We start from the raw sequence: 59510 nt of genomic DNA on the forward strand, positions 1-59510 counted from the left end.
GCCCGGCCAGAAAAAACGGTGACGTACTCGGTCATAGGTTCGAGAGACGCCGAGGTGTCCTGCCGTTGGGGCGTCGTGGAGCTCTTCTAGAACGGTTGAGCGGAGGTGTTTAGGGACTACATGTAGGAACTCGGAGCCGTCCGGATGAAGGTTACGACGGTATAGAGTACCGTCGTGGAGTACGAAGAGGCATAGAGTAGTATCGGCCGGAGAGTGCTCCAAACGGTCGATGAATTCTCTGGTGTAGGCATCACGACGTTGCTCGTCGGCGAAATGAAGGAGCTGGGATACTGAGAAAACGGAAGCAGCACTGTCAGTATTGGAGGAGTCAGAGTCGTCAACAGGGTAACGCGACAAGCTGTCAGCGTCTTGGTGCAGGCGGCCAGACTTGTACACCACGGAATATGAAAATTCTTGTAGCCTCAAAGCCCATCGACCAAGCCGGCCTGTAGGATCTTTGAGCGATGAGAGCCATAGAGAGCATGATGGTCAGTGACGACAGAGACAGGGCGACCGTAAAGGTAAGGGCGGAACTTCACAACTGCCCAGACAACAGCAAGGCATTCTCTTTCCGTAATGGAATAGTTGCGCTCCGATGGTGATAGGAGGCGGCTTGCGTAAGCAAAAACGCGATCCATGGCCACGCTGACGCAGGGCTAAGACGGCACCTACACCCATGACCGCTGGCATCTGTACGCAATTCTGTAGGGGCATCAGGTCGAAGTGGGCGAGAATGGGCGGTGAGGTGAGAAGAGTGACGAGACGAGAGAAGGCGGTGGGCTTCTGAAGTACCCCACGAAAATTGTACGCCTTTCTTCAAAAGATTAGTGAGGGGTCTAGCAATTGCCGCGAAAATCCTGAACAAAACGACGAAAGTACGAGCATAGCCCAACAAAAACTGCGAACGTCTGCGGCCTGTCTTCGGAACCGGAAAGTCTCGGACGGCGCGAGGTTTGTCGGGATCAGGCTGCACTCCGGAAGCGTCGACGAGATGGCCCAGAACAGTAATTTGGCGGCGGCCAATACGACATTTGGACGAGTTGAGTTGCAGCTGCGCCTTTCGAAATACATCAAGTATAGCTGTTAGACGCTCAAGGTGAGAGTCGAACGTTGGCGAGAAGACGATGACGTCGTCGAGGTAACAGAGACACGTGAACCATTTAAAACCTTGGAAGCAAGGAGGCCATCTTACGCTCAAAGGTGGCCGGGGCATTGCATAACCCAAACGGCATTACTTTAAATTGGTATAGGCCATCAGGTGTTACGAACGCGGTTTTTTCTCTGTCCGTGTCGTCGACAGCAATCTGCCAGTATCCAGAGCGAAGATCAATAGAAGAGAAATAGCTGGAACCGTGAAGGCAGTCAAGGGCGTCGTCGATTCGTGGGAGCGGGTAGACGTCCTTCTTAGTAATTTTGTTCAAATGGCGGTAGTCTACACAGAAGCGCCACGTGCCGTCCTTCTTCTTAACCAACACCACAGGTGACGACCCAGGGACTCGAAGAAGGCTCAATGATGTCTTTATCTAGCATTTTGGTCACTTCATTTTGAATTACTCGGCGTTCCGACGCAGAAACGCGATATGGTCGTCGGTGATAGGCGTAGCATCGCCAGTAGGAATCCGATGATTGACCGCGAGCGTCTGGCCTAAAGGGCGATCGTCCGAAGTCGAAAATATCTCTGTAGGCCGATAAACACTTTGGAAAGGTCTTCAGCCTGAGTAGAGGACAGGTCCGCCGCAACCATTTTCTTTATGTTGGGATCGGCTCCCGAGGTTGGCGCGAGGGGCACGCCAAGCTCGGTAGAACCATCGGCTGATGAAGCTGCCACTTGATGGTCGCCGAGGCAGTCAACGTTGGCAAGGCAAATACCTTGCGGGAGAATTTTGTTTTGCCAATCCAAAGTTGAAGATAGACATGCGAGTGCAGTTATTAGTAATGGTAAGAATACTGTGAGGCACGGTGACGTCATACTGTAGTGGAATGTCGGGCAGAGGAGTGACGAGGTACTCGCCATCAGGAACAGGTGGGGAGGACAACAGTTCAATATAGGCTATTGACTTTGGTGGTAGGCGAATAAAGCCTTTGGGGCGTAAGCGGCACTGGGGTGCATCAGGAGGTTCTGCGAGAATCGGCAACTCAAGGCGAAGGGTGCTGGCAGAGCAGTCAATAAGAGCAGAATGTGCAGAAAGAAATAGAGTCCGAGAATTAGGTCGTGGGGGCAATGAGCAAGCACGGTGAAGAGTACAGGAGTGTGGCGGCCGGCGATGCTGACACGTGCCGTACACATGCCGACGATAGGGACAGTACCGCCATCCGCGACGCGGACGACGCGTGCCGACGCTGGGGTGAGGAGCTTTCTGAGTCGTCGTCGGAAGGCAGCATTCATAATGGAAAATATGGGCCCCTGTATCGATCAGTGCAGTGACAGGATAGCCGTCGACGTCAACGTCAAGAGGTTTTGGTTCGTAGGCAACGTGAGCAAGAGGATTTGAGGGCAGGGTCGACAACGCAGCTTCACCTCCAGAAGCTGCAGTGTCTAGTCTTCCGGCGGCATCCGGGAGGTGATAGGCGGCGACGAAAATCGACGGGGTTGGGGCGAACGAGACTGGTGGCGTCGAGGTGAGGGCGAGCGGCTGTAGCGACGGTTCGGAGCAGGGGCATCAGCGACAGTGGTTCATGGCGGGAGGCATAGGGGAACAGAAGGTCCGAAGGTGCGGGGATAAGTGGTGGCGTATGTCCGAGGAGGAGGTGGCCATCGGTTGCGGCAGTGACGAGCGACGTGGCCGATGCGACAGCAGTGGAAGCAGATCGGCCTGTCATCAGGAGTACGCCATTCGGACGGGTTGCGGCGAGATGTGGCAGAAAGGGACTGCCGAGGGCGAGGAGGGCCACTAGAGAACTGGGGAACGCTAGGTTGAGACGTTGAACACAAACGGAGTTCAGACCCATGTTTTTCAAATTCCTGTCTGACGACGGCCTGATCATCGCAATCGTGGTAGCTGGCGGATCAGGAGGCGTCGTGGAGAAAGCTGAGGAACAGGCAGCCTCGAGCTCGCGACGAACAATTCGGGTTAAGTCGTCACAGGTGGTGGCCTGACGCGGTCGACCCTCACATGTCGACGTAGCAGCAGTGTTGGGTAGCCGCGTGATGTGGGGTGTGATACGGCGGCTCTTAGCGTGTTCAAGGCGACAGCATTCTTTATGATGGCGTCGACAGTCGAGACGTTGCCGAAAACAAGCAAATTGAAAGCGTCGTCGGCAATGCCTTTAGCACATGGGCCACTTTATCTGCTTCGGACATATTATCGTCAACTTTGCGGCATAGAGCCAAGACGTCGAGGATGTATGAAACATACGGCTCTGTAGAGGTCTGCACACTAGACGCAAGAGCCTTCCTCGCGGCACCTTGCGCCCAAGAGGGTCGCCGAACAGTTTCCCGAAGCTGTTCTTTGAAAGTGTCCCAACTGGTGAACTCGTCGTCATGCGTTTGGTGCCACACGCGTGGGGTGCCGCCGAGATAAAAGATGACATTGGCCAGCATAATCGTTGGGTCCCACCTGTTATTAGCACTGGCGTGTTCATAGAGCTTGATACACTCGTCAACCTCCTGTCCCTCCAGGCCAGAGAACACACCAGGGTCGCGATGTTGGGCAACCGTGACGATAGGCGTAGTCGGGCGAGCCGAAGCCGTTGCAGAGGCGGTCTCGTCACCGGGGGGCATGGTGACAAGCTCGATGTACCGACCACTTCGGAGTTCCGCGGTGAGTACGGGGATCGCTAACCTCCTACAGAATGTTACTGTGGGAAGGACACAGACGAAAGAGGCTATTTACAGGCTATTTACAAGAAGCCAGACAGCCAGGCCCACAATCGCTCGCACCAAGAGCACAGACACACTTCGTCGTCTTTCGCGCGGCGGCTCGTCTCTTCAACATCTTTCGATGTTATCGTAATAATATGAGCTTGCTTCATGAACAAGAATACAATAAAGCTGTTATCTTTGGAGGTCATAGATTCCAAACAATTAGAAATTTTTTTCGGGAGACCACAATAAACTTTTAGGATATACGCAATAACTAGTGTACCTAAGTACAAGTACACTGAATACACTTGAGTGGTTGAGTGACTGGCTGCGGAATGCAGCCGCGTACATAGCTGCTGCGTCGAGGTAACTGCTAGGTTCCACGTGTGTGTCTCCTATAGCCCATGTACCTGGCAAGGGGCATGATTATGCGTGGTCTCATTACAGCGTTGGCTAGTGCTTTTTGGCGACCAACTGATTCCGTCTGTACATGTATTTAGCATTCGTGTGCATCTTATTATGTGCATGTATGTCAGAGCAAGCTCAGCTGAGTATAATTTTTGTGAATATGAGTAAGAGCAAGCTCGGCTGAGTAAAATTTTGGTGAACAAGGGTCATAGCAAGCTCGCCTGAGTACAATTTTGGTGAATATGAGTAAGAGCAAGCTCCACTGAGTAGAATTTTTTTATGTAGATGAGTCAGAGCAAGCTCGGCTGAGTACAATTTTGTTGAATATGAGCACGGTGTAAAAATAAGGAGAGGTGCTGACACTCTTCCCCCAACGCGCGCGTAAGCGCCGCTCGCTCGCGTCCAGATTATATTCAGCTTGGTTGCAGCTGGTGTGGCGCCGTCGTAGAGGGCGCTGCGGTATGCGGTCCCAGCCTCGGCGGGAAGGCGCGTGCTTCGCTGTCTTTGTGCGCTTTGTGCTTGCATATGCGGCCGTGCTGTTTTGAAGGCACACTTTTTGTTCACGCGCCTTTCATCATCTTGTGCTTGTGTATTGTCGCCACGGGCCCACGACCAGGTGGAAGCGGCCTTCTGAGAGTTTGAAACGGGTAGAAAGTGCTTCGTCACGAACTGCAATTCCGGTTACCGAACTTGTGCGGAGCGTGTGTCTCTGTTCAAAGTGCCGTGCGACAGCGGTCGTTTAGAGCAGTGGCGCCGTGTAAATCTGAGGGCAGACCCAACTTTAATGCCTACCGACCATGTTTGCGCCAAGAATTTTTCACAGGATATGATATCGACGGCATATTACGCGGAGCTCGATGAAATAATGCTACTTGACGCGCCAAAGAGCCCTGTTATGTCTGCAAATACAGTTCCCACCTTATTTCCGAACTGTCCAAAGAACCTCACACGGTCAAATAAACCTCGAAAGCCGCTGCGGAAGAGAGAACCTCCTGTGTGCCACAAAAAATGCTGTGTGCCACAACAGTCTGTGCAAATTTTGCTGCATGTATAAGATATATACTGGGTGTCTTAACTATCATGATACCAAGATTTAAAAATATGAAAATGTCACATAGCTGGACACAACTAAGGCAATGTTGTCTGTCGTCTCTTGGAGATACTCAGATTATTTTTTGCATTCCGCCTTATTACATAATTATTTTCATAACTGATTAATCAACTTTTCTAATGCTATAATTAGATAAAAAAGGGTGAACGAGAGAATTGCACAGCAACATGAAAGATTCCCGATACAGCTTTTGTTGCTCAATACGTGATACATAAAAGTGTTTTCCGAGCTTGAAAGAAACCCGCGAATGGACTCAAAATTGCCTCGAGGCACTTTGCGTGTATTCGTGGGCTTCTTTCACGCTCGGAAAAATACTTCTACGTAGCGTGTATTGAGTAATAGAAAGCTGTATCGGGAGTCTTTCATGTTGCTCTCCAATTTTCTCATCGAAACTTTTATATAATTATAATATTTGAGAAGTTGATTATTTATTAAGACTAATCATGTAATTAGGCCAAATGTAAAAAATAATCTCAGTATCTCCAAGGGACGGAAAACAACATTACCTTGGTTCTGTTCAGCTATGTGACATTTACATGTTTTTAAATCTTTGTGCACCCTGTATAATATTTCTGTGCAGATGTGTGCCTGATTTTCAAATTTGTGCCATCCTGGATACTGAATGTTTTTTACAATGCGCGTGCGGTGTATATTACACGCTTGCATGTTTTTATTCAACATTTTTGCATTGTGGGAGTGTATGAGACCGTAAGGTTCTGGGAAGGCTATCCTCTAATAAAATTATCGAGCTGCTTCATGCACAGTTTTTTTAATTATTCTGTCTTTGCAAAATAAAAAATAAAAAGTCTATGAGATCATTGTGTGATATGTATAAGTGTATTTGTGGACAGGCTGTAGCATGCATTGTCAAATACGCTTACATTGCCACATTCTCATATGCAATTTAAGAAAAAAGAAAGTCACCTCTTAGATCCTGCAAGAGTCACTCGCTCCCCAAACGACGAAAGCCAAATGAATAATATACACAGTCTATGTTAAGTGGAATTGAAATAAAAAAGATTTTCACAAGTAAACTGTATTAGTGATATTGTGATCCAAGATAAAACGCCTGCCTTAGTCCCGCCTGATAAATTATCTTTTAAAAGATTTCTTTACATAGCTATGTGCTTTCTCATCATAGGTTCTAGCCTTGAACACCCACTTTGCTCTAGTGCGTTGCATATCGGAAGCTTGCGCCGTTTCATTTCTTAAATTATATCGCGCCCACACTGAATTCGCGTGACGATGCTTGAACCGTTTTCTGAGTTTGAATTTTCCGATGCAGTCACTATTTTCTTCTGATCGAGGGTAGCACACGGGCTTACGCTTTCATTTTTTATGCTTGTATGCATGACTGGATCGACCGCAACAAAATGTGCGCGCGAGCGGAATGTGAGTGGGCGTTGAGTGCTGCCCGATCGATCCGTGTTCAGGTCATTCGCGCCCTGCACAATATACGTTCATGTTAGCAAAGCATTCAGCCTGGTACACTTATCACCTTAATCTGAAATAACGAATTTCCTTCGCGCTTTGAGTTTTACTGGCGCCACTATGAACGAACATTTAGCGGAGGCAGAGGAATGCCAAGCCACCGGCGCCGCTAAGCTGGGACCGCTGGCCGCGGCGCCATCTATCTGCTCGCAGCAGAGCTACTCGGTGCGCCCGCGCGCGGCCGAAAATAATCTGGACGCTCGCTTGCGCGCAGTGTCAACACCTAAATATTCTTCCACCGTGAATATGAGTAAAAGCAAGCTCCGCTGAGTAGAACTTTCGTGAATATAAATCAGAGCAAGCTAGGCTGAGTAGAATTTTGGTGAAGATAGGTCAGAGAAAGCTTGGCTGAGTACGAATTTGGTGCATATGAATGGTAGAAAGCTCGGCAGAGTAATGATGGGATATGGTTATGCGAGCTTATGCAGTAATACATGTATTTTAACCTTATTAGCAACATTGCCTCCGTCTTGTGGGCACAGCCTATGCCTCCTGATACGTCTGCACACTTTATGAACTGTTGACGTGCAAGAACCATCCTTCCTTGAAATGGTGCCATCATTCACAGGAAGGGATGCAAACGGCTGACTTCGCTGCACAATTTTGATCTTCTTTTGTTTCATATGTTATCTACGGCTTATAAAAGCAAGGTATTCGCCTGCTTTTCACATTTTATTATGTGGTTTTCAGGCGGTAAAGAGAGAGAGAAGCAAGGAAAGGCGAGGCTGTTTATGACGAAGTTGTTTCTTAGAATACTGCGATATGTTACGACCAGCTATAAACAAATAAAATTCAGACCACTGAAGTAAGTGCAATATGAAATTACCTTTCAATGTGAGGGTTAATACACGTACAGTAAGTCCACAACACATTGAAGGCTTGCTGGTGTCTGCGCAAGAGAAAAATGGTACATCGGAAAAATGAAGTCAGCGGCACTAGGAGAGGGACTGTATGGGAACGCTGGCATGATGAGCGGCATCGGAGCCAGCTGAGGCTCACAGCTTCACAATTATGAATGAAGAAAGTATAAAAATGCGCAAAGATGCACCTACAACAGTTGCCACGTGGTAGTTACGAGAAAAAAAAATTATTCTACCAAAGGCACGAGCTCAAAGTTCAACAGTTGGCTTAACTCAGTAAAACAGGTAACAATCTAACCATGTCGTTTAGGTGCGCATATAAGTCACTCTCCCAAATTTTAGCTCATGGGTCAAATTCATTCGCCATTTGTAATTGTAATACTGCACATTTTAGAGCAATTGTTTGGTACTCACGAACATTGGATAAACAGCATTCCCTACATTCGTGACGCATGTAGTCCCATCTTGCAGTAGACTTTCATTATGCTATCAACAATAAAGAAATGGCTAGATGCAGTATGCGCATCATGCGCACAACGGAAATCCATTCCAGAATATTTGCTAAAACGGTTACTAACAAGCACTAATAACTTATACGCGGGATAGTATTCAGTAAATAACTACTTTACATTCCAAAGTATTCGAAGAATTGTACAGAATCTCATCTGCACTAGAAAGACTGCAATAGGAAGAGATGCGTTGAAAACTGCGAAGTCACAGTGGGCTTAACCACGCTTAGGTTTCGCTGTGATAACGAACAGGAAGCCTGACTTCTACCGTTTCCACTAGTTGCAAACTTTTTGCGCCAAATACATTACAAAAAGAACTTTGTGATGATACTGCACAAGCACAGTTAGATTCATTATCGTGGCGTAATATTTCTATATGGGTTTGGAAAATTTCGATACTACTTCATGCACTTCATTTCACTGTTGGTAAATTCCTTTGGATTTTTTTATTCACTATTGCAGCTTCTAGTTCTTAGTGTTGAAGACGCGTGCGAAAGCAACAAATGGTACTTGGTAATGCCACGAGTATTTCCATGATATGCACATATGTCGAGTGATATATTCAACCTTTGTTTAATGCCACAGTGCAACAACCAGAACTCGGGGTTTAACATTAATAAACAAAACTACTTGACGTCGCCTAAAACGGAGAACGTCAAAACTGGGCACATTCATTTGCTAAATCTATAACAGCCTACTGACGAACACATTGGCCCTTTCTCGAGATTACAGTAACTGCCTTATCCGCAAAATTGCAACCTTTGGAATAATACTCATGGTGGATACCCGAATGACGTATGTCATCTGGAATGTTCACTTTCAGTTATGCGTAGAGTACAGCGCAAGACCATAAGTTATCGGAAATCGAAAACGCTTCGTAGGAGATACCAAGCGTCAGAATGAAATCGTGAGGTAAAAGCAGGGACAACCGATTTATGCTGGGAATATTATTTCCTTATAAAGGATCAATACTAACTTAAAGACAATTTAACATGTGATACTAAGCGATGTGACTCTTCGTTCTGTGGAAATATGCATAGGGTGCATGCTTGACTGCCTGAGTGGCAAGATACTATGCGAAGATATACGTAATCTCAGTTTCTTTTTGTCTGCCGTAAGCATGTTTATATATATATATATATATATATATATATATATGATGTCTCGTCAATGCCATATAGCGCCGCCTACAAAAATATCTTTTTAATTGAGTAAAGTCAATTCGGGAGTGGGCCACCCAAATTTTGGGGGTAGGCCAAGTCAATTTTGGGAGTGGGCCAGGTCGGTATTGAACGTGGGTCAACTGAATCTTCGAACTGGGAAAAATAATTTTTTGGGTGTGGGCCAGGTCGGTTCTCATTGACATTGAAACGTGACATCATCAGTTGGTCACGTGGGTTTGGTAACCATCTGATGTTAACGCCGGACGCCGGATTTTCCGCTTCATAAAGCATATAATGCGTTCGCCTTAAAAATTGCAGCCGCCACGCCATTGTCTGCAATGGCGCGAAAACCTTTTGCGCGAAAACCTGCACGCTCTATGCATTGTCTGTTAGCAGCACAAAAAAAGGAAACGCTGACGGAGCTTCCAGAATTACGATGTGCTTTTATTGCACATTCCGCCGCACCACTTGCTTCAAAATATCAAACGGCATCTTTCGCAGAATCATGATAAATGTCATCAAACCCTCTACATTCCGTAAGGCCTAGTTGTCAGCACTGGCTACGTGCAGCATCGACATTCCTTATGAACATGCTTGAGACACTCGTATTGCGGTGAACGTACTCTCGTGCAATTTTTTCAAGCCATGCTCAGTATATTTTCATCGCCACAAAAATAAAACCAATGCAGCTATATAGACAGATAGAATTCGCATAGACATTTCTCTATAAACAACTTCAGCTTGAGACATTTGGAACATTGTCTGACAAGTTCAATCATTTAAAAGCTGGGTAAATATTTTTATGGTTTGTCTAAGCTTTATAGTTTATCTAAATACTAGATGCGGCATTCTCGTAGCAACAAGTGATTTTTATGGCATGGAAGAAGTTAGCCATTTCCTGCCCGTGCACAAACAGCCCCGATAAATGGCATTTTAACCCAAATAGCATTAAGGGGCCCGTGTCGCAGAAAATCCGGCGTTGGCAACCGGCGTGCGATGCGGGTGGCCAAGAAAATTACCAACCACCCCGACCACGCAGGCCCTCCAAGTGGTGCAAGATTTTCGTGAACAAAAATTGAATTTCTCACAGTGATATCCGTCAGGAAAATGTACTTTACCATTCAGCGTCGGATTCGCCGTCGGATTGTTTACCAATCGGCGTCGGACTGTAATTTGAATGTAGGAGAAACCCTAATTCTGCTACGAGGAAACTCAAACACCAAACCCCTTTTCCAGCATTTCTACCAGACCTACAGCCGCGCGTTGCGATGCGAACGGGTCCTGATAATGCTATCGCGTTCTACTCTTATACCCCTGTCAAGCGGGCAAGTTAAGTGCACTTACGGAGAGTGTCACTCGGTTTAAGTGCACTTTGCCAAATCGAAACGTCGCAAGTTGAGTGTCACTCGCAGAAGAGTGTACTCTTCTGCGAAACGCACTTTGATGGCTGAGTGCGTAGCCTCGCCGCCAGCGGCTTCAATGATACAAAATGTAATGCATAAAAAAGGACACAGAAATTCATTTTAGTGGTTGAACAGCTCTTGCGCACAAATAATAGCCTTAAAACGCGCTCATATTCTGTTCTAGTAGGATCAAATGCCACCTCGTCGCACGCCACTGTCATTCTGCATTGGCTAGGCATTTTTCTGGACCGGCATTGATTTGCCACTCTTATAATAAAAAATCTTTTCGTATTTTGTTGAAAAAACATAGATTAAGTTTGTTTTTATTTATAATACAATGTAAAACAATCACTTTTTAGAGGTACTTTTCTTTTTAATCTACATGTTCACAAAACGCGCTCATAGTCTTTCGCCATTCTTTTTTTTTTACTGCGAGTCCGCTCTATTTTTCCATTAAGAACCACGTAGCCTAATGTGTCACTCAAGGTCCCGAAGTGCCCTCCCCGTAAGTGAACTTAACTTGCCCGCTTGACAGGGGTATTAAAGGTGAAGCTTAAGCGTCCTCCAATTTTTTTCCGGCGATTATTTTGTTGTGTGGGCCTCTGAACTAACCTCCATCATCAAAGAATGAAAATATTCGTTATGTTCAAAATGAACCATCACATGTGCTTTGGCTGGCCTTTTATTAGTATGACTTCCAGTACAATAAAAGAAATGAGTGCATGCGTTGGGCGGGACATTATTCTGATCGTCATGGCAGGCAGGGCGCAACTTCTCCTGAAAGGACTTCTCCTTCCAATCGTCATTGCCTGGTGACTGACTTTGTGGTGCGGATGATGAACTCGGCTTGTTCGTGACTGTAGCATCATAAAGCAATGCCTTACTTTGTTGATATTCGTCATCACTGCTTGCAACTTCGCGCTCGGGTACGAACTTGGCGCTCTTGGCGCTCGGGCGAACTTGGCGACGACCCAGTCTGGGTCGTCGTCGTCACTGATGCATTCAATATCGGAAGAATCCAACATGTTCAAAATTTCTGCCATGTAATCTTCATTTTTTGGATTGAAGATCCCCGCAGAACAAATTTTTAACCAATATTAGCAAGCGCCAACAATGCTCTTCGCAAAATAACGTCAAAGCGCCAGCGGCTTGCCTTCGATGGCTGCGTTTGAGAGCTACCATGCAGCTTGCGTTCCTAGTCACATCTGCCCAACCCACACATATGTGTGGGTGGCACTTCACGAAGCCCTCGCTTATTGTTTTCAGCGCAATCATGCCTATTCATTTACAGATAAATTCTCTGATGAATCAGGAGGCGCATCTTAAAATTGCATTGCCTTCCAAACGCAAAGTATCAATATTATCTTCATAAGCGTATCTATACCGGGGGGGCAGAGGGGGCACTTGCCCCCCCACTGTCAAAAGTGGGGGGGCAAAGCATGCCATTTGCCCCCCCCCCCTCCCCCACACACACTTTCGAAAGCGGGCACTTTCGGCTACACACTGGAAAGTCGAACAAAACTACAACTGAAGCTAAATTTTATTTCTTAATAGAGTCACCACGTTACTAATGCTTTTCTTTACTACGTATCCCCGATTTGGGCAGCGAGCATTGTGCCTCCTCGTGACGCGCTGTAGCGGGCGACGCGCGAGATTCCCCATACACGCTTGCATTGCGCAGAAGTCCTGGCGCTGGCCAGTTCCAGCAGTTACAAATTAGCGCCTAACCATTCTTAAAAAAAAGAACAATCGGCTTGATATATTTAACCTTCGGGCGAGGGGAAAGGTCCGGATGAAGTATTTTAATCAGCCGCGTCCAACGATGGGTGTGCCTTACTGCATGAAATGGTTGGATTATCAAATGCGGGAACTATTGAATCTCCGTCCAGAGATAGTCTACGTAGCGTTGCAGTATAAATATATATCTTATCACCATCAAAAATCTAATCAAACCACTTACAGGTGTAACTGCCCAATTTCGTTGTGTAATCACGACTTATCGTATATTTATTTATTTATTTATTTATTTATTTATTCATTTATTCATGATACATCAAAGGTCCCAGAACAAGACATTGCATGAGGGGTCGGCACGTAGAAAAATGGCGGGACAAATTAGGCGTCGTGACTTGAAAGATGGTCTTCAATAGCAGCTTTGAAACGGGAAATGTCGGTGATGAGGGCGACGTCAGAAGGAAGGTGTTCCATTCTCGGGCTGTGTGTAGAAAAAAAGTTGCAGTGGCTTAGCTCGGCTATGCCAGGATATACGTAGCGTTAGCAAAGGTTCAGCTGATTATTCTTAGCTTTCCTGGTTGTCTAGATTGTCAAGGATTAGCTTGATTGTCATGCTTACTGCTGCTCCAATGACACACACGCGGTATACGTATTATGTGGCACATGTATATAGCCTTCTTCTGTTCATTCCTCCTACGCTCAACCGCTAATTGTCAGGCAACTACTTCGGGATCCGATGAGTCAAGCTTCTCCGTTCTTCTGCGCTGTTGAGCAGCATTTGCGCTCTCCTTCTCCATGGCTATACCACACTGGCAAACGCCAGTCAGAAGCGCAGCGGCTCCAGCGCAGTGTCACACGGCGACTGCACAGCGAGCGCGCGCCGGCGCCAGTGCGTCTACCACGGCTACGACGTCACTCCTCTCGAATGCGCAGACCGGCGGCGGTGAGTCGCGCGCTGCGGCGGCGGAGTGCGCGAGAGGTGCCGGCTGCGGTGGCTCCGGTGCGCAAGCCGTGTGACATCACTGATCCTTGCGCATGCGCAGCACGGCTCTTGATGTGCCGCGCGAAACGGGCTTGGCTAGGCCAGTGTAGCTAACGCTACAAAAACAACGATGATACGTGTTGGAATGGGCGCGTGGTAGATAAAAAGCATTGGGATGCGTATAGCGGGCGAAACAATGATGATTTGGTTGCCTGTGGACAGCGAGTGAAAGAACCTAAAAAATAAAAAAAGACGAGCACTTTTGCGGCGGGAGGTGAGCGAGGACAGACACAACCGGGATTTTAAGGCTGAGACACTTTTATTATAGGAGTAGTCAGAGAGAACGAGCCTGGCAGCACGGTTCTGAACCGATTCAAGAGAATTAATCATATTAACCTGGTGGTTGTCATAGATAGCACTGGCATATTCTAGTTTAGAACGGATTAGGGTTTTATATGCAAGTTCATTTATTCATGATACCTCAAAGGTCCCAGAATGCGACATTACATGAGGTTCTGCGAGGCGGTATGTTCATGAAAGTGACCTCGGTCGAACGTGCAGAGCTATTTCAGTGCCAATAGAACACTTAACAGAATTTTTTCTAAAGGCCTGTGTCACTTCTGCTTTCATCGATTCAATTTTCATGCCGTTTCTGAATAAGAGATACCCTACTACTTGTTTCCCGGCAGGAGCAAGAACAGCAGATATTTTATATTTTGAAGAAATGAAGACCACCTTATTGTGACGTGTTTCGAAAATTTGAACTGCGGTGGTTGCTTACGTATTCGAAAAACCGCTACTGAATAAACGCTTCCCCCCAGTTTTTATTCTTTATACACGGCATTTAGGTTTTGATCTCGGTATCCTCAGTAAACTATGCTGGACACGGTGTTAATATTTATTCGAAGTACGAAACAATATCCTGAGTGACGAGCGAAAAATTTTTTTTTCTGTGTAGGTTCATTGCAAGCCTTTGTAGAAAGTTGCATATTGAAATGTTCCAGGGTGTCATTCCGCCGCTTTCGCCGACTCCTAAAACAATTGCATGAGATATGGACTTGAAATTCCATGAAAATAGGGAGAATTTTAAGCGCAGTGCGTTGCGAAAATCTCACTTTCCTGGTTTACATAGAAGTGTTGCAGATAATTACCAAACCCTTGTTTTCCCATTTGTTCCCGTGCACCATACGGGATGCCTATAGGTTGCTTCTCCGGTGTCCTCGGTAAGCTAAACAAGGCATCTTGCTTATATCTGGGGATAATGAAATTTTCTGACGAAGTAAGATGTGTATTGATGAATTACTTTTTTTAAGTTTCCAGCAAGAAGTGTTTCAAAGCATTACATGGGGACAAGGTTTAAAACGGAACACTAATATACGGGTAACTTTTCGAAGTATGCGATGTAATTACAGGAAACTGAAACATTTAGTGCAACTGATCGAAATAAAAAAAAAACAGCTTCACTAAAAATCGGGTTGTAATTCACCAAGTTCGCACACCTCTGCTGTCTTTTTTTTTTAGTATTGAGAATAATTTATGTTGATTGTACTTCGTTCTGTATAACCTCGACAGTACTAGCGATACATTTATGCTGTAGACTTAAACACGAATTAGTAAATTTGACTGCAGCAAATGTGCATTTTTTGTGAGCTGCACTGCTGCTACTGGGTGGATCAGGGACCTCTGAGCACTCAATGCATTTTGTCCCTGCATGACATATAGATTTTATAACGACAAGAAATAAATGCAAATTCAAATAATTTTTCGGGCCTCCATGGTTCACCATGTGTTATTTAAGAATAGGTCTATAGTTACAAATATAAATACCGGATGCATTTCAAGGCTTTCTCACTTATTATAATAGTAATTCAATATATATATATATATATATATATGTATATAGATATATGGAGAGAGAGAGAGAGAGAGTCAGATCTGCGGTTTGCCCCCCCCCCCCCCCATTCGAGAAATAGTTGGTACGCCTCTGATTATCTTCTGCTTACGTCTCGGTGCCGGCAGCCGCGTTCTCCGACTGAGTTGCACCATTTTGAAAATGCAGCAGCGGTCCCCCTGGAGGCTCGTTTGAGAACTATCCAGATTGGTTAATTCAGGGAAACCCCCACTAATGTGATCGTTGGGCTGGAATGTGTGTGGGATGTACAAAGTAGCCAGAATAAATTTTGTCTGTAGCCACTCGTTTGTGTGGGCAGGGAAAGAAAGGGTTAGATGAAACAACTTGAAGTTGGCCACGGAAAATTTTGGTTTGGAAACCATTAAAAATTATTCAAATATGCATGTTTTAATGTGCAGGATCCCGGAATACCTGCATTTTATTAGCCCTAAGCTCGGTAAAACGTCTGTTATAACATTTGGGGTAGTCAGTAGCCAAATTTATGCACTGTACTTCATCACAGGATATGTAAAGAGTTCACAGCTAAAAAGCGTAATTAATCAGCAACAGAGGAAATGGTCGTAGTGTCCGTGGTTAAATCTCGATCTTACACAATGCGATGCTGGAGAAATACAGTAGGTAGCGTGAAGGACTCTGAGGGGAAAAACTCGTGTGCCTTCAAAAACACCGAGGCGAATAACGTACAATAAAATTGTGTCCTTTTAAAGTTGAAGTCACGTCTCCGGGTAAATCCAATGCAGCCATGCTGTGCATATGAACGTGGTAGACTGTGGTATAAAACAAAGAAATCACAAGCATAAAACTACCGCAGTAGCATTTCTGTAAGGGCGTCCCTGACGTCTATGTCCCTTGCTGACGTCGCATCATAACACTTACCGACTGTTGAATTGGTATCTTATATTCACGCCATGTTTCAAGGAACATACACTGAAAACCTACTGTCGATGCAAACGCGCTTGACTGCAATGAGAAAATAAAAAACGAAGAACACACTATGGCCGTAATGGTATAGATGTGAATCATCCGCTGACATCTATATCGCTGACTAGCGTCGTACGACAATTTAGCACAAAACGCGTCATTAACGGCGGAGCACACAGAAACGGGCCCATTATCTGTATCTCTTCAAACACTCCCTGACATGTATTGACTCCCAGTCTTTTTCTTCATTTTAAGCATGGTCTTAAGTAGCGTTAACTTGACGAAACTCAAGAAAGAATAAGGTAGACACACACCAAGCGCTGCCAACTAGCCCCATTCTCCGTTCTAATATGTTTAGTTTCACTTATTAGTTTATTTTGCACATAATGTTTGTTGTAAGTCCTTATGCATTTCTTTTGCGGCAATGATTGCAACTATACATGGTTTTATGGACACTAAGTTTCTGAGACCCTCTGAAATAATGGGGAACTTGCCAGAATTCCATTTTGTATCATTGATTCCGTCCATCAGGGAGCATGGAATATGTAAAATTATTGGTCGTAGCGAGCAGTCGATAGTCAGCCGACAGAAATTTTTATATGAGTATTCCCGTCTCGTATGCGAAGAATGTCAGGTGTTACTGGACCTATAGTTTCTTCATGTTGGGATTTCTGTACGCCCGGAGTAACAATGAAATTATTTTTTGTGCAGGAATTAAACCGGCCACAACAAAAAATGTTTGTAGTGAAAATTTTGTTTAGATGACCGTTTCTACCTTTTTTAAACGTTCGCATATCGGGCATTGAACTTTGAACCAAATTTCTAATCGCCCTCAAATAATTCATGAGAGCTGTCTAAGCCGACTGTGTTCACCGCTGTCCTTTTGCTTTGAGAGTAGCCTGTCTTTCTGGGCACAGGCTTGCCCAATAAAGAGTTAGTTTCGCCATTCGCAGTTACAGTATACAGTTTACAGTTTCGCCATTCACAGTATACATGATGTACGTGCACTCCCTCCCACAAATACACGACGCATTAGGCCAATTCTGTCATGCTAAGTACTTTTCGTCGATGGATATCAAGACTGGTTATTGGCAAATTGAAGTCTACGAAAGGAATCGAGAGAAGACCGCGTTGTCACGCCAGACGACCTCTTCAAGGTCAAGGTGGCGTCACTCGAACTTTACTCTGCGCCTGCACCCTTCCAGCGCGTGACGGACAGTCTTGGTAGGACTGAAGTCGCAGACTTGTCTCGTCGACTTGGATGACATTGTAGTCTTTTCCACGAAATTCGAAGATCATATGCGGCGGCTTCGGACAGTACTGGAGGTGATCAAGTTATCTGGACTCACCCTGAAGCCGAAAAAGTGCCGTTTGACTTACGAAGAAGTTAATTTCCTAGGCCACGTTCTCCTTCATCTCTACAAGAAAACATAACTCAGATTTTCTGACTATAGTACGGTTTTGGAGCCTATAGGCGTAGAAATACCCTAAATGTATTTTCAAGTGCATTGCGTAACATTGCTAACATACCTTTATATCTGGGGGGCTTGCGAACGTACAAGGGGGATGGAGGCGATGGGAGTAGTAAAAAAGGAAGGGCTTGGAATAAATGCATTTATTAAAAAAAGAAAAAAAATTAAAATCGGCGCCTCATAGACACCAGTAGGCATGCTATATTCCCTAGTTGGAAGGTACTTGGAAGGTACTCTCGTTGCTGATAATCCACAGATGCAGTGCAACTCTTTCTCATAAGTAAAGCTATTATAGTATATGAACAATATAGCCTCAGCTTAAATAGACCGTGTAACCGTGGGATTACTGCCGAACACTGACAAACGCAGTGAAACCAATGACAGCGCGTATTGTGCAATGCGCCCTATTAGAGCGCTCGGTGCGCAATGACGTTGCCGAAACTTGCAGTAAGCTCACAACCGGCCCATGTTAGCGAACTAAAAAACAATCGCTATCAGCTGACTTTAATATAATCTCTTCTTCAAGTTACGCTCAATTTCAAGATTCAAACAGCGAGGAAGAAAATGCCCTGTATGACAGCCGCTGTGGAAAACTGTTTAGAAGAATGAGCGACTTCCCGTTTTATTTCAACGTTTGACGTGCTCCGGCTCGATCAAGATATTCACCCTGTCGTTTGAAGTTTCCTGAGCAGCTTAGGCCACAAAGTTAATATTTAAGCGGTTCAAGCGCGCACGGAGTGCGGTTTTAGGCATCCGCGGAATGCACAGGAGCGAGCGGCGCGTCGTCGGCCAGCGCTGCTCCTTGGACCCCTCGAGAGGGTGCGCGCGTAGTTGTCGCTACCTCTGAAAAATACAGGAGCCTTAAGCTGTGGGGTGCGCCATGCGCCAAGCCGGTGGCGGTGATGGAGCTCGGCGCGGTGAGTCACGGGATGCGTTTCCAAGGCTTTTTCAAACAGGGTCCCTTAATTAGCGCTATTATTGTTCACATAAACGCCCTTTGTCATGTAGAGCTCATGCTGCATCAATACTTGAATCCACGCCTACTCAGGCGGGAACAATTTGACTGTACAGAGCTGTGTCCCAGCCCTTGCTCCTGCATGACCTGCAAAAATGAACATTTTGATTTGAATGCTAGTATCCTCTAAGACCCTGTTTAAATCGTATGGAGACCGCCTTCAAGTTTACCAGTATTTCGACATACTCGTGTACCCGTCGTGGTTGCTTAGTGGCTATGGTGTTAGGCTGCTGAGCACGAGGTCGCGGGACTGAATCCGGGCCACGGTGGCCGCATTTCGATGGGAGCGAAATGCGAAAACACCCGTGTACTTAGATTTAGGTGCACGTTAAAGAACCTCAGGTGGTCCAAATTTCCGGAATCCCCCACTACGGCGTGCCTCATAATCAGATCGTGGTTTTGGCACCTAAAACCCCATAATTTAATTTATTTTTAACATACTCGTGTAACCGTATCTGAACGCTTTCTCGGTAGTTCATGCGGCTGGCTGCTTTATGGTCTAATATTGAAAGTTCTGTTCAGTAACATCAGCTAAAATTAGATTTTCTTGAAAACGGGCGCGCGCTAAATGTACTAAACCTAGAGGAGGTTCGCTAAAATATACTACTGCTACACTGTTTGTCATGTAAAATATAGTGGAGTTTGAAAAGGTCACAAAGTTCGCTCAAATTAACGTTTAATTAAGTGCATATAGCTTGCAGTAGCGTCGTGACCTTTAACGCCCATCAGTTCACTCTGACAGGTCATTAGCGTGGCGCTTGATTGTTTAGTGACGTAAATGGCTGAACACTCAAATATGTTTCATTATAATGTTTCGCCATGACTGTGATTTATGTAACGAACGTTTCTTCTTCGAAAACATAAATTATCAGCTTTTCTTGGTCAGCTTTAAATGCTATAAATGCTTCAAACCAAAAACTCTTAACAGAGCATCACAAATTGTGACAAGTGCATTAGGTGGAGAATGTAGCCCTAATGATCCCTAAAATTTCGTACAAGTCTTATCCTGTTGACTTCTTATGTATATGTGCTTTGAATTTATGTAAATGGCATATGAGGGGGCACTAGCCTTTTGTTGTTCCAGAATTCTAACCAATAGTTCACGTCAGCAGCATTGTGATATGCCGGCTAGGCTACCTTACCATCGTACGTAGGAGTGCTTTCTTTAAAGCATGATACGGAATGGCGTATCAAGAACTCCGCCGGAAACTGATATTGGGCATTAGCGACGTGACGTAACCTGAGTATTTGGCTCATCCTTTAAACACTTTTGACAACACCGTATATACACTATTTTTACAGACGCGAGAAATAATCTAGGCTTCAAGCGAGAACGCCGCAGAGCAGTGAATAAATAGGCATTCTTAATTGAGCAGAACGCCGTGCTCGCCTTTAATGACATTCGAAGGTCTTTAGCAATCAATGACATTCCCAGTTCACGGCCTGTCGCATTATAATTATTATTACTGCTACTGCTGCCACCGCCAACACCGCCACGACTACCCGCTCTGTCGAAGCTGCTTTGAAATATACTAAGCCGAAAAGGAAATAGGTGATGATTCACGAATGCCTTTCATGCGTATTATTGAGTAAAAAGAAAGTTTACTGCAAAAATGACTTCAGTGTAACTGCCGCCGTTTGCTATGAGAGTTAAATTTACAATATGAAGAGTAACATTCATTGTAGGCTACATTGTTCATCAGTCATGGGGGCTAAGTGGCTATGGCACTGTCTTGATAACAGGAGGTCACGGGATCAAATATTTCAGAATTTCGATGCAGGCGAAAGGCGAAAACACGTGCGTAGCGTGGATTGGGCGGACGTTAAAGTACCCCAGGTGGTCAAAATATATCCGGACTCCCCACTATGGCATACCTTATAATTTGATTGTTGTTATGGTATGTAAAATCCACAGTTTAGTAATGCGAAAGCATTATATACAACAATACGCGAAAATGCGTCGGCGTTGGCGGTGCCTTGACCGACTGTGGTACTAAATATGGCCGACGGCGCGAAGAGTAAGAACACGTCAAAAATGCTAAAATTGACGTCGAATTTCACAGGGAGGTTCCTGTAAACAAAGGAAATTAATGGCCTTGAAAATAAAATTTGATAGATGGCGGTCTGCGTGGGAATCGAGCCCGGGCCTCCGGGTTGTGAGACGCGCAAGCATTTCCGACGCCACGGTGCCTCCACGGTTATGGCTGACTAAAGGGGTGCCTAGTGCGTGCGTGATTGCACACGTCACGTCGCAGCCATCTGGCTGACAAAAGGTTTCACCAAGGGGAGATAAATATTTCGCATCCCCACACGCAAGAAGTCTCAAGTGTCTGCCGAAGTATTTTTTTGGCCGCATGCTCCATAACGCCGCCATGCTTGCTGTTTGAAACACGGTTGGGGCTTCACGGCCACATCTTGTGGCCTAAAACCGCGAGTGGGCTGACTCATTTGATATCTTAGTCGGAGTTTTGTGACGTCAACATGGCATATGAAGCTCAAGAACGAATGCAGCAACACTGCACTAATTTGCTCATTCATCATACCCCGCACGTCCTTTCAAAAATTCTGCGTTTCAAAATATACTCATTATGTGTATAGGTTAGCCGTTGCAGTTCCACAGCTTCTCTGAGCTGTTTAGCGTTTATTACTGACCGCCCACTCGCAATGGCGAATTTGGATTCCTCGACTGGGTAATAAAAGACGAAGCTCCGTACCAATCTGCGAGCCATTTTCCTGTCTTCAGATCCAACAATAGTAAGTACTTAATTTTTCAGTAGAAAACACTCTTAGAATATAGAGATGGCTTCTAGCGCTCCACGTTAGCTTAAAAGCTATTGAGTTGCGTTGCTGAGCTGAAGCTGGTGTAGAACCTCAGAACAGAAGTGTAGACGTGGCCGAATTCACTGGGCGTACAACGTTTTCCCAAGGTGCTACTCAGCCTCACATACCATGCAAAATTATAGAAGCTCTTGAAGCGTTAATAAAGCATTCCAGGTTGTTCTGTTGCACAGGAAATAACGACCAGTCATGTATAGTGTATTTCTCAATCGTTGCATTCACTTTCATAAAGTACACTGCATTCAATATCACGCAGTCTGCTTAGCCATCCGGAAATGTTTACCGGTGACTTCAATTTAAGGTATGAAAGAATTAATTTGACTTTGTTATATATAAAACGAAATATCTTGTGTATTGAATTTCTAATATCCTTGTGCCAGGCCAATCTATCTTTTTTAGTAGTTGATTGCTTCAATGTGTACGTATCACCTTACAGTCAGCTGTAAATAATACGTACTTAAGCAAAGGAAATAACTAATAAAATTAACAAAACCCATCTCACGATGAACACTGACGTGAGTGTGATTGGCATTGAAGCGATTTAGGGATACACCCCATTGCCATCACTAAATCTTGTCATGTGTGAGGTCGTGTATGCACCCGGACTGCTTTTTCACTTTTTTTCTCCTAATATTCTCTGTGACCTTTGGCCCTGCAGCGCAGTTCTTGACAGGCGCATGTGTGAACGCCGTTGTGGAGGGCTCGGGTTTAATTTTGACCACCTGGGGTTCTTTAACGTGCACTACAACGCAAGCACACGGGCGTACGATTCATACGATGTTTTCTAAATATATATGACATAGGTTGAATTCCACGTGGCAGCGGAAACGTTTTATGTCCCCGCTCCTGTAAAATAACTATACAGGAATGACTGTATTTGTAAGTAACGCTAACAAAATATTGCGAGCATCCGTAGGATTGCATTTTCGAGAACATTACGCCAACCTTGAACTATTCAATAAACAATTCGCCAGGATGGATAATATCCACTCGATGGATATTAAGCGCTACTCAAAACGAGATTACGGGTTTGATTCGTTGGCGTGCCGACCACGTATAACAGTACCGACTACCGAAACGCCAGAACGCACGTATGCCGTGAAATGGGCCCACGTTAAAACAACGCGATCTGGTCAACATTATTTCACAGCTACCCACTGCAGCGTCACTCACAACCAAGTGCACAAATTTGCACAAGAAACTATAGAGATCAAAGAAATCAGAAAACGTGGGATCTAGTCTCATGAAATAACGCTTCTTTGCAATTTAATGGAAGGGCCGGCAACTTCCTGTGGCCCTCTGACTTGCCAAAATAAAATAGCGATTTGAAATTTTGATGATTACACTGGTTGCTTTAAGGTTTATTCGGAATGTTAATCTCACGTGTGTGTGGAATCGATACCTTTAAGACATTCAATATTTCTTCCCAAAGTATGATAGAATGAACGGTGCTTACTGATCCCTTTCTTTTCAGAAGCATGGAACTTTTACTCACTGGGAGGAAGACGTTATTCATGAGCTGCTTTTTCTTCGTTACCTTCACTCGTCCGAGTACGTTGTCTCACACGAATGTATTATTTTTTTGCATGTTGCCGGTGACCGGGTTCACTGCTTTTATGACGTTATTGTTCTCGCATAAACTGCAATTTATTTAAAGAATACGTCGCCAACATTGCAGCCACTTAGTTCCATTGGCCCTATAGTAACCTAAATGTACGCATATTGTTATACTACAGTAAGAAATTTATTATTAACTACCCATTGTACTTAAACATACCATGATGAGTTCTGCAATTCGATGAGCGCCGAATATGCTGGTCGTTATCGTTTTCTTAGTAGGGTTGCTTTATTCGGTGGGTTCAGTTTCACGCAGTATTCAGTTCTATTCACCGTATTTATCATTTGTGCTAATGTTTCTGCCCATACAATCAACGAGAGAGAGAGAATAAACTTTATGTAAAAGAGCGCGCAAGCGTAGGTACCACTTCCGCTCTGCAGTGGGTAGTACCCTGAGCCCAGGAGTCCAGCGGCCTCAGCTGCCCTTCTCGCTCGGTGGACCAGGTTGAGCTGGTCCTTCGAGTCGGAGCTGAACAGCTGAATTGGAGTGACATCCGTTATGAGTCAGAGTTCTGGTGTGCTTGCCCAAGGACATACCGTGTGACAAAGCGCCGCGCATTCATCGCAGTAGGGGCATTTATTAGAATAAAGCGCAGGTTGTACGGTGGGGTAGACTCAAGTGTGAATATCCATTTGTTTGCAGTTTTCGCCATAGCACGGCTTCTTCTCACGTGAGAGAATTATGACGCGGTGGTAGTGTCCTTCGTGAAAGGCGACAGTTTCTCAGAATGAGCTATTGTCTACTTTTTTAACGTGATAGCGTTATGGGCCCCGTGTGGCAGAAAATCCGGTGTCGGTGTGGGCGTGGACGCGCCGGCATTGGTGAGAGACAAAGTTATCCTGACGATGCAGGCCCTCCACGTGGCGCTGAGGCAATAGTGAACAAAATGTAATTTCTCAAAGTAAAATTTGCGACAAAAATTGTAAAGTACGACTTAACTAAAACCTACAGACATGATAGCATGGGATTGTAATTTGAATGTACGAGAAAACGTAATTAGGTTACGAAGAAACTCAAACACAAACCCCTTTCCAGTATTTCTACCATACCAAGAGCGGCGCACCAGGGTAGGTTACTTGCAAAAACACCATCCAGCTGGCGCTCGCCTGCTCGGCAGCGTAAAATGGCAGCGGCGCGCAGAGGCGAAGGTGGAAAAAAAAGAAAGCTGCACCTGTCGGGACGCATCCCAAGCATTCAGAGATCTTTGAATGATATCGCGTTGCACTTTTAAAGGCGAAGCTTAAGCGTCCTCTAAATTTTTAAATATATTTTGCAGGCTTTCTACTGAATGCTCAAAAAAAGAGCTACTCAAGAGCTAGCTAGCATGCCACAAGCAACAAAAATTGTTGTTTTCAAACAGTTTATAACACATATTTCTAACATATCTGTCCAAATTGTAAAAATGAAAATGTACAATCTTCGTAATTCATTACAATCTAATAAGGTGTGCCCCACAAAATTACTATCAGAGGCTGCAGAAGACTACCTTCTTTCGAAGTCATTTGCCGCGAAGCAAGCAGCTATGCGGCCATTTTTTAAATATCTGTTGTACAGTATCTAGATAATAGACGGGAGAGTGTATCTTTAGGTGGCTTACATTTTTGTAAATCCCATAAAATATAATCAAATTACGATTCTACAGTACCTTTTTGCTGAGGCGAATATCTATAGCACAGACCACATAATTTATAACTCGATTAGCCTAGTTCTATGTGTCATTGTCCTGATTAGAAACACTAACGCTTATATATACATTCAAAATTTTGATCTAATCGTCATAAACATCCAGGCACGTCTTTTCAAGTTTCCCAATGACAACGCTGATCGAAAATAGCTCAAATTAATGAATTAACCGAAATGAAGACTAACCAGGATTTGTGTTTTCGCCAGTACGCACCCATTGCGGCTCCATATTGAATGTATATAGTTATTTGTTCTCACTGATACATATACTTAATTTTTTTTTCGTGTGTGTTGCGATTTTCTAACACGCACTGTTGTTTTAAAGAAGAAATTTTGCGTCGTTAGTTACTGCTTGTACCTTCGTTTTCCAGATGTTTGAAAGTATAGTTTGCTTCGTTGTTAAAATGATCAATTAAGGACAATGCTCCTACGTGGCGGTGACGCCCGGCTCTTGGTACGACTTTCTTGCGATATTGTAGTCGATGCAAATGAACCTTCCCTCTCAGTTTCCTCTTTCTACAACATGAGACGGATTGCCGATGCACTATATTAAATGCAGAACTTGCACAGTGTTTATCATAGTCATGAGTTTCTCTGAGTCAATTCGGGACTTTTACGTGCCAAAACCACGATTTTATCATGAGGTTCGCCTTCCTCCGGGGACTCCGGATTAAGTTTGACCATCAGGGGATATTTAACGGGACCCCAGTGCACGGGACACGGGCGTTTTTGCCTTTCACCCCCAAAGAAATGCGGCCGCCGCGGCCGGGATACGATCCCACAATCAAGTCTTTCCCAGCACACTATATATATATATATATATATATATATATATATATATATATATATATAGAGAGAGAGAGAGAGAGAGAGGCCTCGCCTTCATCAAGCTGGTCCACCAGCCGGAACGTGAGCAAACTATGCTGTGCAAATCCAACGTACGTTGTACTATATTTCCATCATTTACAACCGGGGCCAGCGCGATTTCCTTAGCCACAACTATATACATATATATATATATATTTATATATATATATATGTATATATATATATTCACGCGATTGGACGCCACTGTGAACAAGATAACACGGTGGCTTTGTTCTGACTACGAACCGTTCAGTTGGTTCCTCTACTTTATCGTCTTCGCCGTGCCTTTTCTCCTCAAAACGCTAGGTGACATTAGTCCCCCTCCATCAGTCCCCGACTCGATGCCGCACCAGCACAAGAGCTGTCGACGTGAAGGCAAGGCGCCGTCAGGAAATACCTCGTAAATAACGCCACTGCACGTTTCAGGAGCTCGTACGGTCCAAAATAGCGGCTTAAAAGTTTTTCAGAGAAGCCTAGATGTCGAATAGGGGTCCACACCCAGACTCGGTCGCCGGGGTGATAGGTGACGTTTCGCCGGCGGAGGTTGTAACGTCGTCCTTCGGCACCTTGTTGGTAAGTGATGTTTACGCGAGCCAGTTGGAGGGCTTCTTCGACGTACTAAGCGCAGTGCTCCGCGTCTAGAGCAAGTTCATTGGTTTTGTTGCACGGAAGGATAGCGTCGAGCATGGTTTACACGTTGCGTCCGTAAACAAGACGGAGAGGTGAGAATCGCGTTGTTTCCTGTATTGCCATATTGTAGGCAAACGTGATGTACGGAAGAATCTTGTCTGACGTTTTATGCGGCACGTCCACGTACATTGACAGCGTGTCTGCTATGGCTTTGTTCAACCTCTCCGTCAATCCATTCGTTTGTCGATGATAGGCTGTTGTTTTTCGATGACTCATGCAGCTCAGTCTGAAAATCATCATCATTATTCTATATGTATGTCCACTGCAGGACGAAGGCCTCTCCCTGTGATCTCCCATTACCCATGTCTTGCTCTAGCTGATTCCAAATTACGCCTGCAAATTTCGTAACTTCATCACCCCACCTAGTTTTCTGCCTTAGACTGCACTTCCCTTCTCTTGGTATCCATTCTGTAACTCTAATGGTCCACCGGTTATCCATCCTACGCATTACATGGCCGGCCCAGCTTCATTTTTTTCCTCTTAATGTCAACTAGCATATCGGTTATCCCTGTTGGCTCTCAGATCCACACCGCTCTCTTCCTGTCTGTTAACGTTTGGCCTAACATTTTTCGTTCCATCCCTCTTTGCGCGGTTCTTAACTTGTTCTCGAGCTTCTTTGTTAACCTCAAAGTTTCTGCACCGTATGTTAGCACCGGTAGAATGCAATGATTGTACACTTTTCTTTTCAACGACAGTGGTAAACTCCCAGTCAGGATTTGGCAATGTCTGCCGCATGCGTTCCAAACAAATTTTATTCTTCCGTAAATTTCTTTCTCATGATCAGGGTCCCCTGTGACTAATTGACCTAGATAAACGTACTCCTTTACAAACTCCTGAGGCTGACTGGCGATCCTGAATTCTTGTTCCCTTGCCAGGCTATTGAACAATGTGTTTGTCTTCTGCATAATAATATTCAACCCCACTCTTACACTTACTCGGTTAAGGTCCTCAATAATGTACTGTAATTCGTCCCTATTTTTGCTGAATTGGACAATGTCATATGCAAACCGAATGTTGCTGAGATATTCGCCGTTGATCCTCACTCCTAAGCCTTCCGAGACTAAGAGCTTGGATACTTCTTCTAAGCATGTCGTGAATAACATTGGAGAGATTGTGTCTCCTTGCCCGACCCCGTTCTTGATAGGTAACATTCTACTTTTCTTGTGGAGAACCAGGGTTGCTGTGCAATCATTGCAGATATTTGCCAAGATATTTACGTGTGCCTCCTGTACTCCTTGATTTCACAATGCCTCTATGACTGCTGGTATCTCTACTGAATCAAATGCCTTTTAATAATCTATGAAAGTCATATAGAGAGCTTGCTTTTACTCCGCAGATTTCTCTATTACCTGAATGATGACATGGATATGGTCCATCCTAGAATATATCTTCCTGAAGCCAGCAAGTTCTCTTGGTTGGCTGAAGTCAAGTGTTGCCCTGATTCCGTTGGAAATTATCCTGGTGAATATTTTATACAATACTGAATGCAAGCTAATGGGTCTATAATTCTTCGACGCCTTCCTTCTTATGGATTAGTATATTATTGGCGTTCTTCCAGCTCTCTGGTACACTTGAAGTTGTGAGGCATTGCGTATAAAGCGCCGCAAACTTTTCAAGCATTATATCTCCTCCATCTTTATTGAAATCGACTGTAATTCCATCTTCTCCAGCGGCTTTACCCCAGGTCATGTCTTTCAAGGTATTTCTTACTTCATCGCTAGCTATAAAAGGAACTTCTGTATCCTGTTGATAGCTACATCGAATGAAAGTAGCTTGGCTGCTCTGGGGACTGTACAGTATAGAATTCTTCCGCTGCTTTTACTGTGTCATCGAAATTGCTGATGGTATTACCCTACTTATCTTTCAGTGCACGCATTTTGTCTTGTCCATGCCAAGTTTTCTTCTCACTGATTTCATGCTGCGTCCATATTTTACGGGTTCCTTTATCTTTCCACGTTATGATTTCAGATATCCCTTACTTTCTTCTTGTTGATCAGTTTTAAAAATTCAGCGAATTCTATCTGATCTCTCGAGTTTGACACTTTCATACTGCAAAAGGATGGATAGTTGGGCGAGTTGGTACGGTAAAATATTCTTGGTATAAGCGCGAAGAAGACACAGACGGTTTGTTATTTCCAATAAAGATTTAGTTGTGAGTTAGCGCTCGTCCTGTCTTCTTCCGTCACCGTCCATATCTTCTTCGCGCTCATACCAAGAATATGTTGACACTTTCATGCTTTGTCGTTTCTTTATTAGGCCGTTTGTTACTTGGGAGAGCTTACCTACTTGTGGCCTTGGTACCTTACCTCCCACTTCCATTGCTGCTTCTGAGATCAGCCAAGTTATTTTTTCATTCATTACCTCTATGTTGTCTTTCTCTTCCTGTTCTGAAGCTGCACATTTGTTTGCGCGCACCAGCCGGAATTGGTCTGCTTTTACCCTTACTGCGCCTAGGTTGGCCTGTTTCTTCTTGACTAATTTTATTCTTTCTCTTTTCAAATTGATAGAAATCCTATATCTCACTAACCTGTGATCACTGCACTTTACCCTTCATAACACTTCTACATCCTGCACTATGCTAGGATCGGCAGAGATTATGAAATCTATTTTATTCCTTGTTTCTCCATTAGGGCTTTGCCAGGTCCACTTCCTGCTGCTGCGCTTCCTGAAGAAGATATTCATTATTCGGAGCCTATGTGTTTCCGCAAATTCTAGCATCTCTCCTCTAGTGTTCCTATAATCCATGCTGTAGTTAGCAATTGCTTGCTCACCAGCATGTTTTTTCCCCACTTTGCACTGAAGTCGCCCATGACTACAGTGTACTGGGTTCGCAACTTTCTCATTGCTAATTCAACATCTGCATAAACCGTTCTATTTCTTTATCATAGTGACTGGAGGTTGTACGCTCTACAATCATTCTATACCTTCTATTCAGCTTTATCACTACGACTGCTACCCTCTCATTAATTCTGTAGAATTCATCAATGTTTCCCGCTATGACGATCCTGAACACGAATTCAGGATCGCCAGTCAGCCCCTAGAGTCTGTAAAGGAGTACATTTATCTAGGTCAATTACTCACAGGGGACCCTGATCATAAAAAAGAAATTCACAGAAGAATAAAATTAGGTTGGAGTGCATACGGAAGGCATTGCCAAATCCTGACTGGGAGCTTACCACTGCCATTGAAAAGAAAAGTGTACAATAATTGCATTCTACCGGCGCTAACATATGGGGCAGAAACTTGGAGGTTAACAAAGAAGCTGGAGAACAAGTTAAGGACCACACAAAGAGCGCTGGAACGAAAAATATTAGGAGTAACGTTAAGAGACAGGAAGAGAGCAGTGTGGATCACAGAACAAACGGGGATAGCCTATATTATAGTTGACATTAAGCGGAAGAAATGGAGCTGGGCAGGCCATGTAATGCGTAGGTTGGATAACCGATGGACCATTAGGATTACAGAATGGATACCAAGAGAAGGGAAGCGCAGTCGGGGTCGGCAGAAAACCATATGGGATGATGAAGTTAGGAAATTTGCAGGCGCAAGTTGGAATACGCTAGCGCAAGACAGGGGTAATTGGTGATCGCAGGGAGAGGCCTTCGTCCTGCAGTGGACATAAAATATAGGCTGATGATGATGATGATGATGAAGCTTGACCCGTTCTTCTAACCTTACTAAGGGCAATAATATCCCAGGCAATACCTGATAATTCTTGAAACAGCCCTGCTAAGCTAGCCTCACTCGATAGGGTGCGTGTGTTGAACGTTGCCAGCTTCAGTTTCCAGTGGCGGCCTGTCCTGGCCCAGAGATTCTTAGGACCCTCTGCCGCGTCGCAGGTCTGACCACCGCCTTGGTGAGGTGCTCCGCAACCGCTGGGGACTGAGGGCCATGGGTTAATTCGAGGAGTCATGAGGCCAGTAGTGGCCAAATACTCCACCACGGAAGACAATTCCTGTTCTGGTGAGGGAGTGACTTTGTTGAAGCCTAGTTGGGCTTCCTAATTTGGTCGCACCTGGACTAGTGTAGCCCCACTAGCTCTCGGCAATATTTTTTTGCCGCTGTCAGCTGCCACTCCATGCCTCAAAATGTGGTGTACTGGAGGAGTATTAGAGCTTACCACCTTCGGATTAGAGGCCGGGTGTTCTACCTCTGCTCCACGCCACCACCCTTAAAATTTTCTCCATCATTCGTGCTGCAAAGGGCGTCAATCTGTCCGTGATCATACACAACGGGGCACCATGCTGCAGTATGATGTGGTCTACGAAGAGCTTCCCAACTTCGGAATCCCTGCTGCGGGACAGTTCTTTTGTGTCGGCATAAAGAGTGAGGTAATCCGTTGCAAAGATAATCCACTTGTTTCCAGTGGAGGACAAAGGGAAGTATCCTAGAAGGTCCATTCCCGCGAGGTCGAACGGTGTCTTAGGTGTTGAAATTGGTTGGAGTAGACACGCAGGTTTCCTAGGTGGTGTCTTGCGGCGCTGACACTCGCGGCAGCCGTTAACATAGCGGTGTGCGCTAGACGAAAGTCGAGGCCAGAAGTACTGCTGGCGCACTCGGCAGAGAGTCCTCGAATAGCCCAAGTGCCCTGACGTGGTTTCAGCGTGGCATGCAGAGAGGATGTCGCCACGCATGGCAGTAGGCACAACGAGGAGATAGGCTTTGTCACTGCCACGGGTATTTTTCTTGTACAGGATGCCCCTTCTGAGAGAAAAGGTGGATAACTCGTGAGCAATATGCCGCGAAAGTTGAGATCTCTGGCCCTTCAGGTAGTCGATAACCAGCTGTAATGATTTGTCTGCTCGCTGCTTGGTTGGCAAGTCTGAATCAGAAACAGCCCCGAGGAAACTATCGTCATCCTCGGAGCTGAAAGCAGAGTGTCCCGCAGGTGCGCGGAAAACCACATATGCGTCTTCGTGTTTGCACCAGCACCTCTACACAATCGTAATGTCAAACTCCTGCAAGTGCAAACTCCACCGAGCAAGACGGCCAGACGGATCTCTGAGATTGGCCAGCTAGCCTAGCGAGTGGTGATCCGTCACCACATTAAAGGGACGGCCGTAGATGTAAGGTCGGAATTTTGCCGTCGCCTACACGATTGCGAGGCATTCTTTCTCTGATGTAGAGTAGCTGGATTCGGCTCGAAAGAGTGTAGGCCTGGCGTAAGCTATGACGTGCTCAACACGGCCCTAATTCCGACGTTCCTGGCATCTTTGTGGACCTCTGTATCTACTTCCTCATCAAAATAGGCAAGTACAGGTGCTGTCTGCATGCGCTGTCGTAGCTGTGCGAAAGCTGTCTCTTGCTTTGTGGTCCAGGCAAAACGTATATCATTTCGGGTGAGTCGCGTGAGCGGTTTGGCTATCTTGGCAAAGTTGGCAATATATGAACGATAGTAAGCGCACAAGCCGAGGAAACGTTACACTGCTCTTTTTTCTGATGGAACAGAAAAAGAGGCGATCGCTGCAGTTTGGTATGGACCGGCCCGAACTCTAGCTGCACTCACGACATCTCCAAGGAACTTCATGTACTTCATAGCTGAAATGACATTTTTGAGGTTTCAGCGTGAGTTCAGCTGAGCGAGTGGCTTCCAGTACCATCCTAAGGCGCTTCAGGTGTTCTTCCTGGACTGCTTGGCTTCTCTCGGACTCGGCGGATCATCAACGGGCCTTAGCGGAGCAAGCGCTCATCCTTACTGCGCCTTAGTACTGGCCTTAAATAGTGTTTCTTCCTCCCCCTCATAGGTGTCAGAGAATAAGACTTCATCATCAAAGTATACAAGGCTGCTGTGCCATTTCAAGCCAGCGAGAACGGTATCCATCATCCTCTGGAAAGTGGCTGGAGCAGAAGAGAGGACGAAAGCAAGAACTCGGAATTCATAAAGGCCGTCTGGTGTTACAAACGGCATCTCCTCTCGGTCTCGCTCATCAACCTCAATCTGCCAATAGCCACTTTTTAAATCAATGGATGAAAAATACTTCGCGTGCCGTAACCTGTTGAGACAGTCATCGACCCCAGGGAGCGGGAAGACATCTTTTTTGTGATGCTGTTTAGCTTCCTGCAATCAACGCAGAAGCGTAGTGTTTCGTCATTCTTCATTAGAGCAACTGGCGATGGCCACGGGCTGCTGGATGGTTGAATGGCTCCATCGTCGAGCATCTCCTTTACTTGCGATTGAATAGCCTCGCGTTCTTTAGCAGAAACACAATAGGGATGTTGTCGGATAGGGCCAGCATCATCCTCGGTAATTGTTCGGGGCTTGGTGAGAGGTGTTTGGCAGACTTGAGACGAAGAGGCGAACCAAGACTGAAATTCCCTTAGAAATTCCCGGTCAAGAAAATTGTCATCAGCATTAATTTCCTCGGATGCGAAGCACTCTGCGACGTCGGCGACAGGACCTGCATAGGCGACGGTAGTGCCGCGGAAAAGATGTCGGTGTTCGTAGTTGAAATTTGTGAGGACTATTTGCGACTGCCCGTCGCGAACACGAACCACGATTTGGGCAGGGCATACACCTTGAAGCAGCAAAAGAGAGACGTTGCTTTTGGTGACCGCGTCCCCGTCTCGGAGGTTTTCGCACGTGACTTCAACTGGAACAGTCGCTCGTGGCGGCAATGTCACGCTGTCGTCAGCAACACGCAGCGCAGGTTTACGACAACTATCGGCGTCGTTCTCTGTGGCACGTGTGTCGAGAAGGTCACACTGCGCTCACGAAGATTTATAATTGCGCTGTACTCGCGAAGAAAGTCCATACCGAAGATGGGTTGACGGGAACATTCTTGGAAGATGAGGAAGTTGACTACAAATGTCGATGCACGAGTTTTAACTCTCGCAGCCCAGCGGAATAACAACGTGGCCTCCAGCTGTGAGAATGCACCTTCCATTACAACGGGTCATACCTTTCATAAGAATCGTTGCCAATTTCCCTCTAATAATTGAATGTTGTGCATCTGTGTCCACCAATGCGCTGACCAGTAGAGAGCCTATAAGCACAGGTATGTCAAGCGAGACTCGGTCGCCAAGTTCAGATGGCGTAACCGGCCATTCTGTGCCACTGCCCTCATACGGGGATGCGACCCATGTGGGGTGTGTTTACCGCAGTCCCACATCTGACTGTAGCGTCACCCGTTCATTATATGACTATCTACAACGTCATGTGTCATGTGGCCGGCTAATCTTAGTGGGCGACTTCAACTTACCCGGTAGTGATTGGAAAGCCATGCACTTTTCATCGAATTTCTCTTAAATAATCAGTGATATGATGTGGAATTTTAACTTGAATCAGGTAGTTACCCAGTCCACACGAACTAAGGGAACTACATCAAATATTCTTGATCTGACATTTCTCAGTCATCACTTTCCACTTGAATACATAGCGTTACAAATTCTGCAACGCATATCGGACCACGAAATAACACATTGCACCGTCCGCACAGAAACCCCTGTTCATGTCGTTGAAAAGTGCAGCACGTTTTATAATTTTTCAAATGCTGATGACGTCAGTATTATCGGCCATATCAGTTTATAATACGCTAGATTTCAAGAGCTTACTATGGACGTTTCTGTTGATATAGACGCTTTGTGGAAAAATACACAGACATTGAATTTTTAAGCCTTCAAAGTTACGTGCCAATCAAAACGAAAAAAACTAAGAAAACAAATCCATGGATAACACGCGAAATAATCCAAGCTAAACGAAAAGTAAAAAGGCTACGCAAAACCCTCAAGCTAAAGCCTAGGCTCGTAAACAGACATACGCTTTACGCATCAATTACAAATATTAAATCAAAAATTAAGGCAGCCAAGGAAAACTATTTTTCTAAAACTCTTCCTAACTTTTTGAAAAGCGCGCCACATCAATTTTGGAATTACCTTAACCCAAAGCACCATGACAGCTCCACCGCTTCCAGTGATAATAGAAACTCCGCAAATTCTTTTAACAGTTATTTTCAGTCAGTATTTAACATCGATGATGGAAAACTTCCGCACGTACTACCAAGTGGCCGAACGCCTATCGAGCCGGTCACAATCACAGAACCAGGCCTGTTAAATCTTTTGTTTGATATTGACACGAAGAAAGCGATTGGACCCGATAACATACCTAATATATTTCTTAAGACATATGCTGAGTGGAATGTTAATATCTATGTCATATCTTTAATAAATCATTAATAACGTGCTCACTTCATGCCGAGTGGAAAACTGCTAAAATCATCCCTCTTGCATAAATCTGGTAGCACATCAGAAGTATCTAATTTCAGGCCCATTTCCCTAGCCTCGACCTTATGCAAACTTCTCGAACACGCAGTACTTAAACACACAAACACATACCTCAAACAGGAATCTATTCTTTCTTCTTATCAACACGGCTTCCGACGCGGTCTCTCAACAGTCACTCAGCTACTAGAACTAACACACGACATATGACAAAGTCTAGATAATAGAAGACAAACAGACTTAATTTTATTGGACTACTTCAAGGCTTTTGATCATGTACCACACAAAAAACTAATTAGGAAGCTTCAGTGTACACTAGGAGAAAGCTCAATTGTTAAATGGATAGAAAACTTTCTGACTGACCGCTTGCAGTTTGTCCATATTCATAACGAAGATTCCACTTTCGCACCTGTTACATCGGGAGTGCCCCAGGGCAGTGTATTGGGCCCTGTTTGATTTCTAATATACATATACAATGTGCCTTCCTGATTACATGTTAACATCCGTCAATTCGCTGACGATTGTATATTATACGGTGAAATTAATTCCGATGGTGACCACCATATACTAAACATTGCCCTAGAATCTGTCTTTTCTTGGTGTCAGGAGTGGCAGATGACCCTAAATGCTCAAAAATCTGTAACACTTACCGTAACTAGAAAAAAAAACAAATATCTGATTTTATTTACGTTATTAACGACACACCTCTCGCACGTGTATTTGAGCATAAATATTTAGACGTAACGTTAAAGCATGATCTTCGATGGGAAACCGACGTTAACATTGTAACTTCAGTGCATTAAAGCGGCTTTTCTTTTTGAGAAGACGCCTTCGTCTCGCACCCACAGATACTAAGCTGTTGGCCTACAAAATGCTTGTTAGACCAGTGCTAGAATACGCCAATATTGTTTGGTTCCCCTACACAAGGGAACTTATAGCAAGAATGGAGGGGGTGCAGAGGAAGTCAGGATGGTTCATATATAATAAATACAAAGTAACGGATTCTCCGACTGAATTACTAAAGAAAGCTTGGTTATTAACACCGCAAAGTCTGGCAAAACTAGCAAGACTAAAGTTTTTGTTTCAATTAATCCATGGTGACATAAACAGTGACACGTCTAGACTAATTTCATACAATCGTTCTAGATCAACACGCAACAGGCACTCTCAAACACTTAATGAATACACTTCCAACTCAAATTGCTTCAAATATTCATATTTCCCTCAAAACATAAGGAAATGAAACCAACTTAGTCCTTGCATTACTAACCCTTCATCTTTAGATAAGTTCCTAACTATGGTGGAAATGGATGTAGAGGCTGAGCAATTTCTGTAATTTTTTAATAACCTGTATCGGGATATTGCGTTTCAATAACCTGATTGCATCATTGCACACCCTACCATGGAACTTGTCGTAATTTGTAGTTTTGTCATGATTTGTCGCATTGCTACTTGTCGCATTGTGACTACTTATCTTCATGTATTGATTACTTCAGCATTTTGCATTGTATAAATGGTTTGATTGTACTTCTTTTGAATGCATATGTATGCCCTCCCTGCTATGATCTCTTGTGAGATTGGCAGTATTGCTAAATAAAAAAATTTATTGCTTACGCGTAGAACCGCCTGTTTTCAGTCAATCTGCGACATTCCGTGCAAGCGTCGATAGAAGGTCTTCCGCACTTTGAGTGCCAGCGACCTCGCCCCCAAAGGCTGCTGCATTCATCTTTCCCGACGGGAGTTCGGCGAACGTCCCAGTGCCGTCGCCCGAAACGATTGCGAATGGGTGAACATCGCCTCGGAGATGATGACCGCGATTGACATCATGTGAAAGTTTTCCGTTGCTGGGCCAGATACTCTTCAATTTCGCTTGGCCTCTGGCCAACCTGAGAACGAGGCCAGTTGATGGACAAACCGCGCAGCCCAAGTTGTCGATACAGACACTCGCGGTAGACGTGATCGGCCTCACTGCAATGGTAGCAGAGGGGTCATCTGTCCGACGAACGCCAGAGATCAGACTTCCGCGGGTGTTCACGGTGACTGTCGACATTCAGGCCAGCGTGCGCTGCGTGAATCGCTCCTGGCGGCGTCGTCTGAATTGGGTCTGCAGGGCGAGAAACAGGCATGGAGTCTCGCAAGCATTCCGCCCACGTACGGGCCTGAATATCTGCGAATGTGCGGGCCGGTGGGCACCACGTTAGGCATCAGTGGGTATCAGTGGCTGTGCAGTGCTGGCTCAACCTCATTGCGGATTGCACTCGCGATGGAGCAGAAAACAGGCTGTCTCACTCTGTAGAGCTTCTCCATTTCTTTGCAGATGACAGAGCGAACAATTTCGCGAACCAATTCGGTGCTACTGCTGCCGCAGGTGGCGCACGATTCGGGAGCGGATGCGGCATTCACCTGCCTATCGAAGAGGACAAACCGCTGATGAAGGGTTTTCTCCATCGCCACAGCTTCATTGAGGAACTCGGCCACAATTTTTGGAGGGCTTCGCACTAAACCAGGAAAACGTTGCTCATTCACACCACGCATCAGGTGGCGTAAGTTTCTGTCCTCTGAAAAGTCGAGTCATATCCTCGACGTACTACTCTATTTTGGAACCACTTGCGGGCGGCATCCTTTAAGCTGCAGTATACGTTCCGTAGTTTTGTGCCATCATCCTAGCAGTTGAACGCAGCGACACGTGCTAACTCACTCAGCCAGCCATCCAGGTCCTCATATATATCTCCGTGAAAGGCAGGGGGCGACAGCGGGTTCTGGAGTCGTCGGAACTTCCGTGGTGATTTGAGACTACGACGCCATAGTAGATGTCTTGGTGTCTCTGGTAGTAAGCCTCGTTATCGACGACTTGCTCTGTGAAATGGGGTGCTCGCGGGCGTAGGAATCGTGTTCCCGCTGCCGGACGGGGTCTTGTGCATGGGATGCGTCGTCGTCGTTGTACCCAGTTCATCCACTAGTTTTGTCACGCGGTTGGCCAACAATGTGGACAAGATTACAAGGTGGTTTTGTCCTGCCTCAGAACCGATCAGTCCGATCCTCTACTTTCTCGTCTTCTCCGTGCACTTCGTCCCAAAAACGCTAGGTGGCAATATATATGTGACGTGAGCAGGACGTTACGGGCAGAGAGAACACGGTCGCTCGAACACTGCCTTTTTCTTCTTCTTCCTTGCCTTCTATCAACTGTCTTTTTGTACACCATTACATGTTTCCCCTCCCCCAAGAGAGCGAGCAACAAATAGTCAATGAGGGAACAACAAGAGACTGATAAATGAAAACGAAAAATGTGCAGTTAGTCCAATGTCCCATGAAGTTCTTGAACCTCATCAACTTCATAGAAAAGTGCAGCTGTCCGATGACGTATAGTATAGCTCTGGTGGGCGAGGCTGCCTGAAGCGTTCCGGGTGACATATGGGCGCCCCGCACATGAATATAGCTAGTGTCCTAGCTTGTGCCCTGGTCCCAAATGAAAAAGGTTGGGACACCATGTAACATCGGGCGAAGGGCTTCTTGTTGACATCTTTAGGGACCGAATGGTATTTGGTGTGGCCTGTACTTGTTCAATGGCTGTGATATATCATGTGCTGCTGGCCCCGTCCACTTGTCGAAACTGGTAGACATGTGCTGCCTCTCGTTTGAAGGTCCGTTGGATGAGCTGGCTGGAAAATGGTCTGTGTCCTTTCCGTCGTATTGTGTGACGTCGCTGTGGAGGTTGTTCTCGAACACGCAGTACTTAAACACACAAACACATACCTCAAACAGGAATCTATTCTTTCTTCTTATCAACACGGCTTCCGACGCGGTCTCTCAACAGTCACTCAGCTACTAGAACTAACACACGACATATGACAAAGTCTAGATAATAGAAGACAAACAGACTTAATTTTATTGGACTACTTCAAGGCTTTTGATCATGTACCACACAAAAAACTAATTAGGAAGCTTCAGTGTACACTAGGAGAAAGCTCAATTGTTAAATGGATAGAAAACTTTCTGACTGACCGCTTGCAGTTTGTCCATATTCATAACGAAGATTCCACTTTCGCACCTGTTACATCGGGAGTGCCCCAGGGCAGTGTATTGGGCCCTGTTTGATTTCTAATATACATATACAATGTGCCTTCCTGATTACATGTTAACATCCGTCAATTCGCTGACGATTGTATATTATACGGTGAAATTAATTCCGATGGTGACCACCATATACTAAACATTGCCCTAGAATCTGTCTTTTCTTGGTGTCAGGAGTGGCAGATGACCCTAAATGCTCAAAAATCTGTAACACTTACCGTAACTAGAAAAAAAACAAATATCTGATTTTATTTACGTTATTAACGACACACCTCTCGCACGTGTATTTGAGCATAAATATTTAGACGTAACGTTAAAGCATGATCTTCGATGGGAAACCGACGTTAACATTGTAACTTCAGTGCATTAAAGCGGCTTTTCTTTTTGAGAAGACGCCTTCGTCTCGCACCCACAGATACTAAGCTGTTGGCCTACAAAATGCTTGTTAGACCAGTGCTAGAATACGCCAATATTGTTTGGTTCCCCTACACAAGGGAACTTATAGCAAGAATGGAGGGGGTGCAGAGGAAGTCAGGATGGTTCATATATAATAAATACAAAGTAACGGATTCTCCGACTGAATTACTAAAGAAAGCTTGGTTATTAACACCGCAAAGTCTGGCAAAACTAGCAAGACTAAAGTTTTTGTTTCAATTAATCCATGGTGACATAAACAGTGACACGTCTAGACTAATTTCATACAATCGTTCTAGATCAACACGCAACAGGCACTCTCAAACACTTAATGAATACACTTCCAACTCAAATTGCTTCAAATATTCATATTTCCCTCAAAACATAAGGAAATGAAACCAACTTAGTCCTTGCATTACTAACCCTTCATCTTTAGATAAGTTCCTAACTATGGTGGAAATGGATGTAGAGGCTGAGCAATTTCTGTAATTTTTTAATAACCTGTATCGGGATATTGCGTTTCAATAACCTGATTGCATCATTGCACACCCTACCATGGAACTTGTCGTAATTTGTAGTTTTGTCATGATTTGTCGCATTGCTACTTGTCGCATTGTGACTACTTATCTTCATGTATTGATTACTTCAGCATTTTGCATTGTATAAATGGTTTGATTGTACTTCTTTTGAATGCATATGTATGCCCTCCCTGCTATGATCTCTTGTGAGATTGGCAGTATTGCTAAATAAAAAAATTTATTGCTTACGCGTAGAACCGCCTGTTTTCAGTCAATCTGCGACATTCCGTGCAAGCGTCGATAGAAGGTCTTCCGCACTTTGAGTGCCAGCGACCTCGCCCCCAAAGGCTGCTGCATTCATCTTTCCCGACGGGAGTTCGGCGAACGTCCCAGTGCCGTCGCCCGAAACGATTGCGAATGGGTGAACATCGCCTCGGAGATGATGACCGCGATTGACATCATGTGAAAGTTTTCCGTTGCTGGGCCAGATACTCTTCAATTTCGCTTGGCCTCTGGCCAACCTGAGAACGAGGCCAGTTGATGGACAAACCGCGCAGCCCAAGTTGTCGATACAGACACTCGCGGTAGACGTGATCGGCCTCACTGCAATGGTAGCAGAGGGGTCATCTGTCCGACGAACGCCAGAGATCAGACTTCCGCGGGTGTTCACGGTGACTGTCGACATTCAGGCCAGCGTGCGCTGCGTGAATCGCTCCTGGCGGCGTCGTCTGAATTGGGTCTGCAGGGCGAGAAACAGGCATGGAGTCTCGCAAGCATTCCGCCCACGTACGGGCCTGAATATCTGCGAATGTGCGGGCCGGTGGGCACCACGTTAGGCATCAGTGGGTATCAGTGGCTGTGCAGTGCTGGCTCAACCTCATTGCGGATTGCACTCGCGATGGAGCAGAAAACAGGCTGTCTCACTCTGTAGAGCTTCTCCATTTCTTTGCAGATGACAGAGCGAACAATTTCGCGAACCAATTCGGTGCTACTGCTGCCGCAGGTGGCGCACGATTCGGGAGCGGATGCGGCATTCACCTGCCTATCGAAGAGGACAAACCGCTGATGAAGGGTTTTCTCCATCGCCACAGCTTCATTGAGGAACTCGGCCACAATTTTTGGAGGGCTTCGCACTAAACCAGGAAAACGTTGCTCATTCACACCACGCATCAGGTGGCGTAAGTTTCTGTCCTCTGAAAAGTCGAGTCATATCCTCGACGTACTACATGGTCAGGACCTCATTGAGCACCTGAACGCGGGATTTTGGTTCACGTTCAGCGCGTTCGTGGCGTTCGGTGTTCCTGTAGCACTTCAGAAGGTGATGTAGGAATTCACGCGGGATGTTAACACGTCTTCTCTATTTTGGAACCACTTGCGGGCGGCATCCTTTAAGCTGCAGTATACGTTCCGTAGTTTTGTGCCATCATCCTAGCAGTTGAACGCAGCGACACGTGCTAACTCACTCAGCCAGCCATCCAGGTCCTCATATATATCTCCGTGAAAGGCAGGGGGCGACAGCGGGTTCTGGAGTCGTCGGAACTTCCGTGGTGATTTGAGACTACGACGCCATAGTAGATGTCTTGGTGTCTCTGGTAGTAAGCCTCGTTATCGACGACTTGCTCTGTGAAATGGGGTGCTCGCGGGCGTAGGAATCGTGTTCCCGCTGCCGGACGGGGTCTTGTGCATGGGATGCGTCGTCGTCGTTGTACCCAGTTCATCCACTAGTTTTGTCACGCGGTTGGCCAACAATGTGGACAAGATTACAAGGTGGTTTTGTCCTGCCTCAGAACCGATCAGTCCGATCCTCTACTTTCTCGTCTTCTCCGTGCACTTCGTCCCAAAAACGCTAGGTGGCAATATATATGTGACGTGAGCAGGACGTTACGGGCAGAGAGAACACGGTCGCTCGAACACTGGCTTTTTCTTCTTCTTCCTTGCCTTCTATCAACTGTCTTTTTGTACACCATTACATGTTTCCCCTCCCCCAAGAGAGCGAGCAACAAATAGTCAATGAGGGAACAACAAGAGACTGATAAATGAAAACGAAAAATGTGCAGTTAGTCCAATGTCCCATGAAGTTCTTGAACCTCATCAACTTCATAGAAAAGTGCAGCTGTCCGATGACGTATAGTATAGCTCTGGTGGGCGAGGCTGCCTGAAGCGTTCCGGGTGACATATGGGCGCCCCGCACATGAATATAGCTAGTGTCCTAGCTTGTGCCCTGGTCCCAAATGAAAAAGGTTGGGACACCATGTAACATCGGGCGAAGGGCTTCTTGTTGACATCTTTAGGGACCGAATGGTATTTGGTGTGGCCTGTACTTGTTCAATGGCTGTGATATATCATGTGCTGCTGGCCCCGTCCACTTGTCGAAACTGGTAGACATGTGCTGCCTCTCGTTTGAAGGTCCGTTGGATGAGCTGGCTGGAAAATGGTCTGTGTCCTTTCCGTCGTATTGTGTGACGTCGCTGTGGAGGTTGTTCGGGTAGGCCAAGACGTGATCGCGGCCAAAGACCTCTTCGGCGACGCTTCTTTCTAGTAAAACGTCGTATTCGGTGAGTTCGCCTTGAGCAGAGTGGGCTTGCTCGTTGACGCGATTCTTGGTGTCGCATCTGTACTTTCGGTAACGCTCTTTGTCGTCCTCTATTTCGATGCTGTCGTTGAGGTCGCTGAAGTTGTTCATCTTTGTGATTTCTTGCGACAGTTGTTGAGGTAGCGTATCTATCGGAATATGCCTTTGATTGCTTGCGCAAATCCACGTAGAGATGAATGTGTTGCTTGTACACTGCTCGTGTTTGTGAGACTTGTCTACTGGCGAGTGGAGTGTGCGAGGCTTCTCAGAAGGCTCTTCTGACGCTGCTGCGATGACGTGATGAATGGGTGCTCTTGTAATATGACAGAGTGTGACACTTAGCGTTTGCGACGCTTCTGCAGCGGCAGCGGTTCCATGGGGTGTCGTACATGGAAGAAAGTTTCTGTGTTGCAATGTGATTTCGTCTCCTAATGTGCATGGCTCATCCGTAGCTGATGAAACTGCACGGCCAACCTTGTGGAAAGAGCCCATGCAGTTGATGGTTTTCTTTTCACGTATTGTTGGATAGCAAGACGGATTCGTTTCAGGAGAATAAATAATACTTGTGCTTGAGATGCGCCGTTGTCTGACAGCCGTGGAAGGGTCCCACGAGGTGAAACCCGGTGGTGGTCCGCGCGTACAAGACAAGGGTGTGAACGCGTCGTATGGTTCAGTGGCCTGATTCCTGCGGCGTGTCGAAAGCGTAGATGATGAAGATGGCTTTGCGGTAGTCATCGTCATGCTAGGTATGCGTTTGTGCGTCGTCTTCTCTGGAGAATCATGACATGAGAAACTAATCGACGATATCCTCCCACGAGGCCTAGTTCGGCACTGATTATGATCATTACGTGGAGACTGTGTGTGACTGCGGTGACCCATTCGAAATGTCTCTAGCTGCTAGATAACTGAGGGATCTGCAACGTATACTTTAGATCGATGGATCATTTCTCGGTTGGTTTTCGTCCCCGATTCGTTGTTTTCGAAGATGTGAGTAAGGTAAAAATTGGAGGACGCTTAAGCGTCGTCTTTAAGAGTGGAACGCGATAGCGTCATCGGGACCCGTTCGCATCGCATTTTTCTTTGAGTCGATTTCACTGCAACACAGGACGTAGGAGAGCCAGCTTAGAAAGACCACGCTTACATCGACCCCCTCAAAGTCGGCGTCCCTTTTAAACAGAAATGTATTGCTGGGAAGACGTTTTTTCAGGGGCAATATAAGTCGACATATATTAAAATGTGAAGGCCCTAGGACCTTTTTTATTATTTTATTAGCTGTTTGCTGTTGCCACAATCGCGCACCTGTCCAAAACGCATTAGGCAGGCCAAGTCCCAATTTGACCTGCCGAGGATGCGAGTGCCATCTGGATAAGATTTTCGCAAGTTGCATACCCGAGCGCGCCCCTGTTGGCATGGAAATGCTGGCAAAAGGGGTTTGTGTTTGAGTTTCCTCGTAACAGAATTATGTTTTCTCGTACATTCAAATAACAGTACGACACCACCATGTCTGTAGGTTGAGAGAGATATATAAAACTTTATTGTGTCCATGATGGGGTCTGGGGGCGGCGGGGGTTGGGAGACTAACCCCCAGGCCTCACCCTGCTCAGACGGCGTCCAGCCCTTGCTTTCTGGCGGCGTCTTCGGCCATCCGGACGGCCCAGAGCTGCTCTTCTGGGTCCAAGCTGAGCAGCAAAGTCTCCCACTGCTCGGCCGTAGTTATGCGTGTAGTGTTAGTGGGGTGGGTGTTGGTAGGTGTGATGCTGGTGGGTGAGATGATGTGATCGAGGTCAGTGCGGGCCTCGAAGGCTTTGCAGAGTGGGGAGTATGCATCGGGGTAAATTCGGTGGTATAGCACGGGGTTTGGGAAAGTTCGCGTCTGAAGTAGTCGCCAAGTGGTTGATTGTGATTTATTCAGTGTTTTGTGTGCTGGTGGGTAGCGTAATCGCTCTCTGCAGTAGTGGAGGAGGACTTCTTTGAATGTGACCATGTGGTCACGCGCGTGACCGCGGGGCAGCACTAAGGGCTTGTCAGGATCGGAAGACGCAGGAGACGGATGATGCGCCTGGTGTGCGAGAGCTCGGGCGACATCGTGGGTGGCTTCGTTTCCAGCCAGACCCGAATGACCAGGGGCCCAGATGATCTGTACGCGGCGTTGCCTTGAGACGGGAGTGCAGGAGAGTATTTTCTGTGCTTGGGGTGCTATGAGACCTCTTGTGTAGTTGCGGATGGCCGTTTTTGAATCGCTGATGGTGTAGTGTGCATTGGTAGAGGCATAGGCCAAGGCGATGACCATTTCCTCTCCTTCTTCGGGTTGAGTGGCGAGTATTGATGCGGCCGCGGCGAGGCGGTACTGCGAGCCCGCGACTACGGCGACCGCCATGGCGTTCTGGGAGGGGGGGGGCTATACCGCGGTGTCCACGTAGGCTACGTCTGCGGCTTGGTTGAGGATAATTCGTAGTCGATCCATTTTTCTGAAGGATTTCACTGTGAGAAATTCAATTTTTGTTCACTAACACCTTGCGACGCGCAGAGGTACGAGATTCTTGTCAATCTTCACTTTGGAGAGACGCTTGCAGGCTTGATGTCTTCAATATCAAGACAGCAAACGTTTGTGCAAGAAGATGCCTATTTAGAACCCTCCTACCGAATGGCAAAAATATGAATTAATGATTGCTGAATGTCAATCTTTGCTTATTCCGGTAAATTATTTATTACATGGTATTTGAAAAATGTACTTCAACATGCATGATCCCCTGCGCCTCAACCTGTGCCAGAACTACCAACAGTCATCGCTAACAACAATTTTAAACAATGCTTGGTCCAAAAAAGTAGTATCCTCCTTGCTCGTGCTTATGTCTCGCTCAATATTTTGTTCCGTTGGAGCAACGTACATCTTTAATTTATTAAAATTATTGTATTTTACTTTACTTTCAGGCACTGGTTCTTTAACCGTAAAAGTAAGAAATGTAAGTAACACTCTTGCAAATTGTTGTGTGACGTAGGCTGGAAAGTAGCAGCCGTAACAGCGCAGTTGGCTTATCTTCTTCCCTATAGTGAAGTCATTTTGAGGACTAAAATGTAAAATGTGTGAACAACCATTTTATATAGATCAGGATGTGCGGCATACGTCCTATACCCAGGCGCGGATCCAGAAGGGATGTCCGGATGTCCTGACCCCCCCCCCTCAGATTTCTACATGGCCCCTCGCTGACAGGATGATGACCCTGTCGCGAAAAATATGGCCACCAGCATTCTTCAAAAGTATTTTTCGCCAGTACGAATGGCAGCAGCCAAGTAGAAGTAAAGCAAGTTCGCTCACAAGCTTAGCTGTTTGCCATAGGGGTTTGGTGTCGCGAAGTAGCCGTGGTTATTTTTTCTCATGAACACCTTGGTTCTTCTGGCGCCGCTGTGCCTTACTCGTCCCGTCGGCGGCGTCGACCGAACGAGGGGACGTCCCCGTTGTCAAGCGCGTCGATGTCCGCGCGAGCGCCTTCGCGCCTTAATAACTTAGTCCCCCTCGGGGTGTCATCGGATGCCTCTAAGGCTCATTCACACTAGGTAGATACGACACCGATTTTGGTCCGCTGACTGTTGGTGACAGCGTATTCTTTGCTTTAAATCATTGGTCTGAGCGTTTTCCTTCCTGTAAACTGCTGTTGCCAACAGCGGCAGACCAAAATCGGCGTCGTGTCGGACTAGTGTGAATGACTCTTTACCGTTACCTGGAACAGCCAGGGGTGCGGGGTAGCGCGTTCACGCTGGAGAAAAAAAAGTTGCAGTTTCACCCGAAAGGCGAAGCATCGATTGCGATAGCAATTAGTGGACATCTTAACTCAGTACGGATAGTAGTTTTATCGGCCGTGTAAACTAGTAAACATAGCCACACTAAATTAACAAGCATGGTGTCACGTGAGCACAAGCAAACATGAACACATCTCATTCGATGACCACGGAAAGTCGCTGTCAAAACACTGGAGTGAGTCAACGCAGCAGCAGCAGCAGCGAGCGAATTGAGCTTCGTGCCAGCGCCCGCATCAACGCGATTTTAGCCGCGAAAACACAGGGAGGGCGGACTCTGACCCCGCGCGGCCGCAGCAAAGCGCGGCTCCTCGACCTCCCTACCCAGCCTCCGGAGCTTTGTGAATGACTGGAAGACTGCGCGCTTCCATCCCACTTCACGCCCTTGGGTGCGCGAGCCGCGATTGCCGACTCACTGCCGCATGCTTCCAGTCGCAAATATAGCGCACGGCGCACGGCGACGATTTTATCGTCCGTGGACTTAATACGGAACCTCACGGCGACGGCGATGCCAACCGCAGACATTTGCCTAGAGTGTCCATATAATTGCTATCGCAATAAAGAAAGCTAATACAGAAAACGTGAAAACAGAACGTGAATACAGAAAACGCGAACGCAGAGAGCTCAAGCGGGACTGTCCAAAAGCAGAGAATGCGCCGAAGGATCATGAGTCCGAGGAAGATGGTCACCGTCTGCTCACGCCGCACTTCAGGAGGAATAGAGAGCCGACATGCAACGCGCTGCATGTAGGCTCCCTAAGGAGGAACGTCTTGCCGCGCCTCCTCTCGCGGCAACATGCAACACATTAGACCGCACCCTCCTCTGATCCTATTACACCTTCAAGTACACTGTAGCCGTACCAAGCAGAGGAGTGCAGAGCCGGACCAAGCTGAGACCACGCCGTATTTCTTTGAGTTTTATGTTATCTCCTGTCAGAGTGCCCCAGTGTGCAGTCCGATCTTGATCACCTTCAACAGTAAATAGATCAACTTAATATGTCCCCCTGTCCTTAGGAGTCCGTCTGTCTGCCTTTCAATGCCGGAAATCGACTGCGCGGAATTGGCCCTACAATGTCACAGAACAAGATATCGACATTTATAAGGCGAAAGCCTTAAATCTCTATGTTTCAATGTCGCTGTGAGGTACAGAAAAAGTCAGCGAGCTCGCCAAGGGCTTTCTACTACTCACGCGTTCGTCGTCCTCTACAGCTGGCTCCGACGCCGCTCATCAGGCCAGTAAAGGAAAGTGAAACAGCTGCGATGGGGAGGAGGAGGGAAATCTCAGCGGTGGCGTGGGAGGGCGTTGACAGAAAGGGCAACGGTGGCGCTAGGGAGGAGGAGGGAAATGTCAGCAACAGCGCAATAGGGGCGTTGCGGGTAACCGCGGTGGCAGCGCTGGGGGGCAGGATGGAATAAATCCCATTGATCTTGAAAATAGCGACACTTTCCTCCGCGCGCGAGCTTTCCTTCTGAATTCTCTACGAATTTCTCCCCTCCCCGGGCCGGCGCGGTGCGCACGGCACGGTGAACCGTCCTTTGGCTCGCTGTGTGTCTGAAAAACTTTATTGAAAGTACACGGAGGTAGCTTGAGGTGGCCCGGAGGGGGCCACCTCTCACACTCACAAGGTGGGCTCCTCATTACAGGAGCCCATTGGCGGCCGCCGCGGCTTGTGCTCGGTCGACCAGGGCCTTCTGGCTCGCCAGGGCGGAGCAGCCGAGCAGGGCTGCCTCCACGTTCTCCCGGGTGGGGTTTGGTTTTGGGGTGAGGTTCGGGGTTGATTGGCATGCCCACACCATGTGGAAGATGTCCAAAGACTTCCCCGCACTTCTCCGTTTATTCGGCCTTTTGAAGCGTTGTATGCGAATTTAACCCTTGTGAAACGGTCATGACGAAAGTACGCTTCCCATACAACGTCGTGACGTTTTCTTTTCTTTTTTTTTTTTTTTTGAGGACGCTTCGATAAATACAAGCGGAAGCGCTCCAAAAAAGTCAGCACCAAGCAGTGGCTGAGCGGTTTGCCTCTACATCGCCACTTGTGTTGTCCGTAACGCGGAGGTGTATTGAGCGCATATAATATAAACAGCGTAGAGTAAAAACGAGAATTTGGTGCATAATCCTGGCTCCTAAAAGGCTCAGAGAAGGTAACCAAGAAGAAATTTGACAGTTTACTTAAAGTGAATTCGCCAAAATGAGTGGGCCAAAACCTTTGTACCAATGCCACTGTGCAAAATACGTGCTGTGTTTGTGAAACAGACAACATAGAACTTTGCACACGCACCTGTATTCCGTCACTATAAAACGACGAGAAATTGCATTCCATCACCTCTCGTAGTACCCAAGTCTCTCTCAAAAAAAAAAGCTGATTGCTCACACGTACACTTCTAATACTATGACACTTGATAACTAACTTACAGACTTCAAGATGTCAAGTTTATCAGAATTGAGGGAGATTATCAGCCGCGCGTTGCTTGTACTTTATGAGCATCCGCGAATAAAACATGCCAGGTACGTAACTTCGCCTCCGTGCGTATGGCTCTTTACTTCACAGCGGCTGCCAAGATATTATGGAGCGGTTGTTAATTGATTTATTTTACTTATTCGCAGTTTTTCGCGCTTTTTCGGACGATGAAAATCGCTACCAGTATTTCATATCTGACGGCACTGAACTACCGAATGATCTAGGCGGCGCCGAAGGTTGCGGACCGGACCGATGGGCGGTTAGAAAAAAAGTACCACGTTAAGTACGAAGTATTTCTCCTTGCGCGCACACACAGACACGCGCACGCGTACACATATACCCACACACGCACACACAGACATTCACATACATGCACACGCGCACACACATACACCCACCCACACATACATACACGCACGCACACACAGTTACAAAATAGGAGTTACAGGGATTAACTTACAAATTTCATACCTTTGAAAACTAACGCACGCGCGAGAACACAAAAAACTTTGTCACTGCACGAAGAGTCAACAAAAAAGTTAAGCGACTCACTTGGAAAAAAAAACTATATGCACAGTTATGGGTGCTCTGTATTGAACTGAACGAAGAGTCCGGCCATGCAAAGAGCATTAAAATCTCCATGCAACTTCACCTACAAATATAAGGAAAGCTGTAAGATTCACGTCGCAAAGAACGACGTGCTTAGAAGGCGCGAAATCCTTTCTCCCGATGGTATGAAGCCACGGAATCGGCCAACGACATACCGTTCCCCTCGGGAAATAGAAAATAATGCTAGCCCTTTCTCTGACCTGCTGCTGCGTCGACGAGGGTGTTGCGACGTAGATCAAAGAGTGCCGCTACTTTCCAACATCAAGGGGTTTTAGGATGGAAATGCCAGCGGCGGCGCCCGTAGAACGTTCCGGAAACGGCGGCAGCACGTTTGCAGCGCGCATAGTGGTGTGCGAATATGTTATCTGTAGGTCGAGGTCTACCTCTTGTTCCCTGTACACTTTCTGTACAAGGATACAAGTAGATGTATCTCGCTGAAATGTGTTGTACCCTGAAATTTTAGCTGAGGCCCGGTTTCCTGCAGAGCCGCGATGGTTGTTAGAAATTGCGATTCTTCTAAGTTGAGACGAAAATATGCCCGCTTAGCAGGATTCTTGAAGCCCCTACAGTTCTACTGTACTATTGACAGTGATTCCTGTCTTGATATAAGTCGCCTTTGTCTAGTTCCCTGCACTATGATTAGCACTAATAGAAAGCTGATTGGCTCACCACTGCTAGAAGGGCAGTAACGAGTGGGACGGCTTCGGTATCATCCTCATGAAAAATTGGGGGATGCCGAAGCTTCGTCTTTAGAGTAGAAAGCGATAGCGTTATCGGGGCCCGTTCGCATATGGTAAGTAGGCTTCATGCTCTGCCACACTGAACGTGGAATGCCAGCTTACAAAGACCAAGCTTACACCAATCCCATAAAGTCGGCTTCAGTTTTAAACAGAAATGCAATGCTGGAAAAACGTTTTTCCAAGAGTAATATAAGTGGGCTTGTAATAAAATGTGAAGGCGTAGCACATTTCTTTTTATTATTTTAATAATTGTAGGCTATTGCCCCAACGCGCGCGCGTGTCCAAAACGAATTAGCAGGCCAAGTCCCAATTTTACCTTCCTACGATGCGAGCGCCATCTGGATATCATTTTCGCAAGTACCCGAACGCGCGGCTATAGGTCTTGTAGAAATACTGAAGGGGTTTGTGTTTGAGTTCTCTCGTAGCAAAATTAGGATTTCTCGCACATTCAAACTACAATACGACGCCGATTGGTGAACAATCCCACGGCGAATCCGACGCCGCACGGTGAAGTTGTACTTTATCATTTTTGACGGATTTAACTGTGAGAAATTCAATTATTGTTCGCCAAAACCTTGCACCATGTGGAGGGCCTGCGCGCTCGAGGTGGTTGGGGTGGTTGGGAATGATTTTCTCTGCCACCCGCCCACATCGCACGCCGACGCCGGTTGCCAACGTCGGATTTTCTGTGACACAGGGCCCTTAACGCCTTCGCGTTAAATTGTGGGAAATTTTGGAAGGGTAGCCCACCTCATTTACGGGTCCATCCCTCCTAAACAATTTGGGACTAATCTGAATCCAGGACTTTATGTTTTGGGTCACCGCAGCGGTGATTTGCTGAGTAAGCGTAGTCACCAGCTGTTGCATTTGTGCCTGCATGATCTGAGCGCTCATTGTTGGCAGCGGTGCCATATGGTCGGCGACACGTTTTTTGAAAGTCGTCATGCGGCTTTCCAAGTTACTCATCAGGGGACCATACGTCACCAGTCCCATGCCTGAGCACAATGAGGCCGTTTCGTCACGGCTATCCACAGTTCCTGGAAAAGGCGGCTCTGCCCTAACCTGTTGGAGTGCAATAACTTGCTTAGCAGCGCCACACCATAATCGCTAAGCCACCACGGCAGGTGTCGCTTAACGTGATACATTCAAAAACCACCGAAAAAAATTGGAGGTCGCTTAAGCTTCGCCTTTAGGAGTGGTTGAACGCGATAGCGTTATCGGGCCCCGTTCGCATCGCATTTTTCTATCAGTGGGCTCCACTGTAACAGAGAACATGGGAAAGACAGCTTACAAAGACCAAGCTTACACCGATCCCCTTAAAGTCGGCTTCACTTTTAAACAGAAATGCTATGCTGGGAAGACGTTTTTCCAGGGGAAATGTAAGTCGTCTTATATTAAAACGTGAAGGTCCTAGCACCTTTTTTTATCATTTTATTAATTGTTTGCTATTGCCCCGACGCGCACGCGTGTCCAAAACGCATTAGGCTGGCAAAGTCCCAATTTGACCTGCCGAGGATGCGGGCGCCATGTGTATAGCATTTTCGCAACTAAACTACCCGAGCGCGCCGTGTTGGTATACGTAGAAATGCTGGAAACAGGGGTTTGTGTTTGAGTTTCCTAGTAACAGAATTGTGTTTTCTCGTACATTCAAATTACCATTCGACGCCACCATGCCTGTAGGTTGTAGTTAAGTAGTACTTTACCATTTTTCTGGCGAATTTTACTGTGAGAAATTCAAATTTTGTTCTCGAAAACCCTGCACCACGTGGAGGGCCTGCGTGGTCGGGGTGGTTCGGGATGATTTTCTCCTTCGCTAACACCTTGCGCCAGGCGGAGGGCCTGCGCGGTCGGGTGGTTGAGGATGATTTTCTCCGCCACGGATGCGGGGATCCATGCTGACGCCGACGCCGGATTTTCTGTGAGACGGGACCCTCAACGCTATCTCGTTAATACATTGGACGTACTTCCACCAAAACGCTGCCGGATCCGTATAACGTACCTGTAAAAGAAGTCGAAGGTAGACGTCGGACGTACCTTAGACCGTTTAGTATTCAATGTGCCGAAATTTATGAAAAGTGAAACGAAATAAATACAAAGTAGCGAAGACATAGGCGTGCATAGGCACAGAGAAATGAGTATGTAAATACCACAACCCAGAACTATAATAGCAGGAGACATTGAGGTCTTTATCATGTCACAATCACCGTTCATACGTGTGACATCCCAAAAAGATTAGCTCTTCTTTCTGGTAGGGCGATGCATCACTTTTGCGCGTATCTGCTGCATGTATTATAATCTGGATACGATCGTCCCCGTGTGTGTGAATATATGAGGTTCGTTATGGAGCAGTCACACGTGCAGGGATGCTGGGCCGAAAAATTTGCTGTTGCGAAACTTGCGTCCATGATGACTCAAGCACTCATTAGTGCATCTACCAGTCAGGTATTGACAAACACAGGGACGATCGAACGTGAAATTTATCTGAAGCAGAACAAATGGCGCTTAAAAACACTCAAGTTTGGGGGAAGTCATACTACGGATGTTGATTTTGACGCTATATACAATTCCCTATTTGTATCTAGCTTTTACAACTTTTTTGGTTTTTTTTTATTCACTTGTCTATGGTTTAATATGGCTTCAGTCGTTTTCTGAATATGTTTTTTGTGCCGCACCTTTGTATTAATTTCGTCGAAATAGATAAAAATCTCAGTTGGAAGCCCACACTAGTTCTTTTCCTATGTACGTCCTCGTTTCCTCTGTTTCCTCCGTTTCCTCTAACTCATGATAATGGATCGCAAACTAGCTAATTGCGATCCTGTTTGCTGATTACTAGCTTATTTATCGGACCGAAATCTAGTTGTCATATGCGTAATGCGAAGCATTACGTACATTTTACTACGTAGGCGTTGTTTGTCGTTGTGATACCCAATCCCCCAAGATGACATCATACAGGCTCATTGAAGAACTACGTAGTATACCCAGTGCCACATACCAAATGGCAGGTACCCATTAGCCCCACAGCACAAATTTATTGACACATGGCGAATAGCCCTAGTATCAGACACCCCGTGGCAATTACTCATGTTGTCAATAGAGCTTCACTGAAGCATGGTACATACGCAGTAACAATTATCTAATGAACCCAGCAGCACACACTGAGTAGCGCATACTCAGTGACACATACGACACATACCAAATGGCCCTGGGGCATATACCGAGAGGCCCGACTGGCACACACCCAGGGGCCCCAGTGCAGGTCTGACTTGACAAGGTGGCTGATTGGGCTAGTTGATAACCCATTCAGAATGTGAACTGCAAAAAGCCAGCACGGACAGTTGTTTTCTGTTTCTCTTATACAGATGGTAAGTCAATCGGAGCCAGTTGTGCTACTGTGGGGAAGCCATCAACCTTCAAGTTTAAAGGATCGTGTTTGCTGGAAGTCTACGTATTTTGGCTCAGCGGACCGTGGCGGAGTCCGAGTTACAGTCCACAGTAAGTGGAATGAAAACGTGAGTATTCGCACATGAAGAATATCCAAAGTTACATTTTGTAATTGTAGAGTCTTATGATACCACGAAATATTGAGCGAATCAAATATATATTGGTTATTTCTGGTACAACTTTCAATACATTCTTCTTTCACTTGCTTCTTTTCTCGTAAAATGTTTTTCAGTTTGGTCAGCATAGGGGGTCGCTTATCAAAACTATGTAATCAACACATTTAATTATACTATTGCGTGTATTGTTGTAGCCATACTACCCATGCGCCCTACTTTGCTATTGATGTGCAAAAGAAAAAAGCTGGGACACAAGTATGCCTGAGACGCGGCACAGATGCCACCGTTTTTTTGCCGCGCATTATTCAATCGTAGCTAAATTTATGCTCTAGCTCAGCGTTCAGAGAGGCTTAACTTGGCGTACGTTTGTCCATCCTAGCGGGGGTGGTCGCGTTTGAGATACCTTGGTGTGCCACAGTATAAACCGTGGTATAAACGGTACAGTTTATACCCCTTTTCATTTATATTAAATTGGTTCAAACCTGTCATACCTTTGGTATGACAGGTTTAAACCAATTTAATATAAATGACTTTTATAAATGACTAATATAAATGACTAATATAAATGACTCACTTTTATTTCTGTTTTTTTCAATTTCGAGGGGCCCAAAAACTTGTATTATGCGGTGCTATACCGCCTAAAAATTTGCAGTTTGTTGCAAATACGGCACGGTAGTTCGGCTAGGGACTCCCGCGTTTCATATGGAGTATCCAGAAACTGCGTGAAGAGATTCGGGCAACAAGGCAGTGAGATGGCATTTCGCGTTAATCACCTTTCAGCGTAATAGGTTCCCTACGAATAGGAAGCGATCACTATTGCAGGATCAGACATAGTCATCCCCACTATTTGTTTCATAAATTAAGCGTGTATGCATTGTGATGCATAAATAAATGGTACTGGCGCACTTGCTGGACACCAGGGGGCGCTGATTAGTGCGGACGTACATACATCGGCTCCCGCTTATTTAAATGATTTTGGTCCGAAAATTGTTGTGCCTGCTGCTGACTTTTACGGTTCCTGATGCGGCAAGTTACGAGGATCACGCCGATACCATATTTGTGGCGGTGAGTGGTCCCTTTGCTGATTTTCAAGACTTTTTGTCCGAACAACGCCGCTCCGGCGCTAGGCCTACTTCTCCGGCGTAGACGCGGTGGAGGAGCGTCTCCCAGTGCGGCCGTGCCTGTTATTCCCAAGATGTCCATGCAAATCACAGTGGAGGCGGAGGATATCACCCCCGAAGAGTGCCTGGAGTCCGGGTGGACTACGGCCATTTCAAAAGGCAAGACGCAAGGAACGCCTGCACCGGGCGGGTAGACGAGTTCGACACAACGCGGCGGCGGCACCGGCGGGGCCCGCACTACCACCGGCGTGCAAACGCATATCGTCGCTGCATCGAGGCTCCCCCGTCTGCCGAGGGAGCACTACAGGATCATTCTTAGGCCCAGGGGAGGCCTAAACGTCAAAAATGTGAGTCAAATCAAGGTGGCCCATATTCTCGCATCGGTGGTGCAGCTCGCTCCAGCCGAGATCACCGACGATATCGTCTGTCCCAATGTCATGCAAAACATTTTGGTCGTGAGTACGCCGGCGGAGAAGAACGCACGGGCATACTCGAGAGTGGAGACAATCACGGTTGGAGTGGCAAACTACGTGGTGAGCTCCTACTTGGCAGCGCCGGACAACACGTGCAAAGGGGTCGTCAGAGGTGTCGATCTCGACTTCAACGGAGAAAAGCTCAGAAACATGATTGTGCAGCCCGGGAATCCCAAGCGTATCAAGAAGACCACGACGGTCGTCGTCCTCTTTGATCGCCTAAAGGTACCCAATTACGTCATGTGTGGACCAAGCATGCTTCGCTGCACGCTCTACCGGAGGCATACGGACGTGGGCTACGCCTGGGGAAGGCTGGGGCACCGAGCCGACATCTGCGCGACGCCCGAAAAAACGAACTGCAGGGGGTGCGGCATTGAATCCCCGGCTGAAGACCACGGTTGTACGCCAGAATGCGCCCTGTGTGGGGGCCCTGATCCCACGGCGGCCAAGCCGTGTAAGCAGCAGTTTCAAATACCGTACGTCGTTCGCAGAAGAAGGGAGTGCCAGCGAAGCAAGTGACCTGCGTCGCCCGTCAGAGAACGCTACCAGAGCAGGTCAGCCTCGAGGGGATGCTCCGAGACGCCACGCCAACGCATCCTCTAGAAAGATGTCTGCGGCGTCGCTCGCTCAGCCATTGTAGCCGTCGCGCCTTAAGTTGCGGTCGGTTGTCAATAAATGGCGCCACCATCTACCCTATCTCCGCATGGGGTTGGGGTGACGCGGTGTCACGGCGGTAGCGGCGGCGGCGGCTGCTTGGAAAGCGCGGCAACAAGTCGCGACGGCGACACAGGGGGACATCGCGACACGTCTGTTAACTTGCACTTGAACAAACTGGTTGTAGTCTGGCCACTTTCGACGAAATTTTAGTTTCTTGAACTTACCGCACTTGCTTCACTCAGCCTAAGTAGCGTTCACAAGTAACGTAGCAAGAAGCCCGCACTAGTTCTTTTCACACGTACACGCTCTCATCCTTGGATGTTGCTTCGCGCAGCATTATTAGTACCACGTAATTTTGCTGAAAATTGTGGTGTACTCAAGGCAGGTTCAGTGACAACATGAAAGCGATTCACTTGATCTTGGTGTATGCATGCTTAATGAAGGGTCCATATTCTTTCTGGAGTTTTACGTGCCAAAACCAGTTCTGATAATGGGCACGCCGTAGTGGAGGGTTCCGGATTAGATTTGACCACCTGGGGTTCCTTAACGTGCACTACAACGCAAGCACACAGGCGTTTTTGCATTTCGCCTCCATTGAAATGCGGCCGCCGCGGTCACATTCCCTTAATTACAATTTAAGTACCTTGCGGGACAGAGGTTTGTTGTCAAGGAACTTAACAACTGCATTCCTGTCGCTAGCGCTGACAGCATAGTTGGTGAACAGCGGCTTCATGAACTTCTTAGTGATCAGTTGCAGGAGAACCTTGCGATGGTCGCTGTCTGTGTTGTCACAGCTGAGAACATTAAGTTCCATGAGCGCTGCCACACTTCTCTCAACGCAAACCTCCAAGGGCTTTGTGAAATATTTTCTGTGAGGAAGCACGTGGTCTACAAGCTTCCGAAGACCAATCAACAGTTTTACGAGTTCCTGGCTCGGGTAGAAGAGCCCGCCCCGATCTTCGTGGGCAATGAGGCCAAGGAGAGGTGTGTTGCCTTTCTGACCCTGCAGTAGGGCGATGCAGTTCGAGCAGACAATGCTTTCAGTTGCAGCTCTCACTATGAGACCTCCTACCATAGCGACGCTGGTTTCGTCCGGACCTGTTATGCGTGGTGTCAACGATGTGCAGTGGTTCTTTAAGTCGTTCACTGCTTGGTCGATAAACTTGTTACCGGTGGCAGGCATGGTGGGGCTGTGTTGAATTGGAAGCAGCTGCCTTGCGGCAAATGATGTCGAGCTCTGAACGTTGCTCTGGTCGGAGGCAGCAACGATGCCTGTCTTCACCACTTTTTCCAGCCCGCATATCGCGCTCTTCATGTCGAGTATATCATTGCTACCGGAACTTCGGGGCAGAAAGCCAAACATGGATTCTATCGGGTCACTCGACATTTTGCGTGTGAGCACAAACCGGAACTTCTTTACAGTCAGCAAGTGATGAATGCACTGCACATTTGATGTGGTCGCAAAGACAGACAAGTCGCAAAGACAAGTACGTTTTCTTGCTTAAAAAGCTGCCGGCTGCACTTTCATTCCTGAGTTCTTCCATGTAAGAAAGAAAAACAATCTCGTGCCACTCTAGCCTTGGATCATCTGCATCCGTAAACTGGCGGGCGTCGGCGTTGTTCCAATGGATGTGGTGTTTGCAGTTGCTGACGTCCATTATTGTAAACCACCTCTGTATCATTTGCATGAATTGAATTGTGGGTCCTGCTGAAGCGAAGTCCAGATCACATGTGTGACCGCCCTGATCTTTGAGGTAGCATATTGCGGCAATTACGGGAACTGAAAACAACTGAACCGCTGACCTGACGTTCATTTTTTCGATGTTTGTTGGATACAGGTGTTTTCTGGTCAAGAACCTTAGTGGCCTCACTGTCGAGTTTTTCTGCATTTTGTACAGACTTTTCACATATTTTGATGTGATCTGCTTTTCTTTGCTGAAGTCCTTCGCCAGAAACTGTGACCTCACATTTTTTATAATGTGACTTTGGTCGAAAGAAAGAAAAATTTCCTTAGAGAGATCGGCAGGGTGCGACGCCTGTATGCTCGCCTTGCCTCCGCACAGAACATCCATTGCTGCCCCATTCACCTTGTGGTTGTCGCTCACGAGCCGGACGATGTCGAACCCTATATCGGCCGCCTTCTTGAGCACGTGGCGTAGAACTACGGCCAGCTGTTCTCCCGTGCAGCCTTTGGTAAAAAAAATACCCTACAGGTATCTTAAACCTCGCGTGCAGACCACATAGTAAAAAGCACAATAGAGAGTTGGCTAGGACTTCGTCTTCTGAGCTGGGACCAATATCTTGGAGTTAGGGGCCTAAGTCCACATCACCTACAAATGCATCTCTTTGCTTGTTGTAGATTAGTTGCTCCCGAATCCTCATCTCGTCTACCACGAGACCGCACACCTTGGACTGAGGTGTGTGCAGATTTTGTAGTTCTGCTTCCAGGCGGCAACGTACCAGGTCGTTAAACCCGACTTCTCCGGCGACTGTTCCAATATATTTCTGTAGAGTGCTTCGACATGGTAGTCGGAGGAGCCCCTCAGATCTGATGTGCTCGCAGGTCTTTGTCGACAGGTGTCGAATAACGATACAGTGTCTGATTGTTATTTCAGACTCCTGCGGTTTCTTCTTCTTGTCATTCTTAACTTGGTCTCGAAGCAGCACTGCTTTTGCACTTACTTCTTCTGCATTGGCCGCAACTTCTAAAGATGCACTCACTAAGCAGCTTTCCTTAAGCTTCTGCAGCTCTTGCTTGCACGCGACCACTGTTCTGCCTAGTCTATAAATTTTCACTCTCAGGGCGCGTTCTTTTTGTCGCCATCGTTTTTGCTGGACGAAAAAAGTTGAACAATACGGTGTTGGCGCTGTCTGTGTGGCGAATGAACGTTTAGCATTGGCTTTGGTTTTTAGTTTCTTGTTCCTCAAAGCTGTGGCAACATTTGTGACCTGTTCGATCGCCGCTACGATCGCTAGCTTCTACCTCAAGTGGAAAGGAGGAAAAGGGGAAAGGTAAGGGCAGCAGGTTTTTGGCGCACGCGGCAGGCATCTTTCTAGAGGAGGCGTTGGCCACGCTCTCGCTCCAGACGCCGGCGCTCGCGTTCCAGGGGACGCTCGTGCTCCAGACGAGGTTCCCGCTCCAGGGGGCTAGCAGCTGTGCGCATCCAGAAGCCACCTGCAGCCACGCAGACCGAGTGGGCCGATCGAGTGAAGGGAATTTCACCAAGGATATTGAGGGCTTTGTCACCACCGCCAGAGAATAGCGCGGCTAGAATCATACAGCTAGAACGCGAGAACGCTTCGCTCAGGAACGCTTTCGAGCAGCTGAGGGCTTAAATAGCCCAGATTAAGAGGGTTGGAAAGGCCCAACCGGCTCAACAGCCTCTACCACCCGTAACCGAGATGGCGGAAACGCCAATGGAAATCCGTACCGAAACGCCCGCGACCGGGCATTCCGCAAAAAGAAGAGAGTGCTATCTAAACCTATACGAGACGAGGGTTTCGACGAGCTCAGAGCCGAGTTAAGAGAATTCCAGTCCGATTTGAGGGACGCGCTCAAAGCCGTCAGCGAAGCGGTCTCTGCCCTAAACGCGAGAGTCGATTCGGTCGAATCTAAGGTTAAGATAACGGCTAAGCTGTCTGGTTCCTCAGTGCAAAACGCTTCTCCATCAACGGGTAGCTCTACCGTCCAGGCGGCCCAGAAGGTGCGCCCAGCATTTCGGGTGACCGGCTAATCAAGGTTCCCAACCATGGCGGGACACGATAGTGAGATAGTCGTATGGCAGTGGAACTGTTGCGGCTCCCAACGTAAAAAGGCAGTCCTGCGGCA

At 46.5% G+C, this 59510-nt stretch overlaps 1 long non-coding RNA gene across 1 annotated transcript; it reads left to right on the forward strand.

Annotated features, from left to right (window-relative positions):
- The first annotated feature begins 21394 nt into the window (after positions 1–21394).
- Positions 21395–53364, forward strand: LOC125940086 (uncharacterized). The gene is made up of 4 exons (XR_007463326.1): positions 21395–21537; positions 23096–23172; positions 45203–45234; positions 53233–53364. It is a non-coding gene; the product is annotated as an uncharacterized LOC125940086 (long non-coding RNA).
- Positions 53365–59510: the final 6146 nt, after the last annotated feature.

Source organism: Dermacentor silvarum, chromosome 9, assembly GCF_013339745.2.
Source record: "Dermacentor silvarum isolate Dsil-2018 chromosome 9, BIME_Dsil_1.4, whole genome shotgun sequence".
NCBI lineage: Eukaryota > Metazoa > Arthropoda > Arachnida > Ixodida > Ixodidae > Dermacentor > Dermacentor silvarum.